We start from the raw sequence: 72089 nt of genomic DNA, 5'->3' as shown, positions 1-72089 counted from the left end.
GCAATATTTGTCTTTCTCTGTCTGGCTTACTTCACTTAGCATCATACCCTCAAGGAAATGTTGAAAATGGGAGGATATTGTCTTTTTTTATGGCTGAGTAGTATTCTATTGTATATATATACCATATCTTCTTTATCCATTCATCCATAGATGGGCACTTGTGTTGCTTCCATGTCTTGGCTATCGTGAATAATGCTGCAGTGAACATAGGGGTGCATAAATCTCTTTGGATTGCTGATTTCAAGTTCTTTGGATAAATACCCAATAGTGGGAAAGCTGGATGTTATGGTACTTCTATTTTTAATATTTTGAGAAATCTCCATACTGTTTTCCGTAGTGGCTGCACCAATTTGCATTCCCACCAGCACTTCATGAGGGTTCCCTTTTCTACTCACCCTTTCCAATATTTATTTTTTGTCTAGGTAATTATAGCCATTCTGACCAGTGTAAAGTCATACCTCAATGTAGTTTTTATTTTTTAATTTTTAATTAGTTTATTTTTTTATTGCAGTAACATTGGTTTACAACATTGTATAAATTTCAGGTGTACATCATTATACTTCTATTTCTGCATAGATTATATCATGTTCACCACACTGATATTAATTACAATCCATCACCACACACGTGTGCCTAATCATCCCTTTTGCCCTCCTCCCTCCCCTCCTCTCCTCTGGTAACCACCAATCCAATCTCTGTCTCTATGTGTTTATTTGTTGTTGTTTTTATCTTCTACTTAAGAGTGATATCGTATGGTATTTGACCTTCTCCCTCTGACTTATTTTGCTTAGCATAATACCCTCAATGTTCATCCATGTTGTCATAAATGGCTGGATTTCATTGTCTCAGTGTAGATTTGATTTGCATTTCCCTAATAATTAGTGATGCTGAACATCTTTTCCTGCATCTGTTGGTCATCTGTATATCTTCTTTGGAAAAATGTCTGTTCATATCTGCCCATTTTTTGATTGGGTTATTTGTTCTTTTGTTGTTCAGTTGTGTGAGTTCTTTATATATTTTGGAAATTAACTCTTTGGCAGATAGACGAATTGCAAATGTTTCCTTCCAGCTGGTCAGTTGTCTTTTTGTTTTTTTCATGGGTTCTTTTGCCTTGCAGAAGCTTTTTAGTCTAATGTAGACCCATTTGTTTATTTTTTCTTTTGTTTCCTTTGCCTTACTAGACATTGTATTTGAAAAGACGCTGCTAAGACTGATAACAAATGGTGTCCATCCCATATTTTCTTCTAGGAGTTTTATACTTTCAGGTTTTACATTCAAGTCTTTAATCCATTTTGAGTTAATTTTTGTAATTTGTACAAGACAAGGGTCTAGTTTCATTCTTTTGCCTATGGCTGTACAGTTTTCCCAACACCATTTATTGAAGAGACTTTCCTTTCTCCATTGTATGTTCTTGGCTCCTTTGTCAAAGATTAACTGTCCATAGATGTGTGGTTTTATTATTGGGCTTTCAATTCTGTTTCATTGATCTGTGTGTCTGTTTTTGTGCCAGTACCATGCTGTTTTGATTACTGTAGCTTTGTAGTATATTTTGAAGTCAGGTATAGTGATGCCTCCAGCTTTGTTCTTTTTTCTCAGGATTACTTTGTCTATTGGAGGTCTTTTGTTGCCCCATATGAGTTTTAGTATTCTTTTTTCTATTTCTGTGAAGAATGTCATTCGGATTCTGATTGGGATTGCATTGAATCTGTAGATTGCTTCAGGTGGTATGGACATTTTAAGTATGTTTATTCTTCCAATCCATGAGTGTGGAATGTCTTTCCATTTCTTTATGTTATCATCGATTTCTTTCAATAATGTCTTATAGTTTTCAGTGTATAGGTCTTTCACCTGTTTGGTTAAATTTATTCCTAGATATTTTATTCTTTTCGCTGTGGTTGTAAATGGGTTTGTATTCTTGACTTCTCTTTTTGCTAGTTTCTTGTTAGTGTGTAGAAAATTCAATATATTTCTGTAAGTTGATTTTTACCCTGCAACTTAGCTGTAGTTGATGATTATTTCTAATAGGTTTCTGATGAATTCTTTGGGGTTTTCTATATATAGAATCATCTCATCTGCAAACAGTGAGAGTTTCACTTCTTCCTTTTTAATTTGGATTCCTTTTATTTGTTTATCCTGCCTAATTGCTCTGGTCAAAAGCTCTGGTACTATATTGAATAGGAGTGGTGAGAGTGGGCACCCTTGTCTTGTTCCTGTTCTCAGAGGGATGGCTTTCAGTGTTTCTCCACTGAGTATGATGTTGACTGTGGGTTTGTCATATATGGCCTTTATTATGTTGAAGTACTTTCCTTAAATACCTATTTTGTTGACAATTTTTGTCATAAATCGATGTTGTGTCTTGTCAAATGATTTCTCTGCATCTATTGAGATGATCATATGAATTTTATCGCTCATTTTGTTAATGTGGTGTATCACATTGATTGATTTGCGGATGTTGAGCCATCTCTTTGTTCCTGGAATAAATCCCATTTGATTATGGTTTATGACCCTTTTAGTGTATTGCTGTATTTGGTGTGCCAGTATTTTGCTAGAATTTTTACGTCTATGTTCATCAGTGATATTGGCCTGTAATTTTCCTTCTTTTTGTTGTCCTTGCCTGCTTTTTGTATCAGGGTGATGTTGGCCTCATAGAATGAGTTAGGAAGCATTCCATCTTCTTCAATTTTTTGGAATAATTGAGGAGGATAGCTATTAAATCTTCTTTGAATGTTTGGCAGAATTCTCCAGAGAAGCCATCTGGTCCTGGATGTTTATTTTTGGGGCAGGTTTGATTACTGTTTTAATCTCTTTACTTGTGATTGGTTTGTTCAGATTTTCTATTTCTTTTTGATTCAGTTTTGGGGGGTTGTATGAGTCTAAGAATTTATCCATTTCTTCTAGATTGCCCAATTCATTGGCATGTAGTTTTTCATACTATTCTCTTGTAATCCTTTGTATTTCTGTGGTATCTGTTGTAATGTCTCCTTTTTCATTTCTAATTTTATTTATTTGAGCCTTGTGTCTTTTTTATTAGTGAGTCTGGCTAAGAGTTTGTCAATTTTGTTTATTATCTCAAAGAATCAGCCTTTTGTTTCATTGATCTTTTCTACAGTTTTTTTGTTTGTTTGTTTAAATTTCATTTATTTCTGCTCTAATTTTTATTATTTCCCTCCTGATGACTTGGGGCTTTGTTTGTTCTTCTTTTTCTAATTCTGTTAGGTGTAGTTTAATGTTGGTTATTTGGGATTTTCTTGTCTGATAAGGTGGGCCTGTATTGCTATGAGTTTCCCTCTCAGGACAGATTTTGCTGCATCCCATATGAGTTGGTACGGTGTGTTTTCATTTTCATTTGTCTCAAGTTTTTTTTTTTTTCTCCTTTAATTTCTTCAATAATCCATTGGTTGTTCAGTAGAATGTTGTTTAGTCTCCAGATCTTTGTCACTTTCCTGTTTTTTTTTTTTATTTTTTATTGTAGTTGATTTCCAGTTTCATAGCATTATGGTCAGAAAAGATGCTTGGTATGATTTCAATCTTCTTAAATTTATAGATGCTTGCCTTGTTTCTCAATATATGGTTTATCCTTGGAATGTTCCATGAGCACTTGAGAAGAATGTGTAAGCTGCTGTGTTTGGATGGTGTGCTTTCTATACACCTATTAAGTCCATCTCATCTAGTTTTTCATTTAAGTTCTCTATTTCCTTATCGACTTTCTGTCTTACATCAATGATCTATCTATTGATGTAAGTGGGGTGATAAGATCCCCTACTATTATTGTGTTGTTGTTAATATCTCCTTTAGGTTTGTTAATAGTTGCTTTATGTACTCTGGTGCTCCTGTGTTGGGGGCATATATATTTATAATTGATATGTCTTCTTGGTGGAGTGTCCCTTTTATCATTATATATTGCACCTCTTTATTTTTCTTAACATGTTTTATCTTGAAGTATTCTTTGTCTGATATGAGTATGGCAACACCTGTTTTCTTTTGTTTGCCATTAGCTTGGAGTATTGTCATCCGTCCTTTCACTCTGAGCCTGTGTTTGTCTTTAGAGCTGAGAGGTGTTTCCTGGAGGCAACACATTGTTGGATCTTGTTTTTCAATCCATCCTGCCACTCTGTGTCTTTTGATTGGAAAATTCAATCCATTTACCATTTAGAGTGACTATTGATATATGACGGCTTAATGCTGCTATTTTATCACTCTTTTTCCAGTTCTTTTGCATTTGCTTTGTTTCTCGTCCCATGTGCTTTGGACTACTAATTCAGTTTGGTAGTTCTGTGTGATGGTTTTCTTAGCCTTCTCTTTATTTGTCGTATGTGTCTCTGTTGTGATGATTTGTTTAGTGGTTACCATGAGGTTTGTATAAAAAATCTCGTAGATGAGATAGTCCATTTTCTGATGGCTTCTTATTTCCTTAGACTAAGTCAATTCCATCCCTTTCCTCTTCCCCTTCTAAGTTATTATTGTCACAATTTATTCCATCTTGTGTTGTGAGTTTTTGTTTAACGTAATGAGGTTATATTTATTTTTGATGTTTTCCTTCCCTTAATATTTGGTATTATATTGAAGTGTTTGCTAACCTATTCTGATAGACAGCTGCAAGTTTTCTGATTTTGTCTACCTATTTTTCACTTGCTCAAAGCTTTGTGCCCCCTTTCTCTTTTATTTTTTTTCAGACATGAAGGACTTCTTGAGCATTTCTTGTAGTGGGGGTCTTGTGGCAATGAACTCCTTTAGCTTTTTTTTCTTGGATAGTTATTATTTCTCCGTTATATCTGAAGGATATTTTTGCTGGATAGAGTATTCTTGCCTGAAAGTTTTTGTCTTTCAGAACTTTGAATATTAAACTCTATCCTAGCCTGTAGACTTTCTGTCTAGATATTGGCTAAGAACCTGACTGGGATTCCTTTTTATGTTATTTTTTTGTCTTGCTGCCCTTTATATCTGTTTTTTCGTCATTGACTTTTGCTAGCTTTACTACCATATGCCTTGGAGAGGGTCTTGTTATGTTCATTTATTTAGGAGATCTCTTGACATCATTCACTAGTATTTCCAGCTCCTTCCCCAGGTTTTGGAAGTTCTTAGCTATTATTTCTTTGAACAAGCTCTCTGGTCCTTTTCCCCTCTCTTCTCCCTCTGGAATATCTATAAGCCTTATGTTGCATTTGCTAATTGAGTCAGATATTTCTCAGAGAATTTCTTCATTTCTTTTTAGTCTTAGTTCTCTGTCTTCCTCCATCTGGAGCATTTCTGCATTTCTGTTCTCAATAATGCTAATTCTTTCCTCCATATTGTCAGCTCTATTCTTTAAAGATTCGTTTTTCATCTCCAACATTTCTGATTGGTTTTTATTTATAGTTTCAGTCTCTTTGGTGAAGAAGTTCCTGATTTCATTGAATTTTCTATCTGTGTTTTCTTGTAATTCGTAGGGCTTTTTTATGATAACTATTTTGAATTCTCTGTCATTTGGGTTATTAATTTCTGTGCCTTCTGGATTGATTTCTGGGGGCTTATCATTTTCCTTCCGGTCTGGAGATTTAATATATTTTTGCATACTTCCTGAGAGTGTCGGCTTATTTTTCCTCATTCTGAAAATACCTGGTTGCAGCTTCCACCTGCTGCCACTAGATGGGGGTCAAGAACTGTGAATTCTGAGCCTGCTGCGATCCACAGGTGCTCTGGCTGATTGATTGTGCCGGGGCACTAAGCAGGGTGGGGAACCCTCTATCACCTGCCTGATTACAGGGGCTTCTCTTGCTTCTCTCACTATCTGCTCTCTAGGGGTGCTAGCTTGTTAAAGGCACCCCCTCAACAGTTCAGTCCCCTCTGTATGGGACTTTCCCACAGGCTGTGAGAGAGCTTGGAGAGTGACAGTTTTCCTGTGGAGGGCTGCCCCTGCCCCCTCTCTCTCTCTGAGAGCCAAGCGGTCCCTGTCCCAGGGTCACTGTCATTCGGGATGGGGAGGAGTTCTCCTTACCTCCTTCCACTTGCTCTGGGGATTCCAGCAGCTCCACCTTCAGACGTAGGGCTGTGTGGGTCTCTCAGACATCTTTTCTGTTGTGTGAATGTCCTCTGTTGACATATGAATATCCTTTTTGTTATATCTTAGGTGGAGAGTCTATGGGGAAAGTTCACTCCACTGTGATGCTGACATCACTCCTTCATTGATCTTTTTAATTTTTTTTTTTGGTCTCTAATTTATTTCTAATCTGATTTTTATTATTTCCCTCCTTCGGCTGTCTTTAGGCTTTGTTCTTCTTTTTCTAGTGCTTTTAGGTATAGTGTTAGATTGTTATTTTTGATATTTGTCTTGTTTTTCTGAGGTAGGCCTGTATTGCTATAAACTTTCCCCTTAGTACAACTTTTGGTACAAATCCAATAGGTTTGGCATGTTGTGTTTTCATTTTCATTTGTCTACAGGTATTTTTTATTTCCCCTTTGACTTCTTCATTGATCCAATAGTTTTACAGTAGCATGTTGTTTAGTCTCCACATATTTGTGACTTTTCCAGCTTTTTTCTTGTAGTTGATTTCTAGTTTCATAGCATTATGGTCAGAAAAGATGCTTGATATATTTCAATCTTATTAAGTTTATTGAGGCTTGCTTTGTTTACCAACATATGGCCTATCTTTGAGAATGTTCATGTGCACCTGAGAAGAATGTGTATTCTGTTGTTTTTGGATGGAATGCTCTCTATATATCTATTAGGTCTATCTGGTCTATTGTTTTATTTAAGACCACCAATTCCTCGTTGACTTTCTGTCTGGATGATCTATCCATTGTTGTAAGAGCACTGTTAAAGTCCCCTACTATTACTGTGTTGCTATCAATTTATCCCTTTAGGTCTCCTAATATGTTGCTTATAAACTTTGGTACTTATGTTTTAGTTGCACATATATTAATAAGTGTTCTGTCTTCTTGGTGGAATGTGTTTTTATTATTGTATAGTGTCTATGTTTGTCTCTTGCTATCCTTTTTGTCTTGAAGTCTGTTTTATGTGATATAAATATGACTGCCTCCACTTTCTTTTGGTTGCCATTTGCTTGGAGTATCATCTTCCATCACTTCACTCTGAGCCTATGTTTGTCTTTAGAGATCAGATGTGTGTCCTGGAGGCAGCATATTGTTGGGTCTTGTTTTTTAATCCATCCAGACACTCTGTCTTTTCATTGGTAAATTCAACCCATTTACATTTAGGATGATTGTTGATATATGAGTGCTTAATACTGCCATTGTATCTTTTGTTTCTGGTTGTTCTGTATTTCCATTGTTCTTTTTTCCTTGTATTTCTTTCTGCCACTTCGGTTTGATTGTTTTCTGTGACATTTTCCTCAATTTTCTCTTCATTTATGATTTGTGACTCTGCTTTAATTTTTTGTTTCATGGTTACCATAAGGTTTCCATAAAAGATGTCATAGATGGGGTAGTCCTGTTTCTGATTGCCTCTTATATCCACTAGCCTATTCAGAGTCCGTCCTTTTACTCTTCTCCTTCTATGTTTTTTTTTTTTTTGTCACAAATTATTCTTTTTTTGTGTTGTGAGTTTGTGACAAAATTGAAGTTGTTATAGTTATTTTGGATGCCTTCTTTCCTTTTGTCCTTTATGTTATAATTGTTTACTAACCAGTTCTGATATAGAGTTGCAATTTTCTGATTTTGCCTGTCTATTTATCACCTTGCTCAAAGTTTTGCAAACCTTTACCCTTTTGTATCAGGTAGGAGGGCTCCTTTCAACATTTCTTGTAAGGCAGAGCTGAACTCCCTCAGCTTTTGTTTGTCTGGGAAAGCTTTCATTTCTCCACCATACCTGAAGGATAATTTTGCTGGATAGAGTGTTATTGGCTGATAGTTTCTGTCTTTCAGTATTTTTAATGTATCATTCTATTCTCTTCTACCCTGTAGTTTCTGATGAGAAATCCACTGAAAGCAAGATACAGGTTCCTCTGTAGGTTTTCTTTTTTTTCCCCGCTCTTGCTGACCTTAATATTCTTTCTTTATATTAACTTTTGACAGTTATGATATTATGTGCCTTAGAGAAAGTTTTTTGTATTGAGATAATGAAGAGTTCTATTAGCTTCATGTACTTGTATATCTATTTCCTCCCCAGAGTTTGGGAAGTTCTTAGCTATTATTTCTTTGAGTAAGCTATCTGATCCTTTCTCTCTCACTCCTTCCTCTGGCATACTTGTAATTTTTATGTTACTTTTCTTAATTGAGTCAGATATTTCTAATATAATTTCTTCATTTCTTAAAATCATAGTTCTCTCTCCTCTTCAATCTGAATCATTTCTAGATTTCAATCTTTGAGCTGACTAATTCTATCTTCCATATTTTTAGTCCTTTCTACCTTATTTTTCATATAATTAATTGCATTCTTCCTCTCCAGAATTTGTGTTTGGTTTATTTTTAGAGATTCAATCTCTTTGGTGAAGTACTCCTTCTGTTCATCCACTTTATTCTTAAGCACACCTTTTTTACATACTCGCTATAAAATGGACACATATTCTTCATCTTTCTCTTTTTAATACAATTGCATCTAGGATATAGTTCCACATTGTCATCAATGCAGTTTTCATTTATTATTCTATAAATTTATAATGTGTAAATATGTATGTATATGCAATTATATATAAATATATAATCACATATCTAATACCCTCTTTATAGAGTTTTCAATCTTTTTCTGGTAAAATAATGCTTTGGTGTGCATGTATATTTTTGCACATTCAAAGGTATAATTTCACAATAAAATCCTAGAAGTTGAATTGCTAAGCTAAAGATTATATGCATTTTATATTTTGATAACATTTTCCATTAATATATGAGGTTATCTGCTTCCCCACACCTGGGTGAATATATTATGTAAAATGTCTTGCAGTTGCCAATGTTGATCCATGAAAAATAATTCCTCAGTCAAGGTTAGTTTGTAATCCTCTTGTTATGAGTGAGGTTGAATGGATTTTCATATTTAAAAGCCACTCATGTTTCCTTTTCCATAAACTGTCTATTTATATCGATTACTCAGTTTTCTGGGTTGTTCTTTTCTCATTGATTTTAGGAGCTCTTTAGACATCAAGGAATTTAACCCTTGATACTTATGTTGTTCATTTTTTCCAGTTGAACAGTCCATGTGCCCATCACAGAGTACAGACTCAGTGATGGTTGTTGAATAATAATAATAGTAACATTTATTAACCACTCACTGTGTGCTTTATGAAATTTGTTTCACTGAATCCTTATGACAACCTAGGAAGTACTTCTGTTATTATCTGTATTATTAGATGAGAATGAATAAATGAAATAATGAATAAACCACAGTACACCAACACACTCTGTGTGAAAGGCACTGTTTTCATTGTCGAGAGTCCTGCGTGAACTGGGTAAGAGTCTCTATTGTGCAATTTTTTAGTGACATTTCCTCTTGTGCAGTTCCCATAATTTTTTCTATTGATAACTTCATGTGATTGACTTATTATTTTAAGCATGGAGCAGGTCATAAATTTAGGGATAAATGATCTAACCTCACTAGTGACAGTTCATAGCATTTACATTAGATACCCTGAATTCAGATCACTTTGGGCTGGAATTATGAAAAACGTGGTTCTTGCCTTTTAAAGCCCTGGGCAGTAGCCTTATGGGAGTTCTGGGAAGTGCAGGGCTGGTGAGACCAGTGGTCTGAGAGAGGGAAAAAAGTGGCTCTAATTTTCAAAAACATTAGATGCCTGAATGCCCACAAGTGCCCACCCCTGTGGGCTTTAGTACAAAGAGAAACACTCATCAAGCAAATGTTGGCAGCTTTTTTTCACCTTCCTCTCTAAAAATGTGAGTGGAGGCATTATCCAGGGAAGGATTGCATCTGTAAACCATAGATTAAATACCAACCCACCAGTCCTCCTGGGCTCCTGCACAGTGTTGGGGCAGGTGAGGAGCTTTGTACTCAGTGGGGAGTCATGTCTTCTCCTCAGCTCATCCCCAGTTCATGTTCCTGCAAGAGCAGGAGCCCCTGAGACCAGTTTCTTACTGAACATGACAGTTTCTCCCTTCAGGAAGGCATCTCCAAAGACAAAGTGTATTTCATCAGAGTGAGCGGCTTTGTCGAAAGCCAGCTTCATGTCCTTTAAGCTCTGGGGTCGGTGCTGAGACTCATAGATGTAGACAAGTGCACCAACATTTGTAGAAAGTAGGAGACGGCCACAGCCCGGCACGCATGCAGGATGGAGCAGGGGCTGGTCCCACATTCCCACCCATCTAATTCTGGATTCACAGACCTACAGATGGGACAGTCCAGAGACAGGAGGTAACCTGAATCAAGCTACCTTCCCTCTTCCTCATTTGAGGCTAGTGTTTCCTACTACAGCAGCCCTCACAAGCCTAGTGACAGACAGCTCACTATGCCTCAGGCAGTCTGAGAGGCCAGTAGTCTACTTCTCTACAAGTCCTTTCAAACTGAGCCAAGATCTACCTCCTTGTGACTTCCTCTCACTGACTCTGGGTCAACTGTCTGAAGACAAACTAAACAATTTATTCCCTGCTTCCAAGATGTCCCATGCATCATGCATTCCTTCACCTCTCTTCTACTGAAGGTCTTTGCTCTGTAATTTCCCCTCTCTTTCTCTGCATCATCAGTTTTTCTCTACCATTAGTAGCAAACATGCTTATAAAGTTTCCCATTGAAACACACAAACACACACATGCACACACAAACACATGCGTGGGCACACATACACAGGCACACAAAAACATACATAATCTTGGTCTCAGGTTCTCGTCCAATAACTTTCTTATTTCTTTAAATCTCTCCTAGCAAGCCCCACAATACAGTTGCCTTATACTCACTATCTACGCTTCCTCTCCCCTCACTCTCTGTCTCTTTTAATTGAAGTATGATTTACGGACAATAAAAAGCACAGATTGTAAGTGTACATTTTCATGAGTTTTTAAAGAGGAAGATTGGCAACAGATGTTAGCCCAGGGCCAATCTTCCTTTCCAAAAGAAATAAAGACAGAAAAAGAAACCGTTTCAGGAGTTTCCACAAATGTATACACATTCACATAAAAAGTGTCAAACACGATGTCCAGTAATTGTTGATTTTTTTCCCTACATGTCACATCAAAGCGTTAGTCCTATTCTCGCTCTTTTTGACTAATCAGAAAGAGATTTCAGTGTGAATCTGAGCTCTCCTACCAGATTAAATTCAGGGAAATCACTGAATCCACAGTTGTTATTGGTTTATGAGAGATTGAGCAAGAGGAAGGAGTGGGGCTTTGGAGTTAGAGGGATCCAACAGTGTAACCTGGGGCAAGTCTCCCCCACTGCCCCAGCTCTGGTATCCCTCTGAAAACTGAAATGGCAGGGGGGCACATAAAAGGTGGTAGTCTCCCTGAGTGTGTCCTCTCTCTTTTTCTGCACCAGCAAATTATCCATCCCAGGTCTCCTAAGTGCCAGGGTGTCACAGTGTTGTCTCACTGCCCTCCTCTCTGCTTCAGGCCAGACGCTCATAGGAGGGCAGCAAAGGGCAGCCTGGGCCTCTGTTGGGGCCACTGTGACAAACCTGCCCTGTATTCACAGGTATGGACAGGCTCAGCATCTATATCCAGCAGATGATGGGGTTCTAGCCAGGCCTGTACTGGAGACTGCGTGAAGTTTGTCAGCCCTGCCATCCATTTGGTGTGTAGTGTGTGACCAGGGCATCCTGGGGGTGAGGTGGGCATGTTTGCTTCTTAGGGGAGGAGGTTCTGGGATGCAGAGGCCTGGTCATGCAGACAGGACAATCAGCGTGCTCAGCACTGTTGACACCATGGTGAACTTCCACCTTGACAGGGTCTCCAGCCTGGGGCCAGGTCCCCAGGGGATGTGTATGCCACCACTCAGCCCAGCTTCAAGGTCACCTTTCCATTTTTCTTCTTCTCCTTTTCTTGCTCCCATTGTCTGCTTTGTTATCCTTCGCTTCTTAAATTCTTTCTCTACTACATTTCTCCTTCTATCACTTTCCTCATTTTCTTTGTTCCCTGTATCTCACTCACTGCTCATTTCTCTCTGATCTTTCTCTTCTTCTCTCACTCTCCCCCCTCCTTCTCTCCCTTCTCTCTCCCTGTCTGTTCCCTCTCCGTGTCTCTCTTCTTTTCTTTCCCTTCCCTCCTTACCTTTCTTTTCCTCCTTGCCCCCCTCCACCCTTGTTATTGTCAAGCTTAAAATTAAATAGCCAGTTACCTTACCAGCAAAGTGAGTTTATTCAGGAAAAGCCAAAGGAATTGCAATTAAGGACAAGCAAGCTATGGCAAAAATCATAGGCATGCCCACAGAACACAGAAGAGGAGTTTGCTTTTATAGAGAAAAAGGAGTTTTGGAGGGGCTGTTCAAAGTGAAAGTTCACTGGAGGAGCGTAAGAGTTCAGGGTGATGATGTCTTCTCATTGGCTGAGCTGTGGCATTTTCTGTTGGTTGGGTTTTTCGCCAGGCAGGAAAGAATTCTTCCTTCCTTCTGGTAGAGTAGTAAGGTAGTAGCCAACTTCCTGTTAGAAATGTAAGGTTCTTCTCTTCCTGTTCGGGGTAATTGTCAAAGAGTGGTAGAGCCTTAGAGTTCCCTCTACAGGCCTTCCTGACTCCAATTTTATTTGAGGTTTCATTTATTAACTTTCACTTTTTCCCGTTTTGATCAAGATCTTTCTCTAAAAGCATTGCTGATCATGGGCCAGGTTTCTGAATTCAGTAGACTTTGTCCCTCTGAGCCAGTAATGACCTTTCCCGGCTGTTGTGTCCCACATTGGAGGGAAAGTGCATGGACTGTAAATCACTTGAGGCCACATTTGAGTAACAAGGAAGGGTGGTAGGGAGAACATTCAGGTATTTCCTGTCCAAAGTCTATATTTTGTCAAGGTCTTAAGCACTGGGAATCATCTTGAGGTGTTGAGGTAGCATCGTTTTATTAGGCACATCATTTTTACTGGACCAGCAACAGCTACAGGACTTAACAACAATTATGCAGATCAGAATTAAAGACAACATAACAAACCCCATTTGCATGCTTGTTCTAAACCAGCTAGCCAGACCTGAAGGTAACCAGCTAAATAGATCAAAAGATCATGGATTGTCAGGTGAAATTTGTTGTAGTCAATGTGTTTGTTCCCTAATTTTATGTAATTGGCTTTCTACTTCTGCATAACCATTTATCCATCTGCAACGGGTGTTTGCGATTGCACAGACAACTCCTTGTTCAGCAACTAGAGAATAGGACTATACAAATATCCAAAACTATTTTAGCAATGAGTCAAGCAGTAGTTGCTGAACTGAAACTGCTGTGGCTGTGAAATTGGCTAATATTCCTAATGTTAGGGAGAGATTTCTGATCGTTTGTTCGTTGGTGCTTACTTTGATTCATGGAGAGAAAGCTCTGCTTGCAGAGGCAAACCCAGAATCACATAGATCCCTTGAAATTTTTCATTTAAGGAAGTTATAGAGGTTAAACGGCATGGACAAACAGGAAGCTTCTGTTTTGTCATGAAGAGAGACTAGAACAATGAATACAGCAAGGGCACATTGGTTTTTCATCATCCAGCTGTCAAGGCAATTGAATCACCCAAGCATTCAGGCCATTACCAAAACCTCCACATATAAAAAATGTATCCAAGAGGTGTGCATAAAGCTCCCACGTAAGTGACAATATCTATGGACCCATTCATTGCTATAGAGGCATTAGCATCATTCAACCAAGGCTCAGATATTATACTATTATATATCAAAAGGCTGTCTAAATATATGGGTGTGTCAGGAAGCTTACAAATGGCCTGAATTACATTGGTTGCCCCAGAGTTTCTTATGTAGATATTCAAGCGCTCTCATTTTCCTATGCCAGGGTTGGGTTAGATTGAAGTAAGGAATAAGGTTAGATGGGCTTAGTACCTTAATTTTATAAAACGGGCCCACAGAACAATTTAAACATACAGTGGCATTTGGCATTTAAGGGAAATTACTTATACGGTGAACTAAGGGGTAATTTATGTCCTGGACAGATCTGGGTTTTTGATGACAAATCCAACGATCAGAGAATTTTCCCCTTTTGCAATAGATTGGAAAATGCGGACAACTGCATTGTCCTTCCAAGAAACAGAGGGAGAAAATTAAGTAAGAAGCAACAGTAAGAAAAGCATGTACAGGCATGGTCCAGTCATCTTGGGAAAGCTGTGTGCCTCAGATGTTGGTTTCTTTTCTTCCTAGTCAATTTGATTTAAAGCCTGCAGCATTTTTACAGGACCAAATATCAGGTGAAGCCTTCTTTAGCTCTGAGATTTGTACACAAGATTCGAGTTTCTGAAGGTTGGCTGCCATCAGGGTAGTGAGAAGGACCTGGTATAACCCCTACCAAGGAGATTTCAAGGGCAGTAAATATTGGAAATGGTAGTTTGGAGAGTCGTAGACAGACATTGAAGGAAATTAGAAGAATTTAGGATCCAGCTCAATTACGGGCATATAACAAAACCTTACAGACAATTAATAGGACTAGAATTTAATATCTACAAAGGTGCAAGCATAATTTTTCTCTCCAGATTACCCCCAGTTTTATTAAAGATATTCATAGTAAACCTAGTCTGTTTGTATTAAACTTGGCCTGATTGTTTATATAAATGTAGCAAGAATAGTGATTAATGATATAAGCTCTTTTTTAAAGATTGCTTTGCTGGAGCCTTGCAAGAAAAGTACTAGGCTGGGTTTTCAAAGCAGTTTTTCAAAGGTGCCTGGTTATCTCTGAGTCTATGTACATCTCTCTTGAAAATGATAATCTTATCAAAGCCCTGGTAATATTAGCCAATATTTCCAGTTGCATCTTATTTTAAGGAGAATAGATTCTCATCGAATTTATGCAAATATATATGTAGTTATGCAAAGAATACTTAAGAGTTTCCAAATGCTGGAGGAATGGTAGCCTGAAAAAGATAAATGTTTTAAGCTTTGGTATGCAAGTACACTTAACCAAATTGCTATAAGTTATAGACAGCTTAAAGGAGCGGAGAAAAAGAGGTCCTTTACATCAGGAAAAACAAAAAATTAAAACAATCATTTTCCCATTTGAGTTTTAGAAATTCTTACTCTATTTAGTGTTATGACCTTAAAGTCATTAATAACCTGTATTTCAGAGATCCTGTCCAAGTCTTTTGCATGAATCTCTTTGAAGATGAAACATATTTGTAAAAGCATCAGAGTAAAACGATAACTGTCTGCAAATGACAAAAGACTGTTAAAAAAGGCACTGGATAAGGATCAGAAAACGGTTCATTATAATGCAGTTGACAAGGAAATTTGAGTATTTTTGTAATACGCATTTTTAGATAACATCTAGAATAACCAGTGATGACATTATTTCTGTCTGACCAAAGTAACAGAGAGATTTCAAAGGCATATACAAAAGTTACATAGTAATAAACAAAACTTAACTCCCTTAATATTTAGAAGACTCAGTTTTCCTAAGTAATTAAGAATTGATTAAAAAAACAACACAGGAGGGGCCGGCCCAGTGGTGTAGCAGTTAAGTTCGTGAGTTCCACTTCGGTAGCCTGGGGTGCACCAGTTCGGATCCTGAGTGTGGACCTACTCACCGCTCATCGGGCCATGCTGAGGTGGCGTCCCACACGGAGGAGCTACAACTCTACAACTATGATACACAACTACATACTGGGGTTTTGGGGAGAACAAACAGAAAAAGGAGAAGATTGGTAACAGATATTAGTGCAGGGCCAATCTTCTTCAAAAAAACAAAAAACACAGGAAATCATTTTGATAAAACACAAAATCTCTATTTTCTAGGCATGTTACTTAAAATGTTAAGAAATCTTTACAATCTCTTATCAAGAGCATACCAGTAGCCCAAGAAAACCTTGTCCTTTTAACAGAAAAGAAAGCCAAATTTTAATTTTGCATCAGCTTACTTCTGATATTAAAACTCATTCATTCCAATTGTAGCCAGTCCTGACCACACATGGAATTCCTCTCCCCAGATTCCTTTATATAAACATTCTAAAACTTTCTTTTTACATTTAGATTTTGTCCTATGTTTTGCTTTTTATCTTTACGAAGTAACCAGCGTTTCTTTAGGACAAAATTGTTTTTTCTCTCAGTAAAACGCATTTCCATTCCTTGTGCTTTCTTTTAAAGCACACACATCCTATTTCCTTGCGTATCTCCATATGCAAGGGAAATGTTTGCATATGTTTCCCTTTTTCTTTCTAGTAGCCTTAGTTACATACATTAGAATTCTTAACCCCTCGAATCCTTAATTCCCAGTGAAAACTAAGAAGTAAGCAATTGTGTTCTGACAAATTTATAAATATATTTCATAATTTCCAGAAGTTTATGCCCTGTTATGTGGTGAAATCTTGTATTTTTATTTATTTATTTATTTTTGGTGAGGAAGATTGACCCTGAGCTAACATCTATGCCAGTCTTCTTTGTATATGGGATGCAGCCACAGCATGGCTTGATGAGCAGTATGTAGGTCCTCGCCTGGGATCCAAACCCACGAACGCTGGGCAGCTGAAGCAGAGCATGCAAACTTAACCACTATGCCACTGGGCTGGCCCTGGTCCAATCTTTTAATGTGGCACAGGGGCTAGTTACTAGACGACCCAAATTTACCTTTTTGTTTTCAATAAGAAGCCGGAAGTAGATAAACCTATGTTCAGTAATGAATGTTTTAGTATGTTACATTGCTTGGAAAATGATCCAGATATTCAATAAAATTCCATCATTTAATTTAACTTAGCAAAACACTAAGTTTCAAGTCATCAGAAAGATTTTGGAAGCTCTTTTTTCAAGTACACATGCCATAAAACATAGTTATTGCATCCAAAAACACTTATTCCATTTTTATTTATCTAAATCATTTGTTACAACAATTATGTTTAGATTAATCACAAAAGTTTCGTGTGACATTAAAGCAGCTGGCCTTCATCTTAAATTATATTTTCATGCTGACAAATTTTGTAACAGAGCTACTTGTGCTTAATTAACTGAGCTAGAATGAAAATTGTGTGTCTGCATTATGTTCAGTGTTGATAACTCTAAAGACACACCTGTTTCAATTAAACCAACAACCATAACCCAGCTTTCATTTACTAAAGACTAGTCCTGGATCATGTAAACATGAAAAGGATTTGGATTAGTTTCCATTATATTTCTGAGATTTAGGAATACTTAGTTTATAAGTGCTTAACTTCAAGCCAATTAAATAGAGATCTTTTGCAAATTAATTTTGGTAATACCATCCAGAGGTAGAAAATACCACACACCTACAGCACATGTATAGACACATATAAATGTATAGACAAACACAAACAGAGATCTTATAGATTTCATTCAAAAACTTTAGGGATGTCTGAGGTACAATGACAGAAAACTCTAAAGAATAGTTGGATCCAAATTGTGTTTCTGGCAGATAGAACAAGTTAAGGTTATCTGCTCAGATGGTCAAACTTTTCTACCAAAAATTTTTTGCATCTATAAGGATCCTTTTATAGATGTTTTTGGAGTCATTTTGTCCTTTAGAAACTTCTGCATACCAGTCAAAGAATGCATTCTGTTGTCTCCATAGAGGTGTGGAATCCTCTCTTCTAAGACAACATTTTTAGGTGGAGTTAATTAAAACAAAGTTTCCCCAGAATGGCCATTACAATCCCAAATTATCCAAAGGCTCATCTGTTTTTCCAGAAGGGCAAAATAACCTGTCCCATAAGCCAGGTGGAACATATCCTGCCTTTGGATTCCCTAAAACATCTGAACTATGAGGGCCCCTGTTTCTAAAAAACCCAGGAATCACATCATTTTCCCCTCTTTTTGAACAGAATGAGTGACTTGCCAAGACGTTTCAACAAACAGACAGACATAAACAGAAAATAAGTTTTCTCCTGGGAGTTTTGGAGTGTATTTGTCTATTATCAAAAGTCTAGGGTAGTCATTTATTTATTTTTCTAGTTGTTCATTTGCTCCAGTTAACTTAGAAATAGTAATTAGTGGTTTAGCATTTGAATAGGGTCTGATATTAAAGGGGCAGGTTATCATAGAGGGGAAGGAAGATGGGATCAGGGGTGGAGCTTGAGACAAAGGAGCTGGGAGAGACAAACAAGGTGGTGCCTGACACAAAAAAGCTGGCAGAGGGAAACATGAGGCTTCAACCCATTATGATTTCTTTCAATTGTTTATTTGCCTTGGTTAACTGGTTTTTGCAAAGAGTAGGTTTTGGGGTCTTGGATATGTTTGGAAGTCTCCAGATACCAATTAAAATAGGCATATCAATCTGTTTTATTTTAGTGTCTTTGCTTTCTTACCTAGTTCTGAGAAAAGCAAGTTTGGGGAGATCAAAAATTCCTCGTATTTGCCACTGGTTTTCTAAATTATTTTTGGTTAAATCTGTCCATTTATTTAAAAATGTGCATGAGGAGGAACCACTTTTTTTAAACATAAAACTGGCCGGGGTCCCCAAAGAAGGCTGCCCTTCAAGCATTAGATAACTGGGGTCCTATTTCTCAAATTTTTCCAAGAACAAAAGAAAATTCCTAGCTAGCCTGATTCCAAAAGGATCCTTATCCTTTTGTGCACTTCTGAAAACAAAATAACTGAGTACTCACTAAGAACAAAGACTTGACACTAAGGATGAAGTTTTTAACCAGAAATGACAAAGCCTTTCATGATCCTGAATGAATTCAGAGAGCTCAAAATGCAAGGAGAGAGGAGGTTGGAATCCAAGAAAAGACTTACTAAACAGAAAGTAGATGTTGACTCCTGGAAGTGAAGACACAAGCAGCTCGGTGTCGGTACCTCGATTCCAGAGATCCCCGTCTCTCAAGGGCCACCGCCTTTGGATCCCACTTCTGACACCATTTATAGTCAACTTTAAAATAAAATAGCCAGTTATCTTACCAGCAAAAGTAGTTTATTCAGGAATAGTCAGAGAAATTGCAATTTGGGACAAGTAAGCTATGGCAAAAACCATATACATGTCCAGAGAACAAATGAGATGAGCTTGTTTTATAGAGAAAAAAAAAAGAGTTGGGAGGGGCTGTTCTAAACTACAGTTCATTGGCAGAGAGTAAGAGTACAGGGTGGTGACAGCTCCTCGCTGGCTGAGCTGCAGCATTTTCCATTGGCTGGGTTTGTTGCTGGATAGGAAGAATTTCTTCTTTCTCCATGCTGGGGTAGTAGGGTAGTAGTCAATATCCTTTTGGAGGTGTAAGGTACATCTCTTCCTGTTTGGGGTAATTGATGAAGAGTGGTAGGATGTGATAGCTCCCTCTACAGGCCTTCTTGACTCCAATTTTAGTTGAGGTTTCATTTATTTATTTTCATATAGTGATGATGAGCATCATCAACTTCAAGCCACTCACCTATGATGACTACAACTTCCCACTCAGGGCCAACTGGTTCAAGTGGAGCTTCGTGGTCTCCTCCACGGGTCTGGTGCCTGTCTACATTGTGTACAAGTTCCTTGGCACATGGGGCTCCCTTCAGGAGGTGAGGTCTAGGCTAGCCAGAGGAATGGCAGGGGGAGCAAGATGGGTGGGTGCAATCTGAGTTATTCCTGTTGGGGTGAGAGAGGGGAGACATAAAGACACAGGCACTAGACCCACCAAATCGGCCAAATTATTTACCCCCCTGAGTCTCAGTTTCCACATTTGTAACTTGGGGATAATAATATGCACCTTGAAAGGTGCCCAGGTGGGAGCCAGTCTCTTCCCGTGTGGTCTATTTTGCAGCTGTGGTAACGTAACTGAAGCATTCTCATCAAAGAAGTCATTTCTGAGCAAAGAAGCCCACTGAGCTCATTTCATTTGTTTATTTATTTCCTGTGAAAGTTGTGGAAGGGAAAAGAACAGAGAGGGAGTGTGGTGCAGTAGAAACAGCATAGCGTTTGGAGTTGCACAGACCTGGGTTTGCAGCTGACTAGCTGGGTGGCCTGGGGAGAGTGGCTTCACCTCTCTGGGCATCAGAGTTCCTTGTCTGTAAAATCAAGGGTGGGACCAGATAAACAAATGTCCCATCCAGTTAAAAAATTCCCTGGCTCCATGGCAATGTTCTTGTGCTAAATTTACAACTAAGGAAGCACATCGCTTACCGTAGGACTTTCCAGAATGACCCAGTCACCAATATCCTGTTAAGCAGAGAAATGTCAGATTTCTGACCTCTAGAACTTTGATTTTTCTGGACTTTCAGTGGTTCCTCTAATTCTGGTATTTCTTCGACTGATGCCCGAAATATTTGACATTAAAAAAATTCCAAGCTTTTGTTTTGAGGATTTCGATGGTAACGTGTCATGCCCCTGTATGTCCAGGATGCACAGCTCTACGGATATTCAGTGTAGCCATTGCTGCAATAGCGGAAGTCACAGAAACACCAGCGAATGTGGAGTTCCTTCTGGGGTGCCCGCCCTCATCCCTCTGTTTCTCCACTTCTGTGTAAAGAAGCCCTCTTTCAGTGGTGCCCTCTCTGTCATGGACTGTTCCAATGTCATGCAGATTTCTATGTCTGGTGTTGATTTATTTTAAAAGGTGTTTTCTTCACAGAAAGTTAAGTGTACAGAACAATAAAGGATATTTCTTGTGCCATGTATCTGATAGTGGATTCCTTCTACCATCAAGACAAAATGCTATGTATTAGGTAAGGCAAACGGATTTGTCTAAGATCAGCCTCCAGCTAGTGTAGAAGACCTTCTGGTCATAGAGGCCCACCTTTCACCCAAATAACTCTTTCTAACCCGTAGAACATGAGACTTGGTGGGGGTACTGTTAAACCTATAATCTCAGCTCTGTGATTGACATATATTTTTATTTAAATAGAAAGTAGATATCAAGGGAGAGCGGGTTAGTTGTCTAGTTTTGCTTTTTCATTTTGAGAGCTGAATTTAAAGAGGATCGGAACTTCCAGTTGGGTTGATTTCAATGCACAATTTATTGCATGTGTGCAGTTTTCTGGGGAGAGAGATATATTAACACTTAGACCTTAGTGCTAAGTACTGTCATTGTTTGGGGAAGGTATGAACATATAATACTATTTTTAATGCAAGTCAGCAAGTAGACCTTGACACCATATAAACGAGGCATTGATAAATAACAACTCAGTCTACGTCTTTAAATGTGTAAAGGCTGTCAGAGAGTGGGTGGTGGGCCCAAGGTCCGACTTGGGGCCAGTGATAGGCAGTCCAAGAAGACAGCGTGCAAGAAGACTAGACCAGGACAGAGAATGTGCTGGTGCTGGAAGTGGTGAGCTCCCCAGCTCTGGAGATATGCAAGCAGACAGCAGGCAATGTCTCTTGGGGAGTTTGTAGAGGAGACTCAGTGTCAGGTGAGCTGGGGGAGGGAGGTTGCATAACCTCTAAGGTCCCTTCTATTTGAAGCTTCTGGAATTCTTTTTGGGCAGCCATGAGCCCAGCCTTGTGCAGCAGCTCTGGGACATGCAAATACAATTATGCCAAGGATCCTGGGTGGGGAGTGGTTTGGCCTACGGAATGGAGTTGGGCAGATATTCCACAAAGGGTATTATCATCCTGATCGTTTTGTATTAAGTCCAGAATTGGAGTTAGGGTTTGCTATAAGGAATCAAACAAAAGGCGGCCACGTTTCCAGCCTTCCCCTCATGCCTGCTGACATTTAATGAGTAAGTGGCCCTGAAGAAGTAGAGGAGGAGGCTGGGCCAGAAGGGAAAGTGCAGCTCATCTAGGAGTGATTGGGCATCTGGCTCCACCCTGGTCCCTAGGCTGACAAATGTGGTGGAGAAGCCCCACTGGTGAGCTCACTTGAGGAAACTGGTGGGTTTTTGAATGTCCTACCTTTGGAGAAATATAGCTTCATTTCTATCTCCTTCCAAACGGCACTGATCTGTGTAGTCTCTCTCTAGGCCTCAATTTGTTCATCTGTACAATGGGTCAATGGTTATTGAAACAAAGTGTTCATGGATAGACTTCAAAAAATTTCAGAAGCTTCTGAAATTAAATGCAAATTTTTGTTTGGATGAGTTCATGTCTACTTTTCTGGGAAAGAATCCATACGGTCATCATATTCTCAAATGTTTAAGACTCACAGATATATATATTATCTTTGAGGGGCTCTCTCTTCTGATGACACATGGTGTCGGTCTCTATTCTCCACCCCAAATAAATGAAGATGACAACAGAGCTTATTTCTAAATCTCCATCACCTGATATTACATTGAATTTTCCCTTTAGTCCATCCCACATCAAGTATCTCATTTGTTTTCCTGACAAAGCTCCTGTGAAATAAGCAGCAACATGAACAATGTGCCCAATGGGCAGATGAGGAAATTGAAGGCTGGAGTCGAGATGTGACTGACCCAAGGTCATACAGTCACTGGAGGAAAAGTCCGTGATCCTCTCATTATGTTTGGTGCCCTCTGGAAATGAAAAGAGGGTAGACATCAGGCAGGTCCCAACAGGTGCCCAGAGCTGTGGGAAAGGATAGCAGAGCTATGAGGACTTGGACACACAGGGGACTGGTAAGATCACTTTGTCACACGGCCTTGAACAGGACAGTCAAGGTGGGTCTACATGACTCAATGCTGTTAGGAGTGAAGGCCAGGGAAATGTTTTGGGTTCCAAGAGCCCTCTTGAGCCCAGCTTCTCTGCTGTTATGACTCAGTCACATTGGAAAAATCATCATTAAACCTTAGCTTCTCCATCAGTAAAATGAGAGAGTTGGGTTAGGTGATTCTCTAAATTCTCTTCTGTTTTTTTTTTTTTTTAATTGTTGAGGTCACAATAGTTTATACCGTTGTGAAATATAAGTAGTACACTATTATTTGTCAGTAACCATATAAATGTGCCCCTTTACCCCTTATGCCCACCCCACAACCCCCTTCCTCTCTGGTAACCACTGATGTATTCTCTTTGTCTGTGTGTTAGTTTATCTTCCACATATGAGTAAAATCATACAGTGTCTGTATTTCTTTGTCTGGCTTATTTCAGTTAACATAATACCCCCAAAGTCCATCCATGTTGTTGCAAATGGGACATTTTTGTCTTTTTTATGGCTGAGTAGTATTCCATTGTATATATACACCACATCTTTATCCAATCATCAGTTGATGGGCACTTGGGTTGCTTCTAATTCTTGGCTATTGTGAATAATGCTGCAATGAACATAGGGGAGCATAAGCCTCTTTAAATTGTTGATTTCAAGTTTAAAGTCTCTTCTGTTTTTGACGCTATGAGATACTCTCCAGGAGCTGTCACAGAGCCAATGGACTATTTCACACTAAGATACCAATGACTACATTTCTAGGCAGACACTGATAGAGAGAGGGGGTTGGTGCTGCCTTTCAGTCATCCTACAGGTTCAGTGCGGGGTCAGCAAACATATTCTGTGAAGGTGTCTGTCACAACCACTCAGCTGTGCTGTTGTAACATGAATGCAGCTGTATTTACAAACAGGTGGTGGGCTGGATTTGGCCTGCAGTCTGTGGTTTGCTCTGGTTTAGTGGAAAAACAAAGGGTTTGGAGTCACTAGACCTGGGTTTGAATCCCAGCTCTACTGCTAGCTGCTGTGGAATCATGAACAAGTTATGTGACCTCCAAGGCTTTCTTAGTTTCTGAATAAGGGGAAATAGGACTACCACGAGGGAGTTATCAGTAGGATCTAACAAGGTGATGTACACTTAACAGCAACCCCTCTGGGGCTGCAGCTCCTTCATCCAAACCCTGGTTCTATATCTCAACAGTGAAAACATGGTGAGGTACTGAACCTCCCTCTGCCTCCGTTTGTCATCTACACATGCGGATGACCATAGTGACCATTGATGGGGTCATGGGGAGGATTAAAGTTTCTTCTGCATTCGGCATAGTACCTGCTTCACAGGGTGTTATGATGTATTTAGTACATATCAGCTACACAATGAATGTCTATGTCCTCTCCCTGTCCCCATGTCTGCCCATTTCAAAGGCAGCCCATATGCTGTTATGTTTTCATGTAGCCAAACCAGGGTCTCTTTTCCCTTGTCCTCTTCTCAGGATGGTGCCCATGTGGTTTGAATTTGGTGAGGGAGCCAAATCGAAGTCTTTCTGGGCCCAGGTGCATGTGACCATCTGATCAGGACGTTCCAGCTTCTGGAAAATAGCAGGTACATGGGCCATGCCAGGCAGCAGCCACCCTCCTGCAGGACCTGGCTGCCTCACAAGCACTCCACTGTCAGTCCCTATTAGGCTGCTGGCTTTGGAGATGCTCCCCCAGCTGGGCCACATCTCAGGTAGGCCCTGACCTCAGCTGTGACCCAGAGGAGGAGGGAACAGAAGTGTAGTGACCAGAGCCTCCTGAAAGAGCTCGCAAGTAACTGGCTTCTTGTGTCCTGCTTATCAGCTCCTGGCTCTGTCAGCCTCAGGCCTGGGAGGGGCTGAGCTGGGACAGACTAGCAGGGCATGAGGGTAAGGGGTTGGGCTTCAGGAAATCAAGGAGACCATCTCTGTCCCCAGAGAAGGCCCTAGAACATGTCACGGCCTAGACACAACCAGGAGCCACAGATGTATTGTTTCTGCAGCAGAGAATGGCTATTATATAGGGAACAGCCCCCACAGCTCCTGCAGCTTCAGGCTCCAGTCCAGAGGCTGAGTCAGAGTCAGAAGAGGAGGGGCCTGAGGCAAGCCCAGCCCCTGGCCACAGTGGGCCTGTTGCAGACGTGAAGGCCACAGTCAGCCCAACAGCAAGGCACCTGCCTGCTGCCCACCTTGAGCCCATTCCCAGGTCCTTGCCAAATTTTTTATTTTACACCACAGCCCACCAACTCCCCTGGTTGTTGCCATTGAACCCTTTCCCCCATATCCAGTCACTTAGCAGTAACAATACTCCACCAATGGGGAGGAGTGAGAGGTCAGGGCCAATATTTGAGATAAGGAAGGACCTTGCAATTCTGACATTTCAAATGAGATGCAGAGACAGATACAGAGCCAAGAATAGAATCACTAGCTTGGCTATTAAATTTACAGAGATTCCCACCAAAGTTTTGGAATTGGAAGGGAAATATGGCACAAGGAGTACCTGGTTTTGTTAAAAGAGAGAATGGGACCATCCCAGACTCACAAGTCGTGGATTCCCAGGAGGACTGAGACCAAAGGAGCGTCAGCACCTTTGACAAGGTCAATGCACTGAGCTGACATTCAATTAGCAAACAGGTTGGCTTCTCCTGTGCCAGTTACCTTTCCTAGCGCTTTATAAATTGCAGCTCACTGAATCCTCCTAATAAGTCCATGAGGTAGTATTATTAACCCCATTTACAAGTGGGGGAAACTGAGACATAAAGAGATGAGATAACTTACTAGTTGGTGAGAGTGGGGTTTGAACCCAGGAAGTCTGGCTCCAGTCTATGCTCTGATATGCCATCTCCCCTGGTCCCCAGCCATACAGGCACAACATGGTAAAGGTGATGGGGACATGGGTCCTTAACTAGTCCTAACACTCTCTTCATTACATATACATTTAAAATAAATGTATTTGTTTATATGTGTAGATATATGTAATATGTATGTAATTTATACACAGGTTATATATGTATATATAAACATACACATACCTAAATATATATACATTTATGTAGAAATGGACTAATTTACACTAATATGTGAATGACTACCTTGTCAGGCAGACACTGATAAGTGGAGGTAGGAGTTGCTGCCTTTTATTCACTTACAGATTTAGTGGAGGGTCAGCAAACATTTTCTGTAAAGATCTCTGTCACAACTGTGATGTATGTATATATACATATTCAAGTGCCTAAAATGTGCTGGGAGGCAAATGAATTCCTCTAGATCACATAGTAAGAGAGAGTTAATCTTGAATAGAAGTCTCCTCTCTCCCCAGGAAAAAATCTATGGTGACTTTCTCTGAACACACCCAATCCCATTCTGTCTGGTTCTTTATGCCAGATGCAGGTTCCGTCTGGACTCAGTATCAAGAAGCAAAGAGATGCCCCATAAAGTGTATGTGTGTTAGGATGATGAGTGGCTGCATGTGACAGATCTAACTGTGGTCTCTTAACAAAGGAAGTTTGCTTACTCTCTTGTAACTAATAGGCAATGGGTAAGGGAGAGCAGTGTTCTTCAGCAGGAAGAAGAGGGAGAAGTGTCCTTGGTTCTGGAGAAGGACTTTAGTGAGCGTCTCTACCTGGACATGCCCAGAAACCCAGGAACACTCTGGAGATGCTTAAGAAAGTCATCAAGGATTTGACCTCCTTCAACCTTCCTATTCCACCATCCACAGCACGTGGTTCTCATGCACATGGAGATAAAATGGCTAATCCCCCCGTGTACATCTTGCCCACTTTTCAGGCAGGAGGAAGGGAAATAAAGAGAGAGGGCGAAAGGCAGAGGACAGTCTGCGCCTCTTTACTCTGGAGAAGAGTAGATTTCCTAGAACCCATCCCAGATGTCTGCCTACATCTCATTGGCCAGATTTGTGTAACCTGGAAACCTCTAGAATTTTTAACTGGCTACATTGCTGCTTTCCACAGAATCTGGGTTCTCTTAGGAAGAGGACAAGAAGGATACAGGGAGGACGCTGGTCATTGCCGCCCTTCCTGTGGCTTCCTCACCCTGGATTCTATCACCAGCTGAGAAAGGTGGGGAGGGGTGTTGTGGAAAGCACTATGGTCTGAGCAGCCATAGATAAGGACTTGTTTCTCTATCCCATGGGCTGAGATCAGCTATGCTCTTGGGCTCAAGATACAGGGACTCAGGACTAGGTCTTCCAGGGTGAGGACAGACAGAACAGGGGTTGGCATTCTCAGAGGCACCTCTAAGCTGGCTGAGAGGGTGGCTATGTCTTTGAGCAGAGCATTTCTCCCCATTCCAGGTTCCCTCTCTCCTTCTCTGGCCTCACAGGACACCTTACAATGGAGGAAGCTGATTAAAACAGAATATGGCACTGTGGCCACCAGGTGGCACCAACACAGGCTCCTGCTGCCAAGCAGAGGCTGAGAGAAGACAGAAGGACTAGGGGTCTTCATCTCTGGACCCAACTCAGAGCTTCTTTGAGTCCTCAACCGGGGAGTGAAGAGAGGTTTTTGTCTGGATGAGAGGATCCATTTGGTTTTGTATTGTTATAACTTGGGTGGATTTGTTCATTCATTCACTCACTCATTCATTCATTGATCAGAGTCATACTCAGTCCTACTACGTACCAGGAAGGAACTAGAGAATACAAAGATCAAATAACCCTGTCATCGAGGAACTCTCAGTCTGATGGAGGACACAGCTGGTATGCTGATCAGGGAACATATATTGAGCACCTACTGCATGCTTATTTGAAGCCCTCCAGTGGCTCCCCTTTGCCTTCAATGTGAATCCAAGTTCCTCAGCCTCCCTGTCCTCATCTCACCCCACCTCTCTGCCCCAATCACCCTAGACTAGCTGCAGGTGTGTCCCCAGCACACCCTGTCCCCCTGGACGTCATCCCTGGGCCTTTCCTTGTCTCTCTGAAACAGGAAAAGTCTTATCAGTCCCTCAAGATGTCACTCCTAAAAAAAGCCTTTCCTAACCTTCCTCTGTCGGTGTACTTACCACAGTTTGTTGCTATGATCTTTCAGGGGACGAGCAACTTTTGGGACAGGAGGCACAATGACTTGCTTGTCTATATGTCTCCGGTGTCTAGACGAGTATCTGGCATATGATCGGCCCTCAGAGGATGGTTGGGTTTACAGAGATGAATGAGACCAGGGCATCTCACAGCCTGGCAGAGAAATTGTGCACAGAAACCACCTAGGGCCATTGTAAACGGCTTCCCATAACAGGTAGCCCTTGAGCCGAGTTGTGAAGGAAGTTCCAGGTCATGAGAATAGCATGATATTGCAGTATAATTATCTGCAGAAATTTGCAGGGTCCAAGTGGAAGGACTGCATAGGAAAGTAAACCAGAAGATGAGGGCCCTCCTATGCTGGGATAAGGAGATAGAACTTTTCCAAGGGGTCCTGGGGAGCCATTTGGAAGTTTTAGATTGGTGCAGTGATATGATCATACTTGGGTGTTATATGGTGTATCACTGAGTGAATGCTGGGTAACAAAACACCCCAGATCTTAAAAGAGTAACCATGTATGTAGGTCATGGTCTCTGGGCCAGCTGTCTCCCACAGTTCTGCTGATCTGGAGCAGGCTAAGCTGATCTTGATCAGGCTCACCCATGTGTCTGCAGCTGTGGGTCAGTGGAGGCTGGCTGGTCTTAGATAGCCTGTCCTGGGATGGCTCCCCTCCACGTTTTGTCTCATTCTCCAGTAGGCTAGCCTGGGCTTATACACTTGGCAGCCACCTGGACTCAAGAGAGAGGGTGGACATGTGCAAGGCCTCTTGAGTCCTGAGCTGAGAATTGGCACACCACCACTTCTGCTGTATTTTACTGTCAAAGCAAGTCAAAAGGCCAGCCCAGACTCTGAATGAGTGGACCTGCGGAATCACATGGCAAAGGGTGCATGTATAGAGAGGTGAAAACAGTTGCGGCCATTCGGATGCATCACTCTGGCTCTGAAGGATGGAGAATAGTGGTGGGGAGATTAGTTAGAAGTCTTAGACCAGCCCAGATGAGAGGCAAAGGATAGATTTTTTTCAGAGAAATTCTATGTGAGGGGAGCTTCCTGGGCACATCTGAGGTGCCAGGAACTGGATTAGTTCTGTCTTAGGGGCTGGGGAGACCACCTGGTGGATTAAGATTCAGGAACCTCCCATCCAAGCACCCCCTGCGTGAATAGGACTCTAGCGTCTGCAAGAGCCACGGGACCAGTCTGAATGCTGTTCTTGGATCTGTCAGCTCAGGCATTGTCACCACTGTTTGGGGACATTGTGGGGAGTCTTGTCCTGGGGTTGAAGTCCTGGCTCCATCCCTGAAGCAGGTGTGGCTACATGGACACTGCCCACAAGAGGGCGGCAGATAATTCTCAAATTGCTGCCTTTGGCCAGAATCAGTTGATGAAGTGAGAGATAAGGACAAGCCCAGGTAAGGATTTTAAACAATGTCCTGTGTAGGAAGGAAGGATTGCTTTGCACTTAAGGACTCAGGCTCTGCAGCCAGACTGCCAAGGATCATATCCAGCTCTGTCACCAGAGCCGGCTTCACGGGCATGCGACCTCTGCAGTCACACAGACCCCGGCTCTCAGAAGGCCTCTAGTCTCCATGGTGGCTTTAATACCCTGCTGCTACCATCTTGAAATTCTTAATAACTTTTATTAAAATAAGGATTATTTGTATTCTGCACAACTAAAATATGCAAAATTACGTTTTTCTTTTACACAGCCAATTATGTAGCTGGTCCTCTCTGTCACTTACTAGTTGAGTTTCCTTGGGACCTGTGTTAACCTCATAAAGTTGCTGTAAAGATTATTTGAATTAATATGAAAAGTACTTTATTATGAAGACATATAATAAATATTCAATAATTCTTAGTTACTATTATTACTATAGAGTTCAACGATATAATCAATAGGTCACTGAAGCTGATGTCCACTTCCACCATGTAAAGATCCATCTGGCCACCATCTACCAGTTCGTCCATCTAGTCCCATTGCCAAGCACTTGCTAAGGGACAATGATAATGAATTTGACCTTGGTCCTGACCTAAGGAGCCCACAGTCTGACAGGAAGCCTCCAGTCATTAGCTGTCTTGCCTTCGTATTTACTCCTGGTGCCAACATACAGAGAAACACAGATAAGCTGATAGCGCCAAGGACTGAATAGACAGAGCCACATTTCCTGACCCTGGGCTAACCGTCTACTCCCTCATTAGTCTCTCACCTCCTGAACCAAGCAGGTGAAGCTCTGGGCAGGGCCTGCAGTTACGAGGGACCAACCTCAGAAGGCTGCCCTTCCCACAGTGCCCTTCTGAAGGGTGAGATGTGGGTTGATCTGCTGGACCCCATGGGTGTGGGCACAGCTGAGCAGTCCAGGGCAGGCCCCAGACCAAGAAGGACTAGTGGGTGGATCCACACCCTGGTCAGGGAGGATCTCTACTGGAGGGTGACTGAGACAACCCATCAGACCTCCTCTCTCAGGAAGTTTGAACTGAAACTGTACAGAGAAAGCCTGAGGTCAGGGGAGGGGACAGAGTGTAATGTGAGGTGACAGTGAGCAGAAGCCCTGAGCAAACAGACCCAGAGGGCATTGGCAGGAGCTGTAGAAGCAGAGGCTCAGAGCGGCTGAGTGGACGTGAAGGGGGATATCCAGGTCAGGGGGTGGTGGGAGCCACTGCAGGGGAATTCACACAATGACCTTGTTGTAGCTTCCTCGGATTCATCTCCGAGACAACATTCCCGTCTCCACAAGGCCTGCTCAATGAACTGCTTTCCTTCTTGCTTCCTGCAATCTTACCACAAGCCCCCAGTCACTGAAGAAATCCTGGGTGGGCCTACATTTTTTGCCATCTCCAGGAACCTGGCAAACAATTCATTTACTCACCTGCTCATGCATTCAGCCACGAACTGGATGCTTGCGCTCAGCTTACACTCTGTGCAAGGACCTGGAGATGCAGAGACTGAGAGAAAGGGCCCATGCCCTCAGGAACTCACTACCAGATCAGTGGTTCTCAACTCTGGCTGTACACCATCTTCACAGAAGGAGCTTTGAAAAAAATCCTGATACCCAGGACTGTATCCTGGCCAAAGGAAAAGGAATCAGGATGAGGCCTGGGCAATGGCATTTTTTAGAAGCTTCCCACGTGCTTCTAATGGGCAGGCCAGATGGAAAACATGTATCTAATGGATTTCTTTCATCCTCTGTAGGTTTCTGCTTCTTTAGTCTTTCATGCAATTTTTTCATCTCTAGTCTTTCTTTTTCAAGTTTTTTTCTCCTTTCTTTCTCTGCTTGCCCTGTCTCTATTTTAGGTTATGACTTGGTCTAGATGAGACACCAGCTCATGCCACCATTTTCCCCAAAGATTAGTTAGTCATAATTATTTAAGGGAATTGTCCATTGTTGGAAGTTTCATAGCCTCAGGCCTCTCACAGCTGCCTGGAATGTGGGGGCAAAGTGTATTTGACAGAGTCAGTTTCATACCCTGGAGCTGGGCGAGGAGGGGGAGCAGCTGTAGGCAGATGCAGATGGACAAGGAGTGGAGAGTGTGGTCAAGAGGGAAAGGCCATTCCTGTGTGGAGGGCGTCAGTCTGGGGATGGCCAGGCAGTGCAGCTGAAAGACCCCCTCTTAGGGGCAAAGAGGCCTCAGTTTGACTCCAGTAGTTTGTCAATGTCCTCTGGGTAACTTTGAGCCAGTTCCTTCCCCTCTCTGGGCCTCCCTTTGTCCATATGTAGGGGTGGTCAAGTGTCCTCCCTGGTGCCCTTCTACGTCATGTCATGTCATGTCACGTATTTTCCTCTGTTGCCTTCAATATTTTCTCATTATGTGTCTAGATGTGTATGTTGTTGTTTAATCCTGCTTGGAGTTTGCTGATCTTCCTGGATCCATGCTTTAATGTTTTTCATTATTTTTGGAAAATTCTCAGCCATTATGTTTCGAAATATTTTTTTTTTGCCTGTTCTTTCTCCATTCTCCTTCTGGGATTCCATTTACTTGTACTTTGGACCACCAAATATTGCCCCACATCCCTTAGATCCTCTGTACCATTTTTTTTCCCATTCCTATTTCTCTTTTTATTTAAGCTGGGTAATTTATGTTGACCTCTCTTCAAGTTCATTCTTTCCTCAGCTGTGTCAAGTGCATGGATAAACCCATTGGAGATATTCTTCATCTCTCTTACTATTTTTAAAAAATTTCTAACATTTCCATTTACTTCATCCTTGTAGTTTTTATCTGTAGCTGAAATTAACCATCTGTTGGTGGAAGTTTTTGATAAAGTTGTTTTAGATTCCTAGTCTGTTAGTTCAAACACCTGGGCTACCTCTAATTCTGGTTCTATTGATTATTTTGTCTCTTGTTAGGGAGAATTTTTGTTTGCATGTTTGTAATTTTGGATGAAGGATCCAGAGTCCCTCTCAGCAGCATGTGTAGGAAAGTAGAAACTGAAGTAAATAGTATTTATGACTGGAAATGGGCATTCCATTTCTTTTGTTATACTGATACTGTGTGTGTGTGGGTGGGTTGGGAGAATTGAGTTAATTCATCAGGAGTTGAGCAGGGTCTGGGTTTCATTGTTGCCATGGTCATCTTCAGTGCATCACCTGATTCACATTCTTCTAGTGTTACCTTGTGCTTAGGGCGAGAGCTGCTGAAAGGTTTCCCTCAATGTTCCTGTTCCACCCTCAGCTTTAGCCCTGCCCTGTGCACCCGCCCCTCAGAGAGATCAGTGTCCACACTTTCCCCTCCCCCAGTGGTACATTTCTGCTGCTCAGTACTTGGTGTAGACTAACTTGAAGTGGCATCCAGGAGTGGTTTCTCTTATCTTGGTCCAGCCTCAACCTTAGGCAGGACCTGTGTCTCTTGGTGGTGGGGAGAGCAGCTTTCTCAGTGATTCTGCCCCTCTCCAGCAGTAAAAGACCTCTAATGGCCAGGACCCAGGGTAGTCTCCTCTCCCTCTCCCAGGGGAAGAGGGTTTTTAAATTTTCCTTTGCCTCACCTCAATAGGCCTTTCCCAGGACCCCAAGGGAGGTGGGTTTGCTGCCCTTTTCCCAATGGTTTAGAGATTTTATTCCTTAAGGGAGAAGTGTCTGAGTAGAGCTCTATGCCTGCACCCCTGAGGCAGGCTTTCTCTGGTCTTACTACCTACTCCTGATCTTTCTCAGGAGCCCCTGATGGAGGTCCTTGGAGAAGAGTCTGTGTAAACTCCCCCATGGGTCTGAGGCTCCGAAATCTTGTACTCTCACACTAGCCCACACTTGGCCTTTAGCAATTGATTAGAATTTATAGAGTAATTATACTCACACCTATGGTGACCCCATCTTCTGCCTGTAGCAGATAGTAAGTCAGCATGCACATCCCATCTCTCCTCCAAAGTGCCGTCTTCCCAAGACTTCAGGGTCATTGTTCACCTGCAACCTCAGCTCCTTGAATGGTGTGGGAAAACTGATGATTTCGAGGATAATTTAGCCATTTATTGCTGTTAAGGTGGAAGTGACACTCCCTAGAGCTTTCTACATCCCAGCAGAAGCCAGAAGTCACCTCAGGGATTCTGAAAGAAGAAGTTTTAGGGTGACACTTCAGGGACTCACTCTACGAGGTCACATCTTGGACCTGAAGTTGTCCAGGCTGCAGAAGGGGCTCAGATGAGTTGTTAGAAGAGACAGCCTTGGGGATGGGCCTGGTAAGATACTGTGTATGTTGAAGAAAGAATTGTAGACCTGTGGAAGGGTCAGTAAGGGCCACACAACAGTGCCACAGGGTCACCTCGGCACCTCCCCTCTCTCCCACTCCAGGCATATCCTCAGTCTGTGCCACCTCCATCTCTACAGGTAGTTCCACAGAGGGGAGAGGACACTGCACTTTGGCCAGGCCACATCCCGTTGTTGGAAGTTGTTGTGGGCCCATAGATGTGGAGCAGACGCAGAGTCCACCTTGGCAGCTCCCAAGACCCAGGCTGCTGGACTCTCTTTGCCCAGAGGCCAACCCAGACAAGCCAGAGGCACCTTCCTACTGATGGTGCCCTCTGTCTTCATCCTTCTCTCTCTAAGCAGGATGGCTTAACCTTCAGCCTAAGACTCTGACTTGGTGTCCAAAAAAACATTTATTCCCCAAATTGAGGCCACAAATACAAAAATCCACCCTCTCTGGCTTCTTCCCAGTCCCACCAGACAACTCCCCAGCCTCCACAAAGAGATGCCTTTTTGGCCCGTAAACACCTCTGTAGAATACCTCTGTCTGGGCTCTCTAGTCTGAGATACACTTGTCTGAAGCCAGCTGAGCCTCTCGCTTACATTTCAGTGTTCTGTCTGTTGTGGCTCTTCCGCTGCCTTCTTGGCCATGAGCTCTGTCCAGAAAGCCACTTCCTTATCTTTCAGCTTCTGGGCTGCCTGGGTGGTGACACCAATCTGCAGGTACCCTTCATCCTGGTCATATGCCGGCCAATGGGGCAGCCCCTCCCCATTGGGGTTCCTGGGAACAGAATCAAATAAATATTCCTCAAAGCTACTGTGTGGTCCCAACAACCCTCTGAGATTTTCAGGGACCCCTGACTTCATCTCTGCCAAGAGGCTCATAAGCCTCCAGAGACAGGGAGCTCACCACCTCCTGGGCAGCTTGTTCATTTATAGAGAACTGTCATGTCAGAGGAGACAGGTCAGGGAGTTGACCACAACATTAGAAGCTATCTCTTCCCAACAGATCTGCCATAACCCTACCCACCCCTATTCCATCTTTGCCATAAGGCTCACCCATTCCGAGCAAAGTTGGCCCAGAATTTCATCACCATCTTGCTGAGTTCGATCTCCTCTTCTGAGGCACCCTCTGTGGGCAAGAAGACAAAATCCTTTGTTACTCAAGGTGTTTTATGGACCTGTAGCAACAGCATTTCTTGAGAGCATGTTAGAAATTCAGAATCTGAGCCCTTACTCTGCATTTTAAGAAGATCCTGGGTAATTTATCTGCACTTTAACCTTGGGAGTTACTGAACTAGGACTCCGCAAAGGGCTGCAGTCAATCCATAACCTGGCTGCCTTTGTCATCATGCCCAATCTCCCAGCCCTCATCGTGGCAATGCCACCCCCCAGGTTTTCCACTACAGAAACCGCCCCCTCCCAGCATTGCTCCCCTTTGGGTCTTTCCTCAATCTCCTCCACCCACCCACATATACATAGAATCTGAAAAATAACAGAGCTTCAATGTCCTAAGGACTTCACCAACCACAAAATGCCCAAGCACTGATGTGTCACAAACAGGCCTGAGGTGGGTCACAAGTCATCTGTTAGTGGCATTTAAGGTATTGAAGACATTTTTGAAAGGTATCTTTAAAATGTCATATTATTAAATATATTAAATTTAATAAGATATGAGTTTTAGATAGATAGATGGTTGGATACGTAGACACACATTAGCCCTGATTCAAGGTCAACACCCACTCTAACCTTACTCTCGCTCACATTCTGATATGCTCTTGTGAGTAGAAGTAGGTCTGGATTCTTAGAGTGACCATGAATGAGGGCATATGGATACACATTCTCCATCATGCATGTTAGAGCAAGAGAAAGGTTGGGAACCTTTGTAGTTAAAATCAGAGACTGAGACCTGGAGAGAAGGAGGAACTTGTCCAAGGCCACCAAAGAGCTACTTGAACCCAGATCTCCTAATCCCAAGTTTGTAGTCACCAAAGGGCCATCACCTTTTAAAAACGGGGCCCCGAAGACTGAGTAGAGCTCATCCCCGTGGTCCCCTTTCACTGTCTTGGGTCTCATGTCTGATGAGAAGCTTGGGCGATACTCAAACTCATACATGTAGGTGGAGGCTCCGGCATCTGAGGAGACATGGATTCAAGCACAGTTCATTTTACCTGACGCACACCTGGATGGTATCAAGTTCTCCAGGAGCCGTGAGCACTCAGGGTATTGGGGGCACACCTGGATCCCGAGGCGAAAACAACAACAATATTATTAACAGCTGCCCATTGTGAGTGCCAACTGTGTGCTGGATACTGTGTGGCCCTGCCAGAAACCCGGAAACCTCTGGTTATCAACATAATGGAGAAATAGTCTTTCAGAAAAGTTTTGTGACTTGTTTAAAGGCGCATAGTTGGTGGAGGTGGAATGGGATTTGAGCCAGGTGTTTGTTGAATGAATGAGTGAAGATTACATGAATGAAAGCTGAAACTTGGGTAAATCACTTCAAAATAACTATCTTTATAGGGGCACTGGGTAAATTCACATTAACCCCTTTGCCTACTGATACACTCACACTCAAGAACATCTATATAAGTACAGTTTTCACTACTGTATTCCATTGATAACAGGCTAGTTCTATTCCTTTGGAGAATAATGGCAGCCCATTAGGTGTCTTCTGCCCAGTTTTGAGTATTTCCAGCATTTTCTTTTCTGAAAAGAGTGAAGAAAATCCAAGCTGCTGGTCTGAAAGCATGAATATTTACATACAATATGCAGAAAGGAGACAATCTGTCTCTTGTGTCTCAGGAAACCACAAAATCAGCCTTTCCTTTTTCTCTGTCACCTTACAAGTCTTGCCTCCTGCTTGGCCTGAGGAGTGTTGAGTTGGTGGTGAAGAGAGAAGAGGGGCTGAGGAAAGAGGAATTTGCCTCTCTCCTGCCCCTCTCCTCCTCCCCCTGCCTCCTCTCTCACCTCCCTCTCCAAGCCCCAGAGATGTCAGCTTTCCTGCTGATGTTTCCCCAGAGCTGCCATCCCTGCTCCTCCAGGGCTAACTCCCGGGCCATCCGGCCATGGAGATCAGCACTTTGTGTGAATCAGGAGGCCTACAGTGAGTGACTCCAATGAGGGAAAGTTCAGGTCTCACGTCAGCTGGTGGAAAAATTTTACAACTTTTTCCCCCCTTGGGTACAGTAACAAATTTGGAAAATGATGAAAAAGGAGAAATGAATGAAAAGATCACTTATAATCCCACCACTCAGAGAGACCTCAGTTACTAATTTCACCACATCCCATTTATGTATAAAATTGGGCTAATATTATATATCTTATTTTGTAATGACTATAATAGATATTTACATCATTAAATATTCACCCAAATAATGATTTAACATTGGGTCTGGCCCCGTGGCCGAGTGGTTGGAGTTCCACACACTCTAATTAGGGAGTCCGGGTTTGAGGGTTCGGATCCCCAATGCAGACCTGCTCCACTTACCAGTCACGCTATGACGGTATCCCACATATAAAGTAGAGGAAGATTGGCACAAATGTTAGCTAAGGGCTAATCTTCCTCAAGCAAAAAAAAAAGAGAAAGATTGGCAGCAGATATTAGCCTCAAGGCGAATCTTACTCAAGAAAAAAAAAAAAAAGATTTAACAATATATGCCATCCTGACATGAGGACGTAGAATAATTTATTTAATTGCCTCCCTCACCCCCATCATTGAACCTTTGGTTTAGCAAGAGGAGTCATTTGGAATAGGCAATCCCCTGTGGTTCTGTAATCCACTTGTTAATCCTCCTTCAAGGTCAAGCAGAACTCACTGAAAGGAGCGGGTTTAATTGTGTCTCTGCCACTCAAAAGTTTTAGAAAGGAACTCAGAAACAAGCCATAGAGGAAAGACCTTCCGTGAATGAGAGAACTTACTTTTAGGAGGATGCTGCCCTAAAGATATTCTTCTTCTTTTTTTCTTTTTCTTTTTTTTTTAACGTTCTGCCTTAAATCCCTGAGATTTATAAAATTCCTACAATCGCAACACAATTCTTCAAAGGAAAGTAGGGCACAGATTTGGATAATAACAATTAGGAACAAGAGGAGAAGGAAAGAGAGATCTAGTCATCAAAAATATGCAAATTGAGGGGCCAGCCAGGTGGCATACCAGTTAAGTTCTCACGCTCCGCTTCAGAGGCCTGGGGTTCGCCTGTTCAGATCCTGGGCGCAGACCTACCCACCTCTCCTCAAGCCATGCTGAGGCAGTGTCCCATATAGAAGAGCTAGAACTCTACAACTGTGATACAGGACTATGTACTGGGGCTTTGGGGAGAAAAAAGAAAAACCGAAAGATTGGCAACAGATGTTAGCACAGGGCTGATCTTGCTCAAAAAAAAAAAAATATGCAAATTGAAACAATGTGATAGTCTTTCTTTTGGTGAGGAAGGGCTTATGAAATTGGCAGGATTATTTTTGTTTTTTAATCTGAGTATCCCAGGTGAGAGAATTAAGAAATCCACACTTTATACTCTAGAAACCAATTTCAGAACCTGTATCAAAAACTTTAAAATGCTCCTATGTCGCAGCCTAGAAAGTTCACTTCTAAAACCAATCCTAAGAAAATTATTAGAGACTAGGTTAAAGATTTATGCAAGTCAGATGGAGCATAATGTTTTTTGTAGCATCAAAATATGAGCAGCGAGGTTAAATATCCAATAGGACAGGAATAAGTAAAATTTAATGCATCATTCCATGAAATGATGGATGTTTTCAATGAGTTTTTGTTGCCATTGAGGAAATGCCTACAATATAATAGAAGAAATCATTAGAAGAAAATGTATCAGAAATTTATAGCAGACACTTCTAGATGGTGGAGTTATGAGTGATAACGAGTTTCTTTATGAGTTCTCATATTTTCAAAACTTTCTACAACTGTAAGATATTATATATTATTATACAGTAATTTCATATTCAAAAAAGTGCTTTTGTTTTTCCAAAAGAGAGTGAGACAAATGCAAAAATGAAAGAATAACATTGATAAAATCTGTGTAGTCCTGTCAAAAGATCCTAAACTCAAGTCATGAGATATCAAAAAAGAACAGAAGTCCAGTATGGCTGGACCAGTAGACGATGAAGACGGGGATACCACAAATCAAACACATGGTATGAGACAAGACCAAGTTTATGAAAGAAGAGATTTGACCCCAGGTGGCCCCTGGCTGAAGAGTTTCATCAGGACCCTCGGGAGGAGGACGTGGTAACCAGCACCTGTACGTGCAGTACCGAGTGCCTGGGCACATAGTAGGTCAGCTGCAGATACTTTTTATCATTCTTATAACATCCTTAATGTAAAACTCTTCCAGCATGGTTGGAGAGAGATGTCTAAGCCAGATAATCATTTCCTGTCTTGCAGACTAGGTGAAGGAGGGCTCCTAGAAAAGGAAGAGTCCTGTGAGGGCCTCAAAAGACACCCAGAAGAGAAACTTCCTCTCTAGGTGAGCTCACCCACCCTGACTTCACACCCCACCCACACATCCTTGGGTCAATGTGGAAAGCCCTGTGGTAGACCCAGCACACACTTGTATGGATGAAAGCCAGCTGGAGATACTGAGATTCACCAGCCCACCTGTCTTCTCACTTCCCACTGCTCACCGCTTTTGTCTCTTTTGGTCCCTGACAACTCATCTGATCCTATGCTTGACTTCACGGTAGTCCAGCTCCACCAGGTAACAAATTAGTTTCAAACTAGCTCCAACCCTGGAAACCTCCCAAGACGCATATTCTAAGATGTGCTCTCTAGCCTCACAGACCACAAAATTTTCATGTGAGGAGTCCCTGTAGCAGATGCTATTGTTGCCTCACCATGTACATACTTCTGGACATGCCAGCCTGACTTCCTCCTCCGGCATCTGTAGCTCTTTCTCTGAGGTCATTTGCCACCAGAGACCACTATGCCCATGTGTGCAGCAGGTCAAAGAACCAGAGAAATGACTCGTGGAGTTGGAAGATAAATACTTTAGCTCCCATATTGCTCACTCAGGATAACCCTGAGACTGTCTTCTGCTGGTTTTCCAGAGCTCCCCTGCTCCAGTGTCCATGGTGGATACTAGCCTGACAGGGCAGCATGGATTGGCTTCCCTCTCCTTCCTATGTCACTTCTCCACTCCCCTACTGGTGTTTTCTGGGATCCCCTCCCAGAATGCATCTACCTGCATTCACATCCTTTTCCCAAAGTCAGCTTCTGGCAGAAACCAAAAAAAAGACAGTGTCCCACATTACGCGATATGAAATTGACCTCAGAAGCCTGACCCTTGGCAGTTTCCACATATCTGTCGATGCTGAGTGGTGGACAGGACAGACAGTGAAGCTGGTGGGGTCAGCGTCCCTTTCTCGTCCAACCTCTAGGACTCACCTCTGTGGAAACGGGCCACAGTCACAGATGGGACACCAAACATCACATCTCCCAACAAGTCCAGGAACAGGTCTTTCTTTTTGACAGGGTCGTCTGTCCCTCCTAAATACTTCTCAATGGCCATTGGAGTCAGTTCCTCAGGGATTTCCTGAAATGGATCATGAGTGAAAGTGACCACCACCCTCTGGTGAGTGACACAGCTTCTGTTCTTGTGTTAATGGTGAAGCTCTCAAGCCCTGTGCAGCCATGCCTTACTCCTTGGTGAGGTGAAAAAAACAGAAAAAAGGGGGCATAACCCTCTGGTCCCAGTCTTCTTTCTGCAGTTTAATTGCTCTGTGATTTGGGGCAAGCTCCTCCTTCTCTAGGTCTCAGCCAGTTCCTGTGATTCCCCAGACTCTTACAACGATGGGGTAGGACTTCCACAAGAGTGACGTGGCCGTCTTCTGGTCCAGCTTGCCTTCAGAGAGTGGGAGGCCTATCATCTGTTAAAACAATGGTTAAGCAATTGTGAATCATTGGAAATTAGCAGAAAGACTCAAACTGACCAACTGATCAACCCAATGCAGGCTGAAGGTCGCCTTGTCATGTCTTGACAGGCATGGGTCTTTGGTGAATTGGGCTGAATCAATGAATCAAATGGACACACATCCAGAAACTCAAGGATTGCAAAGAGGATAAAGTAAGTGTTAAGAGAAGCTGCCGCAGTCCTTTGCAGTCTGTATGTGTATATATGGCAGGCTAGAGTCCCCACAATGGTCACTGAGACAGAGAGGGAGAGTTTAAGCCAGGCTAGTGTTGAAGTGGAGGGCTCTGGGCAGAGCACAGAGACCTCAGAAATATCCTCCCTGTCTCAGCTGACTAAGGAAGTCCCAAATCCTGCCCTATGGCTTTGGTCCTTCAGTATAACCTCTGAAATTGTTCTGAACTGAGAACTGCAGAACTCTGCACATAACAGCTCCATCCAAATCTCTGCACTAAGGGACTCGACCAAACTCTAGTAAGGTTTCTAGCAGCTTAAGGCCCTGTCCCTAGGATGATCCCAGCTTCCTTTAAAATGCCTGCATGAGAAAACTCCCTGCTGCCAGGAGAATTTACTGTTTGTTCCAGCCAAAACCTGGTGATAGGTAGATAAGTCCCTGAACATCCCTTAGAGCAGTTTCTTTAGAAATCTTGTAATTACAAATCCTTCCTCTGCCATTTGAGATACAAATCTACCATCCTATAGTGTTTCCTCAAGGACCTGAGAGCCATCTCTTTGGAATGCAAACATTCAGGGAATGACTTGCTCTCTCTCAGTCCCTGTGGGAGGATAAAGACCTGACTTCAGTGGACATCTTGCTCCCACCTACCCACTGCCTCCTGTCATAAAGACAGGAGAGTTTAGTTCTCCTCTGGATAGGTGCCAATTCACTAATCCAAGTGGCCTAGTCACATGGACAAACCCCCTTCCCACCCCGCAGCCTTTCCCTGATCACACCCAGCCTTTAAATGGGCTCCAGCCTTTAGTTTCAGGGACTAGAGTTCAGTTCATGCTGGACTCTTCCCTAATGCAGTGGTATGACTGAATAAAACCCGTCCTCACCACTTCAACTTGTGCCGGCTTTGTCTATATTTGGCAGAAAGGGAAATCCCTTCCTGTCTTTTTGCAGTCAATTTTAACTCAAGAGGAAGCAAGCTCCTCTGAATCTTTCCAGTTAAATGACTAGGAGCATGTGTGGGATTTATGGAGAAACTATGAAAGCACCAAGCCCAACAGGAGAGGCTGCAGGGCCCCAGGGCTCACTCTCCTTAATCCCCAAGCTCCTTCCCCTTTACAGGCCTCAGTTTTCTCATCTGTCCAGAGATTATCTCTACAGGCCCCTCAGCATCGACATTTCAGGATTCTTGAATGGAGAACAGTCAGATAGTGTTTGGGGAGAGGGATCTCTGTGGCTGCATACCCAGGTGATAGTTGGTCCATCCCACACAATTTGACATTTCCAGAGACATCCATGGAAATGTCAACTTGTGTAAAGGTGACAGCAGCCCTGGACCCTGAGGGGTGTCTGAAGAAGGAGGAGCTCCTATGATCCAAGATGGGAGGGGTGATGTGATGGGCAGAGGGGTGAGTCTAAGAGGCCCTGACACGCTCACCATTGGAAGAAGCCAGCCAAACTCTTGCTTGTTGATTCCGACAATGTAGGGAACAGTGTTGAATTTCTTTTCAGCCAGAATCTCTTCAGGCATCTTTGGCAGCACCACTCCATCAACCACAGTGGCCAGAAAGGGATGGCTCTGGGGAACAGGGAGCATAGTGTCTGTGCTTCACCTCTTGAGGGAACACCTGCCTCCCCATCTCCACCTGTCTGAGCACAAGGCCAGTGTGGCCGACCAGCGTGGATTTCATCTGTTTCCCTGCTATACCCCCAGCTCCTGAATCAGGTCCTGGCACTCAGTAAGTGTTAATTAAATCTTTGCTGAGTGACTGAATGAATCTCATTTAATCCTCACAACACCTTTTAAGGTAGGTGCTACTGTCACCAGGGAGAGAGCAGAGAGGACAGAATTGTAGGACTTTGCAGAGGTAAACTTATGGGAACCTGGCAATGCCTTTGAAGGTAGGAGGGGAGGAGGAAGGACATGGGAGGATACTGCTGGAGTTTCCTGCGTGGCTGGGAGGAGGGAGGTGTCCTCAGGACTGAGACTCTGGGCTCCCTTCCTGACGGCCCTGCACACAGTGCAGCTTGTACAGATAATCAAGCCTGCAGCCTCCAGGGGAAGATCTGGGCCCCTCACTGAAGGCTCCTGAAGAAACCCCTCATCCAGTTATCTCCACCTCCCCATAGTGGAAGTTTCCAGTCAAGCCTTCTCCCTTGAGAGCATTTTTGGGAGCAGGAAATGTAAACAAGAAAAGAATAGGCTGTGTCCAGGGGACACAGAGTTGATGACAGGGAACACTGGACTGGGAGTCAAGAGAATGGGTGCCAGACCTATGTCTGGTCCTCTCGGCTATGTTACTCAGACAAGTCACTGTCCCTCTCTGGGCCTCAGCAATATAAACACAAGGAGTTACTATGAGTCCACAGAGAGAATTTTTTCATTCTTCATTAACTGGAGCTTAAATATGTCAAGACTTAAAATCTATAATCAAGAAACCAAAGGTCCTTACCTCTCTGGGGTCTTCAAGAAACTCAAGAGTGAAAAATTTCTGTGAAGACAAAGGCAGAGGATGTGGGTGAGAAGCTTCCTGGGAGAAAAGCTGGACACTGGCTCCCCTGGGCCTGAGCACAGGGTGTGGGTGTAGCAGCGGGAGGGGAGCTCTGAGGAGGATGTCTGTGGTTGTGTCTGCCCTGCCCTCCATTCATTTGCCCTTCTACTTTCTCCAGGCAACAACATCCTAATTTTCTTTTAGGGAGACCTCTCTCTTCCCCACCCTTACTCCATGAATCCAGGCAACTGTATGTGACATGTTTCCCTAACTACAGAGATTAGTTTAGGGATGGACACAGCCCATGTCAGTCCAATACATTTTACCCCAAACTTTAGCTGGAATTATTGGGAAGGACGGTTTCTAAGCAGCTAGCATATAAGTCTCGAGTGCTATTGTTTTTTTTTAACCTCCCCAGGAGACAAACCTGCCTAATACTGAAGCCAACACTGAGAAAGAAAAAGCTGAGGGACAGAGACAGATAGATTCGTAATAATATCAGATGTGGATCTGGATCCAGCCATGCCTGAAGCCATCTACTCCTGAATCATAGTTTAGTTTTCAGTTAGTTACCTGAAGATTCTGTTACAATACATTTATTTTTCTGCTCTAGGCACTTTGAGATGATATTTCTCATCTTGTATTAGAAAGTCCTGACTCATAGAAGCTCATGGAAATTCACCCTACGCTACACTTCTCTATGTTGCATGTTCACCAAGATTACGCTGATTGCAATGTTACATTACAGCTAATGGGTCTGATCAGTATACAGCAAGTGACCAGTAAGTCTCCATCCATTATGTGTTTGTAGCCCTGCCAGTCATGTGTGTGTGAGTGTGTGTGTGTGTGTGTGTGTGTCTATTAAGGAGAGTAGATAATCATGGAAACACTTCCACGTGATTTCAAAAAATCTCAGAAGGATAACATGGGCTCTTATGTTCTCTGGGTTTTCCCAAAGTTACCACCCTCCCCTTATAAGTTGGATTCGCAAGTCACATGGAGAATTGCTAAAATAAATTTGCCTTGTTCTAGACATCAGAAAACAGTTGTGTTTTTATTCTTTGAAGACTTTGTTCAACTTATTTCAGCTAGAGAAACCAGGATCCAAGCCCCAAGGCAACAGTAGAGTCATTCCATGAAAATAGAGCTGAATTCAATGCTAGAGACCTATCCTTGGGGGTCCAGGAGTATCCTCAGGAGCCCAGAGTCCAGACAGAGAGTCCAGGGGCTCAGGCTACTCTGGGGCTCACATTCACACATTACCTCCACAAAAAAGAATAGTTCCTGTTGGTTCTAGATGCTGTATTCTCTGGGCGTCTGTCCTTGTGATGACCTGCTGCCATAGCCATCCATCAATCCTCAATTTCACCTTTTCTGTGAAACATCCCTGTTGACTATATTGAATGTTTCCCCTCTCTATACTCCCACTACACTTAAGCCACAAAGTATATGGTGTGTTTCTCCTGAATAATTTCTTGTGAGCAGAGACTATATTTGATTCAAGTCTGCATCATCCTCCCTGTTACCACCGCCCCCCCCCATACACCTAGCAGGGATAGATGGATGGATGGATGGATGGATGGATGGATGGATGGATGGATTAGTAGGTCAATACACGAAATATGAGTGAATTGGATGTATAAGTGGATAGATGGATGATAACTACAGATAGGTGATGGATGGATCATTGATTTTAGAAGGAGGAATGATGAGGTGAAGAAATATAGTGGCTGATGATGCATGGATGATTGATAAGGTGAATGAAAGTCATCAAGTCATGGATGGATTGATCCTAGACTGATGAAAGGATGTAGATGAATTGGATAGACTGTTGGATGGATAGATGTATAACAAGATGGTGAGTGGATGGATGGATGAATGGATGGATGGTTGGTTGGATAGATTAATGGATGGATGTACAGATATTCGAGAGTCATAATTAAGGCAGAGTCTCAGAAAATTTAGAAAATTGGGCCACAATTGGGTTATAATGGAGGTAGCTTCTAAATTAACCAATATAAATTGTGATGGCCTTTCTGAAAAACTTTGTTCTTAATATCCCCATCCCCAAAATTCATGATGGTAGTTACCTCTGGGAATATGTAATGTTTGATTTCTTAAAAATATATCTGATTTCAACATCACTAATTATTAGGGAAATGCAAATCAAAACCACGATGAGCTATCACCTCATGCCTGTCAGAATAGCTATTATTACAAAGACAAGATATAACAAGTGTTGGAGAGATTGTGGAGAAAAAGGATCCCTCATACACTGCTAGTGGGAATGTCTATTGATGTAGCCACTACGGAAAACAGTATGGATATTCCTTAAAAAATTAAAAATAGAACTACCATATGATCCAGGTACTCCACTTCTGGGTATTTAGCCAAAGAATAGAAAAATATTAATTTGAAAAGATATATTCACCCCTATGTTCAATGCAACATTGTTTATAATAACGAATACTTGGAAACAACATAAGTGCCCATCAACAGATGAATGGATTAAGAAGATGTGTTATATATATACAACAGAATATGACTCAGCCATAAAAAAGATGAAATCTTGCCATTTGCACCAATGTGGATTGATCTTGAGGGTATCATGCTGAGTGAAATAAGTTGAATGGAGAAAGACAAATATCATATGACTTCACTCACATGTGGAAGATTAAGAAAAATAGCAAGCACGTAGATACAGAGAACGGATTGATGGTTACCATATGAGAAGGGGTGTGGGGGGAGGGTAAAAAGGGTAAAGGGAGAGAATTGGATAGTAACAGACAGAAGCTAGACTTTTGGAGGTAAACAGGATGTAGTCTATACAGAAGTCAAAATATGATGACGTACACCTGAAATTTCTATAATGTTACAAACCAATGTTACCTGAATTAAAGTGCGCACATATCTGAAAACAAGAATGGAAAAATAGTAAGTTTTAATAGAGCTGGAAGATTATTACACAATAGTCCATTGTGTTATTTTTTGACTTTGCTAATGTTTGAGATATTTCACAACAAAAAAAGAAAATTCTTATGAAGATCCAGAGGCTGACATTATTCCCGAGGACAGACACTGTCCCAGGCAGTTTTTCTGGGGCAAGCGGACAGCTGAAACGGTGAAGTCTGGGCCAAGTTTACAGTGGGGAGGCTTGTGAGGCCATGAGAATGGATGCACCTACCATCTTCCGTGACGTCTCCAGGAGCTCCTCCTCTGTCTTCTTGCGCAGGCAGTGAACAATGACAGCCGAGACAGTGGTGTTACACCCAGAAAAGTCCGCAAATTGCTGCAGAGATCACAGGTGACAACAAAATTCAAGAGACATGTCCCTTCCCTCGGTCAATAAAGAGGTCTTCCATCCCAACCTCAATTTCTAACAGCAGCAGAGGGGGTGGCAGAAAATACTCTAGACCAGCAGGTGTGGGTCCTGGTCCTATCATACCAATTACACAGTCTCTGTCTCTTATCTCTGTTAAAATGGGCATAAGGATCTCAGAGCTGAAGATCTAAGGAGAGGCAGCATGGAGTGGGGCTTAAGAGCATGGAGTCCGTAATCACAGTGTCTGGTTTCAAATCTCAGCTCATCCACTTAGCAGTCATTTGGCCTCTGGCAAGTCACTTATAAAGTGACCAGAGGAGAAGATGCAGATGGACAGAAGGCAGGGTACATGATGGCGGGGCCATGGAGAGTGTGTAGGGCTCTCTAGAGCCTAGTACAATGTCTGACACAGAATCAGTGCTCAGTATGTATTTGCTGAATAAATAAAAAGGCACAGAGAAAAGCAGAGGAGAGAGAGAGAGAAAGAGGGAAAGTATGAGAAGATGAAAGAGAGAGAGAAGGAAGAATAATAAGAGTCTTAGATTCCCTTCATTTTCCCTATTTCTGGTTCTTGCTTGATAGAAAAATCCAGCCACATCTCTCTCGCCTGTTTCCTTTAAATAAATTCCTCCTTCTCCACTTAAGCCTGGTCAACTGGGCTTCTGTTGTTTATAACCAAAAATTCAGAAGAACAATCTCCAAAATTATAAAAATTCCTGGTGTCTTCCTTTCCTCTCCTCCTACTTACCAGCCCCTCTCCGTCTGGCTGCTGCCCCCACCACTTCAGGAAAACTGCTCTCACAACCCGACCAAAACGTTCCACATCACTGATTCCAGTGGGTGCTCCTCAGCAGAGCCGCCTGTTGATCACTCTTCCTTGGCTTCCTAACAGTCTCCAGATAAAGACAAAGTCCTCACAGGGTCGTGCAGCATGGCCCCTGCAGTGTCCCCGTCCTCAGCTCACTGCAGTTCCCTCTGTTCCTTCTGCTCTGGCCATTTCTCCCTTTCTTGTTCTCACTTACTCTGTACTTCCTCTTGCCACAGAACATTTGCACATGTTGTTCCCTCTTACTGGAATGTTCTTTTCTCATCAAATAAATTACTGCTCATCATTCTGATCTCAACTCATTGACCATTCTTTCCAGGAAGACTTTCCTGATAACCTCCCCCTACTCACTGGAATTATCGCTCCTTTTGGATTCTGTTATGACGTCAGGTACCTCTGCTTTATTGCTCTTGTTGCAGTTGACATTTTGTAATTTGTGTGATTATGAAATTAATCTGTCTCTTCCATTAGGATGGAAGCTTCATGAGGTTGCTAGACGTCTGGTTCTACCAAAATTATTTGTTGAATGAATGACTGAATCACTGAATGAATTCTCCAGGAATCACCCCCAGTCACAAGGTCCTCAGGGAGGGACCACTCCAGGCTCACACACTGCAAGTGGGTTCACCAGAACTGAGACCCTGAGACAGACAAGACACTCCACTGCCCACTGTCTTGCTCAGCCCCCACCTTGGCACATGTTGGGAAGTGTGGTCAGTGGACAGTGCCCTGTGCTGACAATCCAGTATCATGACCTTGAGTCCCAGCTCTGCCCTGATCACTCTCTGACCTTCACAAGCTGCTTCCACTCTCGGCCCAGTTTGCTCAGCTGGATACCTGGGAGGTTAGGTGAGGGGTCTCCTTGCCCTTCCCACTCAGTCATTCTCACTTCTGTGATCCTTTGAGCATGTCAGCTGGATCCCACAGCAAGGAAGGCCCCTGAAGACTCCAGGAGAGCAGACCAAAGGGTGCAGGGGTGGTCCAGTGTGACACCTACCTGAGCAACAGCCTTCGTGTAGTCATTGTCCACGACAGCTTTGAAGGCCACACCACTCTCAGAGATGGCCCGGTGGAAGAGGTTCTTAGCCAGTGGAGATAACACCTGGGAGGGGAGGCAGAGGAAGGGAGTTTATACTCATGGGGAGGGGTCTTCAAGAGCTACCCCCATCCACAGCTCTGCCCTGGACCATTCCCCTGGAGACCCTGGGGCTCAGTGGACATGATGGGTCCTTGCCTGGCCTGGCCTGTTCCCCAGGCTGACCTGGGACTCAGCTTCTCCAAGAAAACTTCCCTTAGTTGGAGGGAGACAGGAGCACAGAGTGAGCGACAGACAGGAAGTGTGTGGCACGAGCTGGTTATAACAATCAAAAGTTTCTGAAAGACTCTTAGAAGTTCCTAGCAACACTTTCAAGACATGGTTCTGATTCTGCATTTCCATTACTCAGAATACATCCTAAGAAAAACGATCATGGAGGCACACGTTTTCTAAGAATGCTCATCTGTTCAAATAGTTAAAATTGTAAATAGCCAAAGGTTGCAATACTATGGTATTGGTTAAATAAGCTATTATTCATTTTTACATGGAGAACCAGGTGGCTTTAAAAAATAAAATTAAGAAAGAGTAATTAATGGCTAGGGAAATATTTATGTTATATTATAATGTTAAGGAAGGTTTTTTGTTTAAAAAAATCATAGATTATGATATAGATGATAGATAGGTAGATAGATAGGATCAGTCATGGAAAAACATCTAGAAAAATACATATCAGAATGTCCATGGTGACTATCCCTGGATAACGGGATTATGGATGACTTTTCACTGGTGTTATCTGTACTTTACGTTTTCCTCCACTGTATAAAATATAAAAACATTTTCCTTTGAGTATTCAGCTATGAAACAAATACATGTATTAAAAATACAGTAATAGTGCTGACCCTCTGCTCAGTTCTGAGGCAGCTGGAGGGTTCCTTACAGCTCCCAGCACCTTCTAAGTTGGTTTTCCATCTTTGATTCTCTCAGTGTTTCCCTCAGCCCCATTCCCCACAGCAGGTTTCCAGGCCATGTCTGTGTCCCATTCCCCTGTCCCATCCCTCCCCATCCCACCTTCTGACCCCTCCTCCTTCCTACCCAACTTCCCTCAACCCAGCTCCATCCCTTAGTCACAGAGATGGCAACCTTCTTTCTTGGGCATGGACGGGACATCAGACCACCTCAGAGGAGGCTCCTGACCTGTTTTAGTTCTCATGTCCTCCTGATATGTAGATCTAGCTTTAAGACAAACCATGACACTCTGCCCAAGTCTCATGGTTTCCTCCTCTTATTCATAACTTATTCCGACCACTACTTCCCAACAGAATGAGGTGAGTCCTAATGTCAAAATGATTAGGAAGGGGAGCGAGAGCTCAACTCATTGAGAAGAGAGGGAATGCCAATGTTGCAGCTGCTGCTGCATATTATTATAGCCCCAGGATGCTAACCTGAGGTTTGAGCTTCCTGGGGGCCAAGGAGTGTTTGGCCATTAACTCTCCACCATGTGATGCTATGCAGAGTGGAGTCAGTCTTGAATCGGGTCTTGTGAGTAAGAGTGCCTGTGACTAGATTGGTTGGTCTCCACATCAGGACCAGGAACACTTACAAGAACAGAGACACTTTCCCCTCCGGCTGACTCTCCAAAGATGGTCACGGAGCCTGGGTCCCCTCCAAAGTCGGCAATGTTCTCCTGGACCCAGCGCAGTGCAGCCACCTGGTCCAAGTGACCCCAGTTTCCCCGGCTGTGCTCGTCCCCTGTGCTGAGAGTAAGAGAACAGGGTGGAGTGAGAGCAGAGACATCATGGCAGGGCTCTCAGGACCGTAGAAGGGGGTCTGGTGAGCCTTCTGGAATAAGATGGGTCTTCCACAGCCCTGACACAGGGGTCTTCACCTGCCTTCCTCTCCTGCAGCATGTTCTGTTGTCGGCTCTACAGTCCTTCATCCCCATCTATCTATTGAGCATCTATCATGTATACACACTGTTCTAAGAGCCAGGATCCCACCTGAGAACAAAACAGGCAAATCTCTGAGTACACAGAACTCACTCTACAGATCATAAACAAATAAACAGATAAGTATAGAATATAATGTCAGGTAGTGAATGTGCTTTCAGGAAAAATACAACTGGGTAAGGGCAAAGGCAAAGGTGGGGCAGTGGGGTCCTATTTCAGATCACATGACCAGGGAAGGCCTCTTAGAGGCTGTGGCATTTGAGTAGAGACCTGAATGAAGGAGCACAGAGCCTTGCAAATATCCAAAAAAGGGAATTCCAGGTGGAAGAAAGAGAAAGTGCAAAGGCCCTGGAGTCCAGTGCACAAAGTGTGAGTGTAGCACATGCAGCTAGAGAGGGCCCTGTGGGCCTTGGTAAGGACGTCAATGTCATTGTAAGTAAGGAGGAAAGTCACTTAGGGAAGGACATGACACCATTTATGTCTTAAATGATCACTCTTGTTACTGTACAGATCAGACAGAGTGTAAAATAGCAGGGTTATAGAAGTAGGAGGTTGTTACAATAATCCAGGTGAGAGAAAAAAAGGGCTTTGATTAGGGTGGGTGTAAAGGAGGAGGTGAGAAGTGGGTGGATTATGAATATAATTTAAAGGTGAAGGCAAGCAGATTCTCTGGTCGACTGGATTTGGTGTGTGAGAAAAAGAGAAGAATCAAGGCTGACCACAAGACCTTTACCCTGATCACCCAGAAGGATGGAGCTGCCAGCAGATGAGCAGGAGGCCCTGTGGGGAAAGTAGAGTGTTTTTGGGGAGCAGTAGTTGGAGTCCAGGGTTTAGTCTGTCCCTGTGAAGTGTGAGGTGCCCTTTAGACGTCCAGGGGTGACAGCAGGAGGTAGAAGAACGTAGTTAATGATGTGCATCTGGGTTTCAAAGGAGAAGTTGAGGCTAAAAATAGGGAGCTGTGAAAGTGCCCCTTGAGGTCACTCAGGGTGGCAGTGGAGATGGAGAAGGAGATGCACACAGAGGACTGAGTACAGGGAGGAGGAGGGTCCAGTGAAGGGGCCTAGAAAGAGCAATCCATGAGGTAGGAGATGGTCAGGAGCCGAGGGAAGAAAGCATTTTAAAAATGTGTGAGCAATCTTGAGTGGATGCTGCCAAGATGGTGTGTGGGTGTCTGCCAATGTTGGCCAAGAGCTGGTGGGTCACTGGTGACCTTGAGCAGAACAGTCTAGTGGCGTGATCGGAGTGAAAACCTGATTGATGTAGGTTTGAGGAGAGACAGGGAGGAGAGGAGCAGGAAGAGCAAATGCAGCTGTTTTACTGTAATGGGGAGCAGAGAAATGGGCCGTGGGTGAAAGAGACGAGGAGTTTCAATGAAGGCAATACATCCTGGGACATGACTCACCTGGGATAACCCTTCTCCAGCTCCATAGGTCTTTGCAGTGAGGAGCCCACCCTTCCCCCAGCCCGCCCATCAGCCATCTCAGAGTCAGAGGTCCTGGGGCTGGTGCATTCAGAAAAGGCTCCCAGGAACTGTGTCCTGCAGGAAATGTGGTTTCCATGGAGACTCAATGGAGAAAACTCTAGCCTTGACTCATGCATGTGCCAAATGCAGAAGGAAATTAGATGAGTGGATCCAACATTCCTCCTGGGAGGTTTCCCACTGGATTCAGATGCTGCCACAACCTCCCAGCTCCAGCCACCCATACCTTCACACACAAGCATTCACTGAGCTCCCACCATGAGCTTGCTCCTTCCTTACTTTCCTACGAGGTAAAATGTGTAAGCCTCTGAATGCTGTACTGCATGCTCCCATTTTAGAGGTTGCAATATGCTGGGGCAGCACAGGTGAAAGGAGTTAAATATTTCAGAGAAGGTAACATTTCAGTTCAACCTTGCAATATGAATAGGAGTTTGTCTGGTAGAATAGGCATTCCAGGCAGAGGAAATAGCAAATGCGAAAGCTCAGAAACAAGTGGACCAGGGTGGCTGGGAATGAGAAAGTAGCTGGAGCCCAGTTATGAAAGGATTTGGGTGACTTATTAGGGAATTTAGCAAAGATCCCCTTGAGGGCTGACATGACAAGAGTGGGGTCCTAGCATCCTTGCTTTGGGGGTCAATGTGCAGTGAGGAGTGTCCAGTATCTTACCTGAAGAATCCCCAGATGCCCAGGCGGTACTGAATGGTCACCACCACCACATTTTCATGGGCAGAGAGGGCCAGCCCATCATAGCTTGATGCCCCACCTAACATCAGACCACCTCCGTGAATCCACACCATCACCTGGACAGGCAGGAAGCAACAATACTGGATACAGACAGCAGAGTTGGGAGGGACATCATGATGTTGTCTGCTTTGGTCACTCACCTCTTACTGATGACTCAAGGCAGCTGTTACCCAAAGCCCACCAGTCCCCAGCAAAGTTGGAGTAGGCAGTTGCCCTCATCCCCAACTCTCCCAGCTGGGGTGCAGGCCATGACCCCATTCAAGGCATCCTCATTGGCCCTGCCTGTCCCACCATCCTCAGTGCCTCCTGCTCCCACGGCTCTTCATGCTGGGAACATCGTCATGGGAACAGCCAAGACTAAGGGTGCCATTTTATCTCCAACACTCCCATCATCCTCATGCCTGGACCCCTCATCCAGCTCAAAATACTCTTCATGCCACAGCCCTTGTACTTCAGCTTTGAAGTAGTTACCTCTTATGTGGTTAGTTAAACTTCTGTCATGTGTGAATGATCATCTCAAGAAGCACACATGCTCCCAGTGGTGTGTCTTCCTAATATGCCTTCCCTCTGCCTCCTCCTGATTCCTCTGCATCCCAAAATCTCACCCATCCTCCAAATCCCAGTCTAAAAGCCACCTCCTCCAAGAAGTCATCAATCATTTGACTAACATGATCTGAGAACCTACTATGTGCCGGGGACTTTGAAAAGAATTAAGGATGAGAGTGTACACGACAATTCAGAACACCTGGCTCTTGCATTTAAAGAGCTCACACAGCAGAGAAGTGAGAAAGGCTAACATAATAGTGTTGTTATAAAAACTAACTATGTGCTGATAGCAACATCAGCATCATGGTGGAGTGAGCTTTCCCATAAACTCTTCCCCCCATAAGATACAACAAAAGGGACAGTCACAGACCAACAAGGAAGTCTCACACAGCAAAAAGTGACATTGGAAGACCCACACTGCTGCACATCTGAGAGTGGACGTGCTGGGGCCCCAGGAGCAAGTGCAGAGAGGTAAGGAGAAATCCTCTCCCTCCCCATCAGATCCGCCACTCAGTCCACGTGGCTCCCAGGAAGGGGGGAAGGGTGGCCCTCTATGGCAAAACCATGGCTCTTTGGGCTCTCTCAGCCTGTGGGAAACTCCCACACAGAGGACTCAGAACTGCTGCAGGAGTGCCAGCAATGTCTGAGTACTGCAGGAGAGTGGATAATGAGGGGCTAGTGAGAAGCAACCCCCACTCCAGAGACCCAGCAGGCAAAAGAGAGAGCCCCTCCCCACCGCATGCCCAACACAGCTGCTCAGCGGACCAGTCAGAGCAGCTGCCGTGGAGGGCAGGCAGCCACCCTGGAGTGCAGGCAGCCACCCTGGAGTGCAGGGGGCTCAGATTCCACAGCCCTTGACCCCCACATGGTGGCGGCAGGTAGAAACTGCAACCAGATATTTCCAGCATGAGGAAAAACAGTGAATACAGGAATTAGAAGGCAAAAGTACATTAAATTGCCAGACCAGAAGGAAAATGACGAGCACCCAGGAATCAACCCAGAAGACACAGAAATCTATAATCTAAACAACAGAGAATTCAAAATAGCTATCATAAAAAAAGCTCAATGAAATACAAGAAAACACAGATAAAGAATTCAATGAGATAAGGAGTTTCTTCACAAAAGAGATTGAAATCATAAAGAAAAATAAATCAGTATTGATGGAGATGAAGAATACAATGGAGGACACAAAGGAAAATCTGGAATCTTTAAAGAACAGAGCTGACAATATGGAGGAAAGAATTAGCATTATAGAGGATAGGAAAACAGATATGCTCCAGATGGAGGAGGAGAGAGAACTAAGACTAAAAAGAAATGAAGAAAGTTTCCGAGAAATATCTGACTCAATTAGGAAAAGTAACATAAGAATTATAGGTATTCCTGGGTTGGCCCTGTGGCTTAGTGGTTAAGTGCATGGGCTCCGCTACTGGCGGCCTGGGTTCAGATCCCTGGCGTGCACCGATGCAAGGCTTCTCCAGCCATGCTGAGGCCACGTCCCACATACAGCAACTAGAAGGATGTGCAACTACGACATACAACTAGCTACTGGGGCTTTGGGGAAAAAGAAAGAAATAAATAAAATTATAAAAAAAAAAAAGAATTATAGGTATTCCTGAGGGAGAAGAGAGGGAAAGAGGAACAGAGAGCCTATTCAAGGAAAGAAGAGCTGAGAACTTCCCAAATCTTGGGAAGGAGCAGTAAATACCAGTAAGTGAAGCCAATATCACCTAAATATATCAACAGGGAAAGGCCCACTCCACAGCATATAGTAGTAAAGCTGGCAAAAGTCAATGACAAAGAAACAATACTAAGGGCAGCTAGACAAAAACAAAAAATAAGGTACAAAGGAACCCCCTTCAGGCTCTCAGCAGATTTCTCAACAGAAACTTTACAGGCTAGGAGAGACTGGAATGATATATTCAAAATACTGAAAAACAAAAACTTTCAGCCAAGAATACTCTATCCAGCGAAAATATCCTTTGAATATGCTGGAGAAATAATAACTTTCTCAGATAAACAAAAGCTAAGGGAGTTCATGGCCATGAGACCCCCACTACAAGAAAATCTCAAAAGGCCCTCAGGCCTGAAAAGAGAAGAGAAAGGGAATAAAAAGCTTGGAGCAAGGAGAAAAATAGGTAGGCAAAATCAGAAAAATAGTAGATCTTTACTGGAATATGTTAGCAACCACTTAAATACACAAAATCAAAGATCAAAGGAAAGAAAACACCAAAAATAAATATAACCTCATCACTATAAACACACACCCACAACACAAGATAGAATAAGCTGTGACAAGAATAACTTAAAAGAGGAAGAGGAAAGAGATTCAATTGATTTAGTATAAGGAAATAAGAGAATGGACTATCTCATACACAAGAGTTTTTATACAAACCTCAAGGTAACCACTAAACAAATAATCAGAAGAAAATCACATATGATAAATAAAGAGAAAACTAAAAGAGTCATAAGACAGAACAACCAAACCCATTTGCCAGTCCAAAACATCCAGGACAAGAAACAAAGGAAATGCAAAAGAACCGGAAAATAAGAGATAAAACAGCAACCTTAAGCCCTCATATATCAATAATTACTCTAAAAGTAAATGGATTGAACACTCCAATCAAAAGATACAGAGTGGCAGAATGGATTAAAAAGCAGGACCCAACAATATGCTGCCTCCAGGAAACACATCTCAGCTTTAAAGACAAGCACAGGCTCAGAGTGAAAGGATGGAAGACAATACTCCAAGCTAATGGCAAACCAAAGAAAGCAGGTGTTGTGATACTTAGATCAGACAAAGTAGACTTCAAGATAGAACAGGTTAAGAGAGACAAAGAGGGGCAATATATAGCGATAAAAGGGACACTCCACCAAGACATATCAATTATAAATATATATGCCCCCAACATAGGAGCACCAAAATACATAAAGCATCTATTAACAAACCTAAAAGGAGATATTATCAACAACACAATAATAGTAGGGGATCTTAATACCCCACTTACATCAATGGATAGATCATCCAGACAAAAAGTCAATAAAGAAACAGTGGACTTAGATGAAAAACTGGAGGAGATGGATCTAGTAGACATATACAGAGCACTCCATCCAAATACAGCTGACTACACATTCTTCTCAAGCGCGCATGGAACGTTCTCAAGTATGGATCATATGTTGGGAAGCAAGGCAAGCCTCAATAAATTTAAGAAGATTGAAATCATAACAAGCATCTTTTCTGACCATAATGCTATGGAACTGGAAATCAACTACAAGAAAAAAAACTGGGAAAGTGACAAAGGTGTGGAGATTATACAACATGCTGTTGAACAACGAATGGATCATTGAGGAAATTAAAGGAGAAATAAAAAAATATCCTGAAACAAGCAAAAATGAAAATATGCCATACTAACTCATATGGGATGCAGCAAAAGCGGTCCTGAGAGGGAAACATATAGCAATACACGCCCACCTTAACAAAGAAGAAAAAGCCCAAATAAACAACCTTAAATTACACATATTAGAGCTGAAAAGAGAAGAAAAAACAAAGCCCAAAGGCAGCAGAAAGAGAGAAAAATAAAAATTAGAGCAGAAATAAATGAAATTGAGACTAAATAAAGCAGTAGAAAGGATTAATGAAACAAAGAGATTGTTCTTTGAGAAGATAAACAAAATTGGAAAACTCTTAGCCAGACTTACTAAGGTAAAAAGAGAAAACGCTCAAGTAAATAAAATTAGAAATGAAAGAGGAGAAATTACAATGGGTACCACAGAAATGCAAAGGATTATAAGAGAATATTATGATGAACTATATGCCAACAAATTGGACAATCTGGAAGAAATGGATAAATTCTTAGACTCATACAACCTCCCAAAACTGAACCAAGAAGAAATTGAGGATCTGAAGAGATAAATCATAGGTAAAGAGATTGAAATAGTAATCAAAAAACCTCCCAAAAAATAAGAGTCCAGGACCAGATGGCTTCTCCGGTGAATTTTACCAAACATTCAAAGAAGATTTAATACCCATCTTTCTCAAACTATTCCAAAAAATAGAGGAAGATGGAACACTTCCTAAATCATTCTATGAGGCCAACATCACCCTGATACGAAAGCCAGGCAAAGACAATACAAAGAAGGAAAATTACAGGCCAATATCGCTGATGAACATAGATGCAAAAATCCTCAACAAAATATTGGCAAACCAAATACAGCAATACATTAAAAAAATCATACACCATGATCAAGTGGGATTCATACCAGGGATGCAGGGATGGTTCAACATCCACAAATCAATCAATGTGATACATCACATCAACAAAACAAAGAATAAAAACCACATGGTCATCTCAATAGATGCAGAGAAGGAATTGACAAGATCCAACATCGATTTATGATAAAAACTCTCAACAAAATGGGTATAGAAGGGAAGTACCTCAACATAATAAAGGCTATTTATGACAAACCCACAGCCAACATCATACTCAGTGGGGAAAGACTGAAAGGCATTTCTCTTAGAACAGGAACAAGACAAGTCTGCCCACTCTCACCATTCTTACTCAAGATAGTACTGGAGGTTTTGGCCAGAGCAATTAGGCAAGAAAAAGGAATAAAAAGAATCCAAATAGGCAACGAAGAAGTGAAACTCTCACTATTTGCAAATGACATGATTTTATACATAGAAAACCCTAAAGAATCCATTGGAAAACTATTAGAAATAATCAACAACTACAGCAAAGTTGCAGGGTACAAAATCAACTTACAAAAATCAGTTGCATTTCTGTGTGCTAATAACGAACTAACAGAAAGAGATCTCAAAAAGATAATACCATTTACAATTGCATCAAAAAGAATAAAATATCTAGGAATAAATCTCACCAAGGAGGTGAAACACTTATACAATGAAAACTATAAGACATTATTGAAACAAATTGATGATGACATAAAGAAATGGAAAGACATCCCATGGACATGGATTGGAAGAATAAACATAGTTAAAATGTCTATATTACCTAAAGCAATATACAGATTTAATGCAATCCCAATCAGAATCCCAATGACATTCTTCACAGAAAAGCAAAAAAAGAATACTAAAATTCATATGGGGCAAAAAAAGACCACAAATAGCTAAAGCAATCCTAAGAAAAAAGAACAAAGCTGGAGGCATCACAATCCCTGACTTCAAAACATACTACAAAGCAATAGTAATAAAAACAGCATGGTACTGGTACAAAAACAGACACACAGATCAATGGAACAGAATTAAAGCCCAGAAATAAAACCACACATATACGGACAGCTAATTTTCGACAAAGGTGCTAAGAACATACAATGGAGAAAGGAAAGTCTCTTCAATAAATGGTGTTGGGAAAACTGTACAGCCACATGCAAAAGAACGAAAGTGGACCATCTGTTATCGCCATTCACAAAAATTGACTCAAAATGGATCAAAGACCTGAAGGTGAGACCTGAAACTATAAAACTCATAGAAGAAAATATAAGCAACACACTATTTGACATTGGTCATAAAGGGATCTTTTTGGATGCCATACCTACTCAGACTAGGGAAACTAAAGAAAAAATAAACAAGTGGGACTTTATCAGATTAAAGAGCTTCTACAAGACCAGTGAAACCAGGATCAAAATGAATAGACAACCCACCAGCTGGGAGAAAATATTTGCAAAACATGTATCTCACAAGGGGTTAATCTCCATAATATATAAAGAACACACACAAATGAACAACAAAAAAACAACCCGATCAAAAAATGGGCAGAGGAAATGAACAGACACTTATCCAAAGAGATATACAGATGGCCAACAAGCATATGAAAAGAGGTTCAACATCACTAATCATCAGGGAAATGCAAATCAAAACAACACTAAGATATCACCTCAAGCCCGTTAGAATGGCTATAATCACCAAGACAAAAAACAACAAGTGTTGGAGAGGATGTGGAGAAACAGGAACCCTCATACACAGGTGGTGGGAATGCAAACTGGTGCAGCCTCTATGGAAAACGGTATGGAGATTCCTCAAAGAATTGAAAATAGAAATGCCCTATGATCCAGCTATCCCACTACTGGGAATCTATCCAACTACCTGAAATCAACAATTCAAAGAGGCTTATGCACCCTATGTTCATTACAGCATTATTCACTATAGCCAAGAAGTGGAAGCAACACAAGTGTCCCTAGACTGATGATTGGATCAAGATGTGGTATATATATACAATGGAATACTACTCAGCTGTAAAAAAAATACAAAATCCTCCCATTTTCAACAACATGGATGGACCTGGAGGGTATTATGTTAAGTGAAATAAGCCAGAAAGAGAAAGACAAACACTGTATGATCTCACGCATATGTGGCATATAAACCAACACAGGGACAGAGAAAACTGTACTGTGGTTACCAGGGGCAATGGGGGTGGGGGGTGGGCACAAGGGGTGAAGGGAGACATGTATATGGTGATTGAAAACAAAACTGCACAACCAAAATTTCACAATGTTATAAATTATTAAGACATCAATAAAAAATATTAACTATGTGCCAAGTACTGTTCTAAGCAATTAAAATTAAACCATCCTTGAGGCAGGAACTACTGTGGTCCCATTTAAGAGACAGAGAAACTGAGGCACTTAACCAGCCAGAGATCTAACAGCTAATAAGTGGTGGAAGTAGGACTTGAACCCAGGCAGTCTGGCTCCAGAGACCACATGTTGAGCTGCCCAGCACACTGCAGCCTATGTCCATGGTGCAGCAGGTCAGCTGTTAGGGAAGGAGTAAGATCTTCCTTTCCACTCTAACTAACGTGTCAGGAGTACTGTCCATGTGTGCCTTGCTAGGCACTGAGATAAAGCTTGATATTTGTCAGTGAATACTCATATGTGATTATTCCCATTTTGAGGAAAGAGAGCCAGATCCTTCAGTTAGTAAAAGGCAGAACAGGATTTAAACCCAGGCCCTGTATTTCCAGAACTTGTGTCATAACTAGATGTTCTCCTGCCTCCATGTTCCCAGGTTCCTCTCACACCTCTGGTCCCTGGAGGAACTGAATGTTAGTCATCTCTGAGTGAAGGCTGAGCCAACAGCTGGTGAGTAGTGATTTGCTGAAGTTAGTCTCTGTCTGCATGGCCCAGATGGTAAGATCCTGAAAGGCAGGGGCTGCATGTTAATTGTTTTATGTTCCTCCTTTCTCCTAACCCCCAAGTCTAGCTATGCATATTGCGGCACTGAGTGTGCAATAGAGAAGAAATAAGTGAATGAATGAATGAATGAACCCTTGCCCCCACCTCTTTGGGCCAAGCTTGTGCAGTGCCACTTCTAGTCACAAGTTCACAGACGCCTCCTCCACTCCTGGGCACCATGCCAGGTGTGTCCTGGGAGATGGCTGGGTGCTCACACCCCTCCCTTCTCCACCCGAGGATACCCTCCTTTTCCAGCAGACCCTCTCACCCTCCAGCCTGGTCTGGAAGCCTGCCCCATCTCTGGGCCTCCGTTTATTCAGGAAATTCTGACTCACTGGGTCATCAGCACACGCCAAAGACAATCAGGGTGGGCAATTAGCTCAAAGTGAGTCCCAGATAATTGGCCAAAGGCAAAAGAAAGGGCTTCTTGGATTGATGCACGTTCTGTCCCCACACTTCCCTCACAGGACACCTCAGAGAGGGATCTTTGTGTGCTGAGGACAGGACACACACAGGCTCAAGTTCCTAGTCTGTGTAAAGAGCACTGGTTTGAAGATCAGAAGACTCACACTCTCATCCTGCCAACCGTACTGTGTGACCTCACCTTCCCGTCTCTGGGGCTCAGTTTCTCCACTGGTAAAGAAAGGGTTGTTTTTTTGGCTTATCTCTAACATTCCTTCCAGTTCTAACTTTATTGGCAATTATATCCTAGCTTCTCTTGGTATCAGATTCCTAATCTAGCAACTAAGGGTAATCATTCTTCTCCCTCTATTAGCCTGAGAGAACTGGAAAAATTAAAATGTACGTTATAGATGTACAGCAAAGTCCCCAGAGGCCCTAGGTCTGTCACTAGGGGAAAATGAGGTGGGAAAACTTGTGTTTCCTGTGGTCACATGGTCTGGCTGTGGTGGGAAAAGGGAGTCCTGGGCCCCTGAAACAGCCATGGCAGGTGAGGCCCCCACGCCAAGCTGCCTTCATCCTCTTCCGGTCTCCACCAGAAGATCCCACAGCGCTGGAACTCACTGCTTACCGGCAGCCTGCTTTCATTCGTCAAGTCAGCGGGAGTGTACACATTTAGGTAAAGACAGTCTTCAGAAAACTGGAGAGAGATGTTCTCCTTTCTGTTGGTAAAGAGATCTGAGACCATCTGCCCCGCCGCTGGGTCTTGGGAGCACCTGGGAGCGACAGGGGAAAAGAACAGCTCCTGAGGTTCAATCAGAGCTAAGGGAAGAAACATCTCCTACAGTCAGGCTGGACCTTCGACTGGGAGGGTTAGGCCTGTAATAGAGTTGTTCTTACCAGACTTGAGACACTGGAATTGGCAGGAGGCTGTCTGGGGATATGGGTGGGGGGTACTTGGGTTCACTGAGGTCTTTAAGAATTATGTATAGTGAGGAGGCCTAGGCACCTGTCCCCTTCCCAGAGCCTTCAGGATTCCCTGGGTCAAGGAGAGGAGGCTGCCTATACACCTGGGAGAGGACCACTTCCTGCACACATGGATACAGCCTGATTCTCCGCTGGGCTCTGTATGGTGGGAGCCCATGTTACTCCACCATATAAACTAGGTGTTCTAGTCCACGGGACACTTCCATAAACCATGAGAAGTCACTCAAATGGAAGACATTGAGGGTGTACAACAGGTCAGGGGTGAAATATTGGTGGGGCAACACCAGGAGAACTGCATTCTAGTCCTGCTTCAGCCACTAATATGCTCAGTGACCTTTGGTGAATACCTTCCCTGGTCTGGCCTGAATCCTGGAGGTCTAAAGTGAGAGGACTGATTTCTACAAGGGTCTTGCAGCCTTGACATGCTAAGATTCTATCATCACCCAACCCAGGCAAGCACTAATGGCTGCCCAATTAACATATCTTTAAGATCCAACATAGATTATAATTGGTAACATTTACTGAGTCCTCCCAGCATGCCAGGCTTGTTTTAAGTACCCCTTATGTATTAACTCATTTAATTCTCAGATCAGCCCCATGACATAAATTCTATTATTATCCCCATTTTACACTTGAGAAAACTGAGGCACAGAAAGGTTAGAGAACCTGCCAAAGGTTACACAGATCCATACTATGGAGTGCTTGTATTTTCAAGGACATTATCAGCTACATTTCTGAATCTCAATGTACCCAGAAGGCAGGCATCACTGTCCCAGTATGTAGATGAGGAAATTGAGGCACTAAGGTGCTTGGATGGCACAGCTGTCAAGTGGCAGAGTCAGAGGCTGCAAAGATGACTCCTTGACTTTCATCCTGAAGGAACTTTCCAGGGATCACTAAGAGCAGGGGGCATGATATGCATAAAAGAAGAAATTCAAACATCAAAATGGGAAAAAAGGGCTCAATGCCACTAGTATTAAAATAAATACAAAACAATAGCAAAATTATACATATATTTATGACAATTATTATTATTGTTATTTTGCCTATCCATTAGCCAGAAAACATTTTCTAATAACCCCAAGCATTGCCAAAGTTCTGATGAATGGAAGTTTTCATTAATTAACAGAAGAAGTTACTGGAGGGAAATTAAGAACAGATGAATACTCTTTGACTCAGAAATATTGTTTCTTGAAACATCTCCAAAAATGTTCATGAAGGTACATAAACATTTAGCTACAGGATGTTCATCAGAGTGCTATTTATATCATCAAAAATATCAAGGACAACTTAATGAACTCAGATGAAAGATTGGGTAAATAAATTATGATTCACTACTCAAGGCAATGCAGCTATTAAATGTCAAGCTATGATATTTAATGTCACAGAATGATGTTCATGATATACTTATAAGTGAGCAAAGCAGGCATCCAAACTATCTGTATAGTGTGATGGGATATTGTGACTTATAATAAGAAACATATATTTGGATTTTGTCCAGTTTCTGGTACAGAGCTCCTGAAATCCTTGGAGTTTCCGAAGTGATGAGAACTATAAAAGTGTCTCTTGTTATATTAGTGAGGTGGATTTGGACCCCACCTAAGGACGGGGCTGGTTGTCAGAACAACAAAGCGTGTGATTATAGGTCTGGAACTTTCAGTCCATCCCCCTGATCTCTGGGGAAGAGAGAGGGGCTGGAGGTTGAATCGATGGTCAGTGGTCAATAATTTTTTTTTTTTTTAATTTTTTGTTTATTGCAGTAACATTGGTTTATAACATTGTAAAAATTTCAGGTGTACATCATTGTACTTCTATTTCTGCATAGATTACATCATGTTCACCACCCAAATACTAATTACAACCCATCACCACACACATGTACCCAATTATCCCTTTCACCCTCCTCCCTCCCCCCTTCCCCTCTGGTAACCACCAATCCAATCTCTGTCCCTATGTGTTTGTTTATTGTTGTTAAAAAATATGGAACGCTTCACGAATTTGCGTGTCATCCTTGCGCAGGGGCCATGCTAATCTTCTCTGTATCGTTCCAATTTTAGTATATGTGCTGCCGAAGCAAGCACAGTGGTCAATAATTTAATCAATGTAAATTATTCCTTCCTATGTAAGGAAGCAGTCACTAAAAAAAAAAAAAAAAGGTTGGGGGTTCAGAGAGCTTCCAATGTGATGAACCAGAGCACTTCCATGTGCCACGGTGCCAGGCCCCAAACTCCACAAGGACAGAAGCTCCTTTCTTCAGGACTTTGTCCTAGATATCTCTTCATCTGGCTACTGATCAACATCCTTCGCAATAAACTGGTCATCTTGTGAGTAAACTAGTTTCCTGAGTTCTATGAGTAGATCTAGCTAATTAATGGCTTGGAGGAGGTCATGAGAACCTCTGATTTATAGCGGATCAGTCAGAAGCACAACCTGGACTTGGAATTGGCATCTGAAGCACAGGGCAGTCTTGTGGGACTGAGCCCTTAAGATGTGGTATCTGACACTACCTCCCAGTGAACAGTGTCCGAATTGAGTTGAACTGTAGGACAACCAGCTTGTGTCTGAGAATTGCTTGTTGGTGTGGGGGAAAAAAAAAAAACACACATGTTGGAATTGGGTGTAGAATCTTATGTGATTCTATTTTTAAGAGAGAAAATATGCAACAGGTAAAAGACCGGAAAAACAGAACCTAAAATATGAACAGCAGTTCTCTCCAGGGATGGAATGGCTATGATATTCATTTTCCTACCTTTACTTATCTATACTTCCTCACTTTTCTGTAATAAATATGTATTACACTTGCAATCAAGAAATAAGATGAGTGAATATTATTTTTAAAGGAAGGGGAGAAAAGTAGAGAAGAGGAAAAAAGACATACAAAAAAAAAGAAAAGAAGGCAGCAAAAGGCAAGACCCTGGAAATTCCCATAAATGCCTTCCTGAGATGAATAAGGTCTAAGTGGGTGCACATAGGCATCCAGGTGCCCTGGGAGATGGCTGAGGGGCTTCTTTGCTCAACTTGACAAAAGTGACTAGGACACACCAACTATTGCTCTGCTAGTAACCAGGTGGCTGGACACACTGGAAAGTTGAGAACTTACCTGGTCGACACCCCACAGAACTCCCCACCCACACACCTCCTGGCTCACCCCTCTCACCAACTATCGCAAAGTACAAACAGGAGGATAAACAGAACCACTACTTCCAATCCTCCTCACTGGTCAACTTTTTATTTTTTCCAAAGTGCTTATCATATTCTAACACATTATATAATTCATTTATTAATTTGCACGTTGTTTATTATCTGTCTCTGCTCCTAGAATGTATGCTTCATGAAGATGGGATCTTTGTTTTGTTTACTAATGGATCCCAGGAACCTAGAACATGCCTGGCACACAGTAGGTGCTCAATAAATATTTGTTGAATAAAGGGCTCTAGAATGTTGTGAGAGTTCTGGAATGTCTTTAAGGATCTACAATATCTTGAGGATTCCAGAACAAAGTGTGAGGCTCAGAGGATTGCCTTGGCTCCTTCCCACATCACTTTGAGGCAAACACCCCACTGAAAGACGCCAAAGCCACCCCCCGGCTTACATCGGAGGGTAGGAGGTGGTGTTCTTCACGACGTGCCATGGTTCTGCAGGCTGCGGCGGAGCAAACCTCAGGGGTCCAAGAGGGGGCTTGGCAAAAGGGATGCCCAGGAAGACGGCCACGGGCTGTGCAAATCCTTCTAAGCTGACGTACTTCCCCAGGACCTTGCCCTGCACAGTGTCCACAACAGGCGGTGAGGATGGGTGCCCTGCTGGACATTGAGAGGAAATGAGGACACGTCAGAGGTGGAAGGTCACTTAGATTCCAAGTGGGTCTTGCCACTTTCACCATGTGACCTTGAACGAGTGACCTCAACTCTCTAGGCCTCAGTTTCTTCTTATGTAAAAGAGAGATGACATTAACTATCCTTCCTAACTCATAGGGCTATCTAAAGGAGCAAATTGGAACTGGAGGTAAAACAGCATCAAGTGAAAATTAAATGCAAGAAGGAGAGATGCTGGGAGTGAACAGACACTGGGTTTCCACTCTCAGGAGCCTCTGGAAACAATTATCCACTAGGATCCTGGAGCTGAGCTGCATGCTGGATGGGAGGATGAACAAGAGGTGGTCCCTCTTCTCAGAAGCTCTGAACTTTATAGGGAGAATGAGCCACGTACATACTTGACCCTCCTGCTGGGAAGAAAGTGGTCAGTGTCCTGAGAGCGGCACCAGTAAGGTCCTGCAGGAGTTAGAAGAGGGAGCGAGGCCTTCTGACTGGTGGCATCATGGAGGCCATGACCTTGGGGCTGGAACTTGCAGCAGGGGGAGGGCTGAGCAAGTGGAGTTAGAAGAGGGGATATAAAGATATAAAGCAGAGAAGAGAATGTGCCGAGATGAGGCTCTGAGACAGCAAAATGCAAAGCCTGCCCGAGAAAGAGTGATGGCCCATTTGATGTTGGTGACGTGCCCCCTCCCCTTGGGAACTGTGAGTAACAGACTCTCTTTCCAATGGCAGTCGGCTCCTGCTCTGTCGGTCTCACCATTCCTCAAATTTCTGTAATACGCTATGATTTAAAACACTGCTTTTATTTATGAATTCTTTTTTTTGTATTCTTTCCATGCCAGGAACTACGCTCTTTAGAAACAACAACCCATTGCCTCCTCACAAGAACCCGATGAGGTAGGTACTGTCCTCTTCTCAGGTTTAGAGAGGTGGAAATCAAGGCATAGAAAAGTGAAGTAATATGCCTAAAGACACACAGCTAGTAAGTGCTGAGCTGGGACTTGAACTCATGTCCTGTGACCCCAGAGTTGATATTTATATTCTGTTAAGCCATTCTCCATAATTTGGTCATATCTGGACTAACATCAAGGGGAAAATAAATTGAGCTGTCAAAGTTCTCATCTGCGAGGCACTAGGTTAATTGGTTGTTTTCCTGTGCTTGGCATGGGCAGCTTAGCTCTGGGGGTGTTTATCCTCCTCTGTGTCTCTGTCAGACCTGGGACTGGGGACGCTCTGAGCTCCAAGTCTTGAGGGCAGCTGCTGTAAATCAGGACCTGTCATGCCTTTGTCCTGTACGTATCTCCTCCACCTTGTCCCCAGACAAGGCTTTCGAATGTGCCCCCACTATTTGTATTTCAGAAGGACTCACCGCAAGCTGTGGAAGTGGCCAGGGAGACCAGGACCAGAGTGAAGAGCCACATCGTGGAAGGACAGCAGGCCCTCGGCCTGCAGGTCTCTGAGCTGCTGGGAGGGGCTGTACAGTCAGGCCCCAGAGCCTCAACTCCTGTCCTGCCCCTCAGCTCCCACCCCCTTCTGGCTCCTGCCCCCCAGCTCACACCCCATCTCTCACCCAATAGTCTAATCAGGAAATAGCAGAAAAACTCTCTCCCTTCCAAAGATCGCTCTGGGTGTCTGTTGGTGCCTCTGTTCCACGCTTGCCCAGAGTTTACCTTCTTTTATCTAAACAGCCTGAACTAAACTCTCTGATTACAGATAGCCACAGATTCTTCAAACAACTTGTTACATAAGAGATTCTCCCTTTCAGGACTTTAACCTCAGTTCTCTGTGAGCTTCCCAAAGGCAGGCACAGGCATACAGATGCCTTTAGACAAGGGGAGACTTTGTTCTGGGATCCTCAGAACAAGCTTGAAAAGTTTTAGAGCAACTCCCAGCCCCACAGCTACTCAGCTGGGGAACTGAGGACAAATCTCTTAGCTTCCCTTGGCTTCTGTTTCATAGGGCTCTATGCTGTGACTTTTGGAAGCGTCTTAAATTTCACCCAGTCTCCCTTCTGATGCCTAAATTAACTTTACAATATTCCTGCCAAGTGAGTCAGCTTCCTGTCCCATACCTCCAGTGCCAGGGAACTCACTACCTCTAGAGGCAAGGATCTTTGGACAGAATGTTCTTGCGTAAACAAACTCCATCCCTCCATAGTCCCCGGTTCTATTCATTCATTCTCCCACCCATCCATCCTTCTATTTATTCATTATTCCATGTATTCATTCATTCATTCTCCAAACATTTACCAAATGCCTGACACTATGCTAAATGTTATAAATACAAAGATGAATTCAAGACTTGTTGCATCAACTCAAGACGTTCATCACGTAGTAGGTAAGACAGATGGGGCATGGGGAGTGTGAATTGCAATGCAATGTGAAAGCACCAGAATAGAGGGATGCAAAGTGCTCTGGGTACACCTGGGAAAGTGTCCTTTACCTGTTGGGGACACAAGGAAAATGCTCAAAGCCTGTTTCATAGAATCGTTAAATGTCCAACAATAGGGAATTCATTAAATATACTCTGGTACAGCTGGCTAAGGAAATACTATGCATTCACTCAAACTACTAATGCACACCTCTGTTTATTGACAAGGAAAGAGAGTCATGATCTATTGTGAAGAGAAGAAAACAGGTTATAAAATAGTTCTGACTGCTTTGGGATACTGTTTGGCAGCTCCTCAAAAATTAAACATACAGTTTCCATATTTCCCAGAAATTCCACTCCTAGATATGTACTCAAGATAATTGAAAACATGTCCATACAAAAACTTGTATACAAATAGCATTATTTGTAAGAGCCAAAAGTAGAAACAACCCAAATGTCCATCAACTGATGAAGGGACAAATAAAATGTGATCTACCCAAACAATGGAATATTATTCAGTTGTAAAAAGTAATGAAGTACAGATACCTGTTACAACATGCATGAACCTTGAAAACATTATGCTACTGAATGAATCCAGACACAAAAGGCCACACATGGTGTGGTTCTCTTTACAAGAAATGTTCAGAATAAGCAAATCTTTAGAGACAGAAAGTAGTTTATAGGTTGTTAGGGGATGGGGGGTGTGGGATGAGGAATGACTGCTAATAGGTATGAGGTTTCTTTTAGGAGTGATAGAAATGTTCTGGGGTGAGAGAGTGGTGATGGTTACACAACTTTGTGAACACACCAAAACGACCGAACTGTACACTTGAAAAGGTGAATTTTATGGTATGTAAATTATATTTCAATAAAATAAAGAAACATTTTATAAAAATCCAGTCATGTATAATATCTCATTTTAGTAAAAATACGTATCTTTATTTTCATAGGAAAAATTCTGGAAGATTATACATTTAAATTGCATTACAATAACCATTTCCCGGCTATAATTTTGTGAGTGTTTACACTTGTTAGTATTTTCCACTTTTATTCATTCAGACTTTCATTTGACAAATATATGTTGAGAGCTCACTGTGTGGCAAACACAGTGCTGAGTGTTTTGTGGAATCTCATTTAGTTGTCAAAATAACCCTATGAATTGATTCTGTTATCTCGTGGGGCACAGCGTGGTCCAGGAACTGGCCCACAGTCACATATCAAGTATGAGGAAGAGCTGAGGATTGAACAAAAGTTGCATAACGTTACAGCCCATACTCACAAGCACTCTGCTGTGGTGTCAAAAACTTTTTGAAAAACCAAATTTGTTGGTGCCCTAAGCACATGCTTGGTTCCCCTGTGGGTGAGCTCATGTAGCCTCTGTCTTCTAGGATCTCCTCCACCTCCACCCCTTCAAAGTGCCGCACCTTCCTGCTAACTCCTCCTGGATCCTCAGGCTGCCTGGAAGGACGGTTGGAAATAGGAGTGCTGGGGCTCCTGGGAGAGGTAGTGAGCAGGTGGTGGAGGTGTGTGATGATGGCTCACACTTCATGGTCTCCTCTCCCAGTGTGCACTTGTCACTGAGAAGATGCTGCCCAGCCTGGAACACATGCCCTAGTCCCCCTCACATTAAACAGAGTCATGATATTTGTTCTTGCCAATGGAGGGTGCAGACGTGAAGCAGGGTTGTCTCCAGGCCAGTGCAATAAAAAGACAGCTGTGCCTTCTCCACTATCACACTATTTTCCCAGTGTCATTGACAAGTCTGTCTTTGTCCAGGCCAGACCAATATTGAAATCAGGGAGAACTGGCAACCAGCAGCATAAAGCACATGATAATCCCGGAAAAGCTGACATGTTCTTGGCCGGGGCCATAGGTTATAGCTGAAACGAAGCTTCTGGAGACTCAAAATTCTAAAAGGGATGCTCTTTTGCACTAATTCTAGACACTGTGACAGGCAGGTGATGGGGATCCCTGTGGTGGGGTGAGAACTTTGTGACAGCATTAGAGTCAGTCCCCACAGGTCATGGCTTCTGCAAAGATTGACCTGGCCTGGGGGTTCTCCCTTTTATCCAGGAAAGAATCACTGGTCATAAAGAGTGCCTTAATAAATAGCACCCTTATCTCTATCCACATGGAACAATCTGGGAGGTCTCATAGCAGACAATGAGGCTGTTTCTAATAACTTAGCGCACCACACACACACCACACACACACACACCACACACACACAAACACACGCACATACACACACACACACATCTGTTAAGGCATAACCATCCTGCCCTTTGCTCTGGTCAGCTGACCTTTGCAACCTGGGAACACAGCCCTGGCTCTTATCCGATGAAGATTGTAGGGTGCTGTCCTCACAAAATAAAAAAGGTAGGGATGAATTATTCTCCCAATTCCCTTGTTCAATCACATGCCCCCTTGTGACACCAACCAGTTCTGCAAATAGAAGAAGCGACTCCCAGACCTTGCCTTGTCTGGCTGCAGCCTGCTGGCTCTTTCCTGGCTCATGATGACTTTGCAGAAGTGATGAGTGAGGTTGGAGTCTATGAAGCCTCAAGCCAGACCTCAGTTTTGGTTAACATGTATAATATCCCTGTGTCACATTAGCTGTAAGAGATCCAGCTCTTCTAGTTTCAGTGGCAGTTGACTGGGATTATCGCTGTTCCCTCGGGGAACTCCCTGAGGTTTCCCCTGTGGAACTACATGGTCTGAAGAGTAAACTCCTAGGAACTGACCTTAACTCCTAAGTGATTGGGCAGGTCTTAGGAGAGAAGACGCCTCTGGGGGCTCCAAATTAGCCCCCCAAACCTCTCCATCTCCATCAGTTTACTCAATAGATACATGGAGAGCACATGCTAGAACAAGCACTGGACTAGTAGGAGCCCCTGTCCTACTGGGCCCTTCCCTTGACTTTGTCTATTAATCACGGGATTAATCAGGCAGAGCCTTCATGGTGGGGAACACGGCACTGGAGACCAGAGGTCTGGGAACCCCACTAGGTGATATTTGGGAGTCCATTCTTGGAATTGGGTGCTGATATGCAGGGGGTGGCTATGGATGAGGTGACCTCTCAAGTACTGTTCACCATGGATCAATATTCTGTGAATCTAGAATTCTATGACATTTTCCAATGCAGCCTAGACATTAGCATTATATCTGGAACCTCAGTTCTTCTCATTAAAAACATCACTTTTTTTTCCATAATAGCATACCATCTGTACTATTATTAGCAGTTTTCTTAAGTGGATTAATTCTTTTTACTTTAACATGCTCTCTGATAAATGAATTTTTACATGATTTCTATAAACGGGAGACCTGAGTAACTTGCCATGATTTAAAGGTGTTAAAAATAATATTCAGGGGCTGGCCTGGTGGTGTGGCAGTTAAGTTCACATATTTTGCTTTGACACCCCGGGGTCCACCAGATTGGATCCTGGGCGCAGTCCTACTCACTGCTCACCAAGCCATGCTGAGGCAGCATCCTATATAGAGGAGCTACAACTGTACAACTATGACACATGACTATGTACTGGGGTTTTGAGGAGAAAAAAGAAAAAAGAGGAAAAATTGGCAACAGATGTTAGCACAGGGCCAGTCTTCCTCTAAATAAATAAATAAATAAATAAATAAATAAATAAATAAATAATCAACTGAATAAATTTTAATGACCTTGTTAGTTTTACTCAATGATTCATGGGTTGGGCAGCATCCCACCTAGAAGTTAGAAAGGAGCTCTGAAGAGCTGTACAAAATGAAAGACTTCTATAGGTGGAAGGAGTAGGACAAGGAAGTTACTGGCAAAGAGAGGATTGCTTGTGGCAAGGTCAATTTCCTTTGGAGGATGGCAAGAGTCTATCAGGCAGATGACCTCACTAGTCTGACCAGGTAATTCCAGATTGACTGGTTTAAGATTCCACTCCTAGGAGAGGTTGAAACTGCACTTAAGTTAGCTATTAAGTCTCAGTTTGGTGATGTGGGCTTAATGCAAGTGACTCGATTTGGGGTTTGCTGTCTCTTTTTCAACAATTTCCGCCTTTCAATCAGACTCTCAGCTTTACCGAGAGATGTGATCAAGATTCAAGGCATTAGTGCGACTCCCAGCTACTGCTTTGAAGTTCTCACAGTTTTTGCTGATCCTCTGTGTGGTATTCACAGATTATGACTCCAAGTTCCCATATTTTTAGTCGGTCCTTCTCTTGTTCCTTTTCTGATGTTCCAGGCTTAGGGAGATCATTGCTTGGTGTTTAGTGGCTGCAAATATGTATTGAAAGCTTTTGAGGGTATACAGAGCACGAGAGATTTTTATGATTGTTATAAGCAGGATAATTCCCAATGTCTAGAGTGCACTTTGGAGCCCTGGTCCCCAAGACCCAAACCATCAAAATCAAATAAGTCAAAGAAAGACCCTCTTGGAGGAGTTAAATCAAGTGGCTTGTTCAGTAATTTTATGTAGCTGAGTTTCAACTTCCCCAGAAATGTTAATCTAGGTGCAGCATGTAGCATTGGTCACAGCACAGACACCTCCTTGTTCAGCTAAAAGTTAATCAAGGGCCATCCTAATATCAAGAACAACCTTGGCCAGAGTCTAGGGATTTTTTTTGTGTGTGCAGCTATTGATTTAGCAG

General features: G+C 42.8%; 1 protein-coding gene and 1 non-coding gene across 2 annotated transcripts; both read right to left on the bottom strand.

The window, feature by feature from the left end:
• Window positions 1–33821: 33821 nt before the first annotated feature.
• Window positions 33822–66506, bottom strand: LOC101408396 (liver carboxylesterase 1-like). The gene is made up of 14 exons (XM_087420347.1): window positions 66455–66506; window positions 64866–65070; window positions 60918–61062; window positions 52076–52209; window positions 49584–49737; window positions 47945–48049; window positions 45984–46088; window positions 42761–42799; window positions 41746–41886; window positions 40014–40094; window positions 39613–39760; window positions 35219–35350; window positions 34275–34347; window positions 33822–33996 (listed from the first exon to the last, which is right to left on the bottom strand). Exons 1-14 carry the CDS (start codon window positions 66504–66506, stop codon window positions 33822–33824), a joined length of 1689 nt encoding a protein of 562 aa, XP_087276473.1.
• LOC147913142 (U6 spliceosomal RNA) lies at window positions 63248–63354 on the bottom strand. Its single transcript, XR_015549204.1, has one exon. It is a non-coding gene; the product is annotated as a U6 spliceosomal RNA (small nuclear RNA).
• Window positions 66507–72089: the final 5583 nt, after the last annotated feature.

The sequence above is a fragment of the Ceratotherium simum genome, chromosome 30 (assembly GCF_057802395.1).
Source record: "Ceratotherium simum simum isolate JZ-2026a chromosome 30, ASM5780239v1, whole genome shotgun sequence".
NCBI classification, from domain to species: domain Eukaryota; kingdom Metazoa; phylum Chordata; class Mammalia; order Perissodactyla; family Rhinocerotidae; genus Ceratotherium; species Ceratotherium simum.
The sequence above is the reverse complement of the archived record's forward strand: the minus strand, read 5'-3'. Positions and strand labels throughout refer to the sequence as shown.

Coding starts and splice junctions, on each gene's coding strand:
- LOC101408396 (XM_087420347.1), bottom strand. CDS start 66,506: ATGTGGCTCTTCACTCTGGTCCTGGTCTCCCTGGCCACTTCCACAGCT. Junction 61,063..64,865: donor ACCACCTCCTACCCTCCGAT/GTAAGCCGGGGG, acceptor TGTCGCTCCCAG/GTGCTCCCAAGACCCAGCGG. Junction 41,887..42,760: donor TTCTTGAAGACCCCAGAGAG/GTAAGGACCTTT, acceptor CCTGTTCCCCAG/AGCCATCCCTTTCTGGCCAC.